This window comes from Calidris pugnax, unplaced genomic scaffold (genome assembly GCF_001431845.1).
Source record: "Calidris pugnax isolate Ruff unplaced genomic scaffold, ASM143184v1 scaffold92, whole genome shotgun sequence".
In the NCBI taxonomy this organism is placed as follows: Eukaryota; Metazoa; Chordata; class Aves; order Charadriiformes; family Scolopacidae; genus Calidris; species Calidris pugnax.
The window spans coordinates 2,274,381-2,343,547 of record NW_015090823.1 but is presented as its reverse complement, the minus strand read 5'-3'; the positions used below and the strand labels follow the sequence as shown (position 1 = coordinate 2,343,547).

At 45.3% G+C, this 69,167-nt stretch overlaps 3 protein-coding genes across 3 annotated transcripts; all 3 read left to right on the top strand.

Moving 5' to 3' along the window:
- Window positions 1–16,627: 16,627 nt before the first annotated feature.
- On the top strand, window positions 16,628–22,509 carry LOC106886749 (sushi, von Willebrand factor type A, EGF and pentraxin domain-containing protein 1-like). Its single transcript, XM_014939941.1, has 11 exons — window positions 16,628–16,634; window positions 17,471–17,620; window positions 18,449–18,664; window positions 19,009–19,113; window positions 19,202–19,346; window positions 19,458–19,672; window positions 19,753–19,852; window positions 20,646–20,903; window positions 21,010–21,217; window positions 21,636–21,733; window positions 22,382–22,509. The coding sequence occupies exons 1-8, from the start codon at window positions 16,628–16,630 to the stop codon at window positions 20,872–20,874; spliced, it is 1,167 nt and encodes a 388-aa protein (XP_014795427.1). The 3' UTR covers window positions 20,875–20,903; window positions 21,010–21,217; window positions 21,636–21,733; window positions 22,382–22,509.
- Window positions 22,510–31,938: 9,429 nt separating this feature from the next.
- Window positions 31,939–39,160, top strand: LOC106886748 (multiple epidermal growth factor-like domains protein 6). Its single transcript, XM_014939939.1, has 14 exons — window positions 31,939–32,014; window positions 32,700–32,864; window positions 33,063–33,214; window positions 33,441–33,609; window positions 33,860–33,968; window positions 34,331–34,476; window positions 34,837–34,962; window positions 35,250–35,429; window positions 35,606–35,830; window positions 36,350–36,476; window positions 36,794–36,993; window positions 37,614–37,757; window positions 38,725–38,870; window positions 39,044–39,160. The coding sequence occupies exons 4-14, from the start codon at window positions 33,474–33,476 to the stop codon at window positions 39,158–39,160; spliced, it is 1,656 nt and encodes a 551-aa protein (XP_014795425.1). The 5' UTR covers window positions 31,939–32,014; window positions 32,700–32,864; window positions 33,063–33,214; window positions 33,441–33,473.
- Window positions 39,161–40,306: 1,146 nt separating this feature from the next.
- LOC106886747 lies at window positions 40,307–56,409 on the top strand. The gene is made up of 24 exons (XM_014939938.1): window positions 40,307–40,367; window positions 40,612–40,836; window positions 41,356–41,482; window positions 41,800–41,999; window positions 42,620–42,832; window positions 43,732–43,877; window positions 44,402–44,529; window positions 45,380–45,512; window positions 45,788–45,920; window positions 46,373–46,525; window positions 46,926–47,052; window positions 47,215–47,426; window positions 48,154–48,316; window positions 48,702–48,784; window positions 49,303–49,463; window positions 49,673–49,814; window positions 50,064–50,251; window positions 50,350–50,428; window positions 50,952–51,089; window positions 51,870–54,203; window positions 54,524–54,640; window positions 54,964–55,038; window positions 55,327–55,431; window positions 55,519–56,409. Exons 1-20 carry the CDS (start codon window positions 40,307–40,309, stop codon window positions 51,911–51,913), a joined length of 2,856 nt encoding a protein of 951 aa, XP_014795424.1. The 3' UTR covers window positions 51,914–54,203; window positions 54,524–54,640; window positions 54,964–55,038; window positions 55,327–55,431; window positions 55,519–56,409.
- Window positions 56,410–69,167: the final 12,758 nt, after the last annotated feature.

Genomic DNA, 69,167 nt, shown 5'->3' with positions numbered 1-69,167 from the left:
TTCAAGCCCAAAGAGGGACTTCACACACCCAGCAGCAGCTCCTCGTGCTTACCAGGTCTGTATCAGAAAAGATCTGCATTTTCAACAGTGGGGGTAATAATTCTCACTGTAAAGCACACTGTTAAATACATCCTTATGAAGAAGGGGCTGGTGGTTACAGTACATATTTACTGTAAACAAATACAGTATTTAAATCTGAATGAAATCTGGGTGTTCCTTTCATCCAGTATTTAAATCTGGACAATCTGGAATCTCCTACGAGTCACCAGATTTGTGGCGAAGTATTCAGGAATTACAAAGGTGTTACATCCAGAAATGCTCACTTATTTCATTGGAACTGCCTTCATGAATGTGGACCCTGCTATTTAGATACCTGCCCTGTGCAGAGGTTTCGGAGAAGTTGCAATGGAAGGAAAAGGTGATTATACTTTCAGAACAATGAAGAAAATCAAGGAGCAATCTGAAATGATGTGCTAAAGTCATCCAGCAGGTCAGCTGTGAAGCCTGAGTCAGCAAGTGGCTGCTGTTAAAGCCTATTCAACTGCATCAGCTTTGCATGTGAGACTGTTTTTTGCACTATTAGTCCACTCTGAGATGTGTTATGCTGTAACACAGACTCATTTTCAAGGTCTTTTATGAGTGGAACAGAGGAGTAACATAATTAAAGTTGACCATACGCTTTCCCTTTGGGAAAGGGGTTTTTCATTTGTGTGTGTTTGAATCAATCACAGTAGTCCTCAGCCTTTGAAACGTACAGCAAGGGGAAATTAGTTTACACATTAGGCAAAACTTTTTTTATTGTAACAGTAAAAAAGCACTGGAATTTATGCCTTCAGAAGCTGTAGAATCCCTGCTCTTAAGAGCTTTTGAAGCACCAAGTAGATAAAGCAGTGTGTAGTGAAATGCATGCAAAGAGGTAGGCACAAGGCTTCCACAGATTTCCAGGTCTATTTATGTGGTGTTTCCTTCTAAATAGTTTTGGTTTAGTTTGCTTTTCTAAATCAGTAGAACTTTGTTTTGCATACAGTAGGACTAATGATTGGGAAAGCTGTTGAAAGTGACTACATTTTGCAATTTGAAAGAACAGAATAACAGAGCTTTGCTAAAGTCTTCTCTCTACTAAGTCTTTGTGCAGACATGGGAAAGGAGACTGGCTTTTTTGCTACTGCAATCACATGTTGCTGAGGTGAGCTCTGCCTGGTTTTGAACGTTTCAGAGCAGCTCAGTGTATCACACAATGGTATAAAAACTGCCTATTTCTCTATAACACTGCTGTACAAATGGGAACATAGAGTCAGAGGGACATTCAGGGAATGAGTTCAATTCACTAAAGTAACCTTGGGCCCAAGTCCAGAATGTTTTATCCGGTGTCACCAATCACCAGGTGCACTGCGAGGAGCAGAAACCGCTCTGGGTTGCTCAGTTCCTCAGTCTCCCTTTACATCTACAGGGCCCTTCCCCTCAGACAGGTACCTGCACTAAGAAACTAATCATCTCCTTCAAATCATGTCATATATTTTTCTGTTTGAGCATTTCTTTTCTAGCAAATGACTCAGCTGCTAAAGTGTCTCGACTGTTGAATGATTTTTTTACTCACCAACTAAGTCTAGGAAATTGCTGCTTTCTGCCCACTTCTGAAATTAAAACCAGAAATGCATTTCCATGGTGCAGCAAGGAACAAACCTCACATCTCGTCAAGACAGCAAAATTCAAGAGACAGGGCCAGTGGCACCTGAACAAACACTGTAGAAGCTGCAAAGTAAATTAGATTTTAAAAACTCTTTTGGTTTAATAATGTAAGCTGTTACACTGTGCCTGTACTACTTGATATAATGATGTTGTCAGCTCTCCTAAGGAACACTTGGTAAAGGTAGGACAATGCCTGCTGCAAAATAGACAGGGGATATAGGAATAAACTCTGACAAGCCATAGAATATTTTAAGTATGCTACCATGAGGTAGATGATGGCTCGTGTGATATTAAAATATGTCCACCATCGGCACTACAAGGTGTTAAGTGTGATACACTTACCCCTCAGTGATATCCAGTTTGTCTGCATCACATTTATTGCACAGCAAATCCTGCAAAATAAATAATACGCTGTAAATCCGTGTCGTGATTGATCTAATGTAAAACATTCAGGCAGCCACGCTATTAAATCTGATCTGAACTCCAAAGGGAGGCATCATCTCCAGAAAGTCCGGCAAGAAATTGAAATTTTATGTCCCTATAGCCAAGTGGCGTGGATTGAGGTTATATCAAATGGCATTCCCACTGGGTTTGCTGGGGGTATAGATACACAGCATGGAGTTTTTGGCAGCTTCAGGCAACTTTTAAAGGGTCTCACAGCACCTAAGTCTGATCTGAACTCCAAAGGGAGGCATCATCTCCAGAAAGTCCGGCAAGAAATTGAAATTTTATGTCCCTATAGCCAAGTGGCGTGGATTGAGGTTATATCAAATGGCATTCCCACTGGGTTTGCTGGGGGTATAGATACACAGCATGGAGTTTTTGGCAGCTTCAGGCAACTTTTAAAGGGTCTCACAGCACCGTGAGGTTGCAACCCTCCCTCAGGTGTGTTGATTCAGTTGCTGTGCTCAGAGCTGTGGAATTTTATAGTTTTGAGAAATTCAGATCTTGTCGTATCGAGGTTTTTGAAGCTTGTGTTCATCCGTGCCATGTGGAGTAAATGTAAGGGGGGAAACGAGTTGTTTTTATTTTCCTGAGGGGTGGGAATGAACAAGTGGGTGGAAAGCAGAGGGAGAGATGGCCCTTGAACTTGTTTTGCACCCTGCGGAGTCCTAATCTGGACCTACTCTTCAGTCTGTGGAGGGGGTGGCCTAGATTTTAATAAATCCTGGTCATTTTGGGGGTGCTTAAGGCTCTGTTCCAGCCTGCAGAGGCACCTACATACTTGTGTATGCTTGAGCCTTGCCTTGACAAGCGCTTGGAAGGCAGCAGGGTTTCGACCTGGAAGTACTCCAGGGAGCTATCAGCAGCAGCCAGTGTTTTCCTTTTCCCCCTGAATTGCTCTGTTTGCTTTGTGCTGTTGAAAGGCATGACTCAGGAGGATAGCAACTACTCCTGTGCCAAATTTGTGTTTCCTTCTCGCTAAGTTAAACATTTGTGGACATTTTGTAATGAAATGGACTTTCTGAACATGGTAGCACCAGTAAGGGATCATTGTTTTATTATGTATTGATCTTACTAGTGTTCCTTTACGGTACAATGCAAGCAGGTTTTGTTTAACACAGGGGATTTTAGAGATCATCATAGCTCAAATTCGTTGTCATTCAAGCAGGTATCCGTGTGTTTGTACTAAATATATCACTGGTCTGCGAAACTAATTTATCTCTCTCTGCTTTCAGAATGCAAACATGGAAAGCACTCAGCTTTCGTGGAAACCCTGGGCTCTCTTACAGCTGAAGCCTAAGTGTTGTGCTTATTAAAATTACCTGCATCAGAGTGTTTTAAGGCTGATGTTTTTGTTTATTTAAAATGTATCTCATTTCTCAGAACACAGTCCAGATGGTTTTGCTGCTTCCACCAGCCACTCGACCACAGTAACATTCGGCTAATCCAATACCACCACCTTTTGGCTTTGCAGTAATTTCATTGCTGTTATGAGGGAACCTCCGTCATACTTCCTTGGTGTGGCTGAAAGCAAAGGAATCGTATTTTGTAGGACCCTCTGTTTTGCCAGTGGGTCATGCTCCCTTTGGGATCTTAAATGTCTTCTCTCTCTTTAGGAATTGGATTGTGTTGGAAGTGCCCTGCTGGGTATTTTTGTCCTGCTGGAGCAAGTTACCCAGTCCCGTGCCAGCCAGGTACATACAATCCTCTCCAAGGACAGGATGAAGCCACCGATTGCCGAGCCTGCCCGGCAGGGAGAGCTTGTACTCAGACTGGTTTAGCCCAGCCTGACACCGAGTGCTTACCAGGGTAAGCCTTGGCTGGTTTCTGTGCTTCTGTTTATGTCTGTGCATATATTTCACCTCCTTTGCTTCTGTTTTGTGCATGGGGAGGTGCAGGTGGCATCCTCTGCTGTGTCGAGATTTTATTGCAGTGTAGTGTATACTGTTGTGTGGAAGGTGCTGCTGCCTGCTATTGCCGCAGAATAGGTGGTTAAAATAGACAAGAATGAAGCCAGGGCACACATCCAATGGCGGTGAACAGCGCGGCCCAGGTGAATAACCCACTTGTCTTTTGATCAGGAAAATATGACACAACCAGTCCATTCACAGAGTTTAATTTTCAGTATTTCTGTGTCATTGGTTGTCAGTTACATCACTGTCAGCCACAGCATCAAGTGCTTCAGCTTTTTCCCATTGTGGCATTCATCCTAATATTCTGGTAGGGCACAGAGTTTGTCTCCCTCTTGCCTGAGAACATTTGTCCCAGCCACCGTGCTGTGTTTTGGTAGGTACGTGTGCCCTGCAGGGTCAGCCAGCCCTCACCTTCCCACCAACGCCTGTCCTCCAGGAACGGTTGGCAATGACTACAGCCTCTTTGATAAGTCCCAGTGTGAAACGTGCCCCGCTGGATTTGTCTGTCTGAGGGGTAGGTGGCTTTATGACAATGTGGTACCCAGGGTCACAGAGCCCACCAGTAAGTACTAGAGCGGGTCAGGGAGATTTCACAATGAAGGGAAACGGGAAAAAGTTTCCCTTTAGTGTTGCTGCAGAGACAGCTGCACCCGCTGGACAAGTTGATTTTAATTTTACTCTGAAGTTTTCTCTCTGTGCCACCCATGGTTACTGTTTTAACTTCATGACCTGGAAATGGTCAGTTTTTACAGTCTTCAAAGTTTTTAGCTTACTGGTGGCTTCTTCACTTTAATGCCTGTGCCAGCTTTGGACAGGGGCACTATGCAGGGTATTCGAGTTGAAAAATAATTGCTTTAGTAACCAGTTGTGTGATACAGCCTCTCATCAACAGAGGAAGTAATTATCGTTATCCCACTTTAAATAGAGAAAAGGCTCAAAATGAGGAGAAGGCTTAACTTAGGGTCATCCAGCAGAGCTGAAAAGAGAACGAGGGAACAGGATTGTGTGAAGCCAGTGTGCTACCCATTAGGTTATTAAATTAGTCTTTGTGTTTACAGGAACAGGGGGGAAGCAGAAGCCTCCTACTCCCTGCCCAGTTGGACACTACTGCCCACCAGGCACAAAGCACCCAATGCAGCACAAGTGTCCCCCGGGCACCTGGAGTAATAAGACAAGCCTAACCTCGGAAGAAGAGTGTTTTCCATGCCCTGCAGGCTGGTTTTGTGTGGGAGGAGCCCACATCCCTACTGGGATGTGCAGCTCGGGCCACTACTGCCCTCAAGGTAGGCAGCTTTTCACAGGAACGAAGGAGATTTAGTTTATTTTGGTATTTGGAAATTTTGTGGAGTCTGATAAAGTCAGACACTGACTTTATCAGGATATTTTTTTGCACCAAAGTAATTCAGTGTGGAGCATGGACAGCAAACTGTCTGTTCTGAATAATCAATACTTTAAATGCATGCAGTTTGAACTGAGAAAATAATGCCACCAACATACTTTCCCTTAATTTCCAAAGAATTAAAATGCATAGCCAAACCAGGACACTACTACAAGCACAATTCTAAATTTGAGACTTCCCACAAAGATTCTGCAATATTTACTAAATGGTGATGTTTTTGTAGTGGTTGTTCTCAGAGCTGTGAGTGATGATTTTTTATATATAAAAACACATATTTGCATGTAACTCATGTAAATACTTAATAGCAATGAAGAACAGGGGGACTTAACTGCCTTGTTTTGTCGAGGCTGTATTAAGAATTAGGATGGTTCTCTCCTGTTTTGGGAAGGTACGTGGAGGGGCACGCAGTACCCCTGCCCTGCGGGAACTTACAGCACCAGGCTGGGGAACGGCAGAGCGGAAGATTGCTCCGTCTGCCCTGCGGGAGCTTTCTGCACCAGTGGGACCTCCAAGCCAGTTCTGTGCCCAGTGTAAGTACACTACACGTGCTGCAGTAGTTGTGTGTCTCTGACACCCACATGGGTACAAAAGAGAAATATTTCTGAATGGCATTTCAGAAAAATTCTGATTTTAAGTAATATCTTTCTGCACCGGAAGTTTTTGCAATTTTCTTTCGTGTTGCACATTACTGGGTGTTCCAAGCAAGTTTTTTTCTGAATCAGGCAATTTCTTGGCTCCAGAAGTGGTAGATTTCCTCTATATAGAAGACTAAGAATGCATTTGTCCGTTTCTTGGTCACTTCACTGCCTTTTGTGACTCTCCCTTCTGTTGTATTTCCTCCTGCAGAGGAACCTACCGCATGGAACGTGGTGCAAAGGTGGCTGCCGACTGCATCCCTTGTCCTGGAGGGTATCACTGCCCTGAGGTTGGCACTGTTACTCCTCCAACATGTGGTGCTGGCAACTTCTCAGTAAGTAGTAATAATTTTAATAGTAAGAATTTTATCCTTGAATCTGTTCAGCATAAGGGCTGAATTTTGGCAGAAGGAGCAGCTTCAAGGGGAGGTTGGGACTTTGAGTGCCTCAGAGGAGACACCAGAATGAGCCCATCTCCTTGCATGATGAGTCTGAGTATTTGGGGTGATTGTGTACAGTGCTTTAAACAAAGCTTTAAAACATCTGTCATGCGTCTGGCAGTGTGTGGTTGGGGTTGATACTTTGGGTTTTCATGATATATTTTAACCCTTTTAATTTTAATATTATGGGGGAGTGGCAGAGAGCGGACACTGGTATTTAGGTCCTGGTCAAAAGGAAGTATTTGACTGCAGTGGAGTTAAACTGTCAGTTGGCTTTGGAAGGTAAAACAGCAAGACAGAGGCAGTGATGGCACAGCTATTCTCACAGGCAGGTGCTAAGGCTTTTTTCTTACTTATCTGCCCCAAAACTGTCATGGATAATTCTAGTCATAATTGCTATATATACCAGTTGATGGGAAACAGGGCTGTCACTCCTGTCAAATGACCCCAGTATCTCCGACCAGGCCAGTTTTCTGTCACTGCCCAAATTGGATAGTTATCACTGAAACCCTTTATTAAGATTGAAGAGGAGAGAAATGATGAATGGAGATTTATGTACGGCAAATAGACCTAGATTAGTTCTCGTTTGCACTTTGGAGTTCAGTGTAACAAAGAAAGATGAGAGAACCTGTCTGTGTTTTATTCTGCTGCTGCTGGTGGAGGGTGTTGGATTGACTGTTCTGAGGATCTGAACCTTTTGCATGGATAATCCACAGGCAGCGACAGGGATTATTTCTTACTCATGAAGCACAGGCTTTCTTGCCTGCAGGGTGAACACACTGAATTGCATGCTGTTTGTTGTGTGTAGGTTAGGTTAGATGTAATTTTTAAAGGGAAGTCTTTGTGTTTCCAGTAGTATTACTGAGCATAACAGGGAATGTTTCATAAGAGCAGGGTCCTGCCATCAGCTCCCAAGGACAGTGTGGCTCAGTGCCCACAGTTTTGTGGACTGTTTTGTTTACTGCTAGGGTCTGTAGAGCTGATTGCATTAATTTCCTTTGCTTGGTGCCTGAGCACAAATGTGCAGGGGATTCTTTTGCTCTCTAGAAGTGGAACCGTGTGCCTTTCATGTTGTAGGATCAAGGTTCGGTCTCCTGCTCTCCTTGCCTTGTTGGACACTACTGTGCTAGTGAGCACACCAGCCGGGAGGTGATGCTCCTTGCTATGGTTTGCCCAGCGGGTCTCCTGTGCCCAGAAGGACAAGCAGTTGTTCCAGATGCCACTGCAAATGCCTGCCCAAGGGGATACTACTGTCCCCGGGGAGATACTGTAAGTGAGTCTGCTTTGGTCCTTGGGGTTCACTGTTCTCTCATCAAGTCAGCTGTACAGTTACAGTCTGCACCGGGATTAGTCTTGCTATGGGAGTCTTTCCTAATCCATTTTTTACTGATTTCTGTACTCCCTTGGTGCTCATAGATCCTAGAAGTATTTGCCCTACATGAAACTGTTCATAATAACTGCGATAACATTTTCTGAGATGCTTTGTACAGGACAGAGGATTGGATCCCCATTCTATTACACCATCCTTTCAGCATTCACACCAGGTTCCTAGTGTAGCTTTTGAGTGTTTGTTCCAAGTTACTGGGAAGAATTATTTTCACAGCTTCAGCTGCTCTGTTTGCCTTGTGGGATGCAGCACTCATATTAGCATGCTAAAGACCTATTTTTTCTATTTTATTTCAAGGGCTTGCATGCTACGCCTTGCCCCAATGGGACCTATGGTGAGCAGAAGGGTCTGAGCAGTGCTGATGAATGCTTGCCGTGCCCGGCAGGGAAGTACTGCTACAGAGATGGGATCGAGTCCCCAGGAATTCCCCACCCTGTAAGTTTAGCCCAGGTTCTCCAGACTTTCTTTTGCAATGGCTGGGACTTAATGGAGCAAGCTTAATGCATGTTTTCAGTCCTTACTTTGCCTTCTGCCTGTCAGTGCAGGCTCTGAAAGAGAGTTCAAAGGTCAGGAGTTGGTGCTGCTCTGTCTCTAATGAGTTGTGAGAGCTTTCATTGTGATTGTCTTGTATCTGGAAAGAGTGAACTCTTCAAATATTAATAGCTGTTAAAAAAAGAAGCCTCTATTAAGAGTAAAAAATTAAGTTGGATTCTCTTCCACGTGGATGAATCCATGTATTTAAGAGAGAGGTGATAATTCCTATCCCAGTTACAGCTCTTTTCCAAGTGCAGAAGAAGACCATCTTCCCCATAGATGTACAGGCAACACGTAGGTAGGACCTGTCTCAGTGACAAGACTTTACCTTAAAACGATCTCACCTAAAATAATTACCCTACATAGTCAGAATTTTACTGATAAGGTTGTGAATTCCTTTCCTTCTTTTCTGACCATTTTCTTACAGTAAAAGAAATGCAGGTTGTTCTAATTGTAGATGAAGCTTGGATCTTTTTTGTGCTGAATCTTAACAGATTCCACTTCCCTACTGGGAAAACGATAACAAAGCCATGCCTGATTCTGTATTTTCCTTTCCAGACAGGTGATTGTCCACCCGGCTATAACTGCCCTCCAGGGACTGGATTCCCTTTCTCCTTCCCATGTAGGCCAGGCTTCTTCTGGGATAATTCCAGCATAGAGGGTGAAGACGCTTGCAAACCATGTCTTCCTGGGTACTACTGTGACTCTCCTGCCATGTCAGAGCCCAAAACTTGCCCAGCAGTGAGTTGGTCTTTCTTGGTTATCTAATGGAAGAAGCTGGGGGGAGGGAGTCTACTGAAATATAGAAGAGCCTTAAATGCTGTATTGAGCTGGCTTTGTTTTGCAGGGCTTTTACTGTGTGGAAGGCAGCTCTAAACCTGAACCCTGCCCCGAGGGGACATACAGTAACAAGAAGGGGCTGTCCGGACCCTCGGAGTGCAGCCCCTGTGGTCGTGGTTTCTACTGTGCTGCGCCGGGGCAAACTGGGCCCGGTGGTCCCTGTAAGGCTGGATTCTACTGTCAGGGCAGGGCCCTGACTCCAGTAAGTCACTGGGGAAGCTTTTCTCCTCTTCATCTAATTTGTGCTCCACTGGGGTGGTTTTTTCCAATGCAGTACTTTTTAATAATCCAGTGACGTCAAGAGTCACAAGTTTGTACTGCTCATGTTCAAGTTCATGGTGTGAGGACCACTCATGTTGCCTTCAAGGAGAATATAACCATGTCATATTTTTGCCTCTCAACACTAACACCCCCTTAACTAAAAATGTAGCCCAGTGAAAAGGCTACAGGTGAAAAGTTCAGTGGGTGTGAGTCACAGTGGGATCGCTAGTATGAATATTTATTCTTTCTCTGCTACCCTTCAGCAGGTATTGTCTGTTCTCTGTACAACAGAATATGTGTCTGGTTTAATTTTTTTTATTGCCTCGGGCCCAAATCAGTATGATGTGTTAAATATTTTTACCCGGTTTACTCCTTTTTTTTGAATGATGTCTTTTCCAATTTCAGTTGCCCACAGATGGTGTGACAGGAGATGTGTGTCCTGCTGGGGCGTACTGTCCCCCTGGCTGTCCCTTACCTATCCCCTGTCCTCCGGGAACATACAGCAACGTGAGTGGGTTGAGAAGCCTCCAGGAGTGCTTGGAGTGCCCCCCCGGGTGAGAGTCATCTTCAAGGAGTGTGGCTCAAGTTCTGTCCCATTGCAAATTATTCAACTCTCAAATCTGTTGCCACAGCAGCCCGTCCTTACCTTCAGCCCTCTGGCAGAAGAGTTCCTCTGTTCCCAGGGCTTCCATGGCTACATCCATGTACTGGTAGATTTACAATCAGGAATATTAATTTTCTGAGTTGTCTCACAGATTTTGCTGTTCACTGGCTTCTGTCGAGACTCATTATCTCTGTAGTACAGGATGGCTTGACCTGGCAGCTCTTACTTAAACTTTCTTGTTAATACTAATTGGGTAGCCCTTTTTATATTACCAGAGAGTATAATTCACCACCCTCTTGCATTCCAAAATGACACATCTGGTTCTGAAGCAAAAGATATGGATTGTGGTGGATTTCAGCTCTCCATGAGTGTGCACTGAGTATGTGCAGCATGTAAAGCCTGGTGAGGGACAGTCTGACTTTCAGGTGGCCACAGCTTTATGCTGTCAGGACAAATGGTGTGTGTGAGATCAGCTGGGGCTTGGTGGCACAAAACTTGTAATTTTTGTGCTTTACTGTGGAGGAGACCAACTGGGGTAGAGTCATAGATCTTCATGGGGTGGAATCCAAAGCTCAGGAGAATCCAAATTCAAAAAACTCTCCCTCTATTTTTTACTTTTTCTTTACTCTCTTTTCCCAGGAGAGGTAGGCAGGAAAACAGAGGAAGAGACTGCTCTGGAATTCATATTCTGTCCAGAGGTTGGAGGGAATGCCATCAAAGTTCCTTTTTTTTGGTACATTTTTAGCCCAAAGGTGCAGAGGTTTGAAGAAAACCAACATTTAGATGCTTGTACAAACTTTATTCGGAAGTTTATGCAGATGTCACTCCCTGATTGTAGAGGGGAGAATTCTTGCCCGGATGAAGCTACTGAATCTGAGAGGGTAGGGTCTTTAAAAAGTGATCTGTATCCTCTGCAACTCCCTTTCAAGGCCTGTAAGCAAACAGGAACCAGGTCTCTCAAATTCCAGGTGGACTGCAGGAATTTTTTTGTCTTGGGACTGTGCTATCCAGTGACAAAAGGATCTTATTGCTACCCGAAGATTTTGTTTTTCCCTCCATAGCCTGTATTGTGATGGGACAAACAACCAAGCTCCCTCAGGACTGTGTGAACCTGGCTACTTCTGTACAGGAGGTGCCAAAAGTGCTCTTCAGCAAGTGGTGATGGAGGGACATTATTCCTTAACAGGAGCTTTCAAGCCAGAGCCGTGTCCTCTTGGCAGCTTCCAGCCTGTAAGTATGTTACTGTACGCTGTGTAAGATACTTGTGGGGTCATCAGGGCCTTGTAAAGTGTGGAATACTTTAGAAAATGAAAGAAAATTTCTAAATACTTTAGAAAATGAAAAAAAACTATTTAGAAATGAAAATAGAAATTCATAAGGCATTTGTAAGTGGTCAGTATGAAAAAAAGGCAACTTGAGTTTTCTCCTAAACAGGGTAATTGCCTCCTATGCTTTTACCAGATAACACAAGTCTGCATTTGGACTGCAGTTCATTTGATCAGGGTGTTAATTGTGCAGTAGGGAGTCTGGGTGTTGGTAGAATGTGCAAAGTTTATTCATTCATGTGGTAGGCAGTAATACTCCACATCTGCCATGTTCTTTCTGTGTTCCCTCTTCAGGGCCGTGGTCAGTCTCTTTGTAGGGAGTGTCCAGAGGGTACATTCTGCAATGAGACAGGCCTGGCTGCACCCCAGGATTGTCCCAAAGGGCATTTTTGCTTGGCTGGAAGTTCCTTGCCTCTCCCGTGTCCAGCGGTAAGAATGAAACATGGCCTTGTTTTTCAAGAAGTACATTTCAGCAGGTTTCCAGTCCCTCGGCAGGGGGGATTCATTGATGTTCTCTTTTTGTGCAGGGAACTTACACAGATGTGATCAGGGCAGGTTCATGCAAGCCCTGCCCAGCAGGCATGTACTGCAGCGTGGCTGGTCTGACTGAGCCAGAAGGACGTTGCCAGCCAGGGTATTACTGCATTCAAGGTTCCAGCAGCTCCTCACCTGTGAGTTCAGCGTACCTTGCATTGTTTCCAACGTTTTGGCACTACAAAAGCTTTCGTAAACCTTACTAATTTTATTTTCCCTGCTCCAGGTGGGTCTTCCCTTTGGAGATCTATGCCCCCAAGGACATTATTGCCCTGCTGGCACAACACACCCAAAAGAGATGCCATGCCCTGCTGGCACCTGGAACGGACAGAGAGGAGCCCAGGATGCCACTTGGTGTCTGCCTTGTGCCCCTGGGTTTTTCTGCAATATGTCTGGCCAGGATGCTCCTGTAGGACTTTGCGCACAAGGTGAGACAAAGCCAGAAATTTGTTAGCTACTTAGAAATTCAGTTGGTTTTGACCAGGAGACAGAACTTAAATGTTTTCTGCTTTTAAGGCTATTACTGCACAGGAAGGACGAAGACTGCAAAGCCGGAAGATGGTCTTTCTGGAGATCTATGTCCTCGAGGACATTTCTGCCCCACAGGCTCTGCAGCACCTTCTCCCTGCCCCAGTGGAGAATACAGTAATGCAACAGGTCAGGAACTAGATTTTTGCAACTTCGGTGTGACTTGGGGGAGCTAGAAACACAGATCATACTTTACATCCATATCCAAGAATGTCTTGGGAGCTGCTGGCCAATATGATCATTCAGTATTTGGAGGGGCCAGAGAAAGGGGTTTGAAGGGGCTTTGTGGTTTGGGTTTTTTTACTGGTGTCACGTGGGGAATATATTTCACCCCTGCAGCAGCTCATCTATTAGGATTGTAGCAGTGAGAGTGCACGGAAAGCTATGAGCAGTTAACCAGATAGCCTTCCTCTTCTGCCTGCCACCTAATGGGAGACGTGGAGGTTACTGGCACTCTGGGGATGGTGAAGTTGAGAAGCTTGGTGAATCGCACACTCCTGGGAGAAGGCTGATGTTTGAAGGCCAGTTATTGCAGGAGGGCTTACAGAGCAGCTTTGCTTCAATTTCTACTTCTTTAAGCGTACAACCAGGCAGGGGGAAGTTGTGCTCATGGTATTTTTCTTCCACTTTCTTACATGGTTCCATTTAATTCCTGTATTTCCTTCACAGGTCAAGATAAATGCTTTCCTTGTCCTGCTGGGTTTCACTGTTCAAAAGGACTAAGACGTCGCTGTCCTCCAGGATTCTATTGCCCTCAGAAAACTGGAATTAGTTTTTATCCTTGTCCCCCTGGGACTTACAACCCCTCCTATGGACTCAGTGGGGCTGAGAGGTGTCAGCAGTGCCCTGCAGGTGAGGAAATGAACAGGAACTCTGATTGTCCATGTAGGACAGTGTCTAAGGGGGTGATCTCTCTGCTTACCTCTTTTCCTAATCCACTGATGTGTGTTTCACCTCTAGGAAATGCAAACAGAAAAATACACAGTCAAAGAAGGTCCCTTGTCCCACTGATAGCATCCCTCAGTAAGCCGTGGGTGTTTTTTGAGGCTCTGCAGAGGGGTTTGGTTTACACTCAGGGTTCCCCAGAGGAGCATGATCTGAGTTGAGATGTGTTTTTGTCCCACTTGTGCTGACGCTGAGGGACTGGCTCTCTCAAAATCTTCCCCTTTATCTTCTAATCAGCATACGCAGCACAGCAGCTCTCCTGGTTTTTCTCCCAGATTACCAATACTCTTTTCCCTCTGTGGTCTTCCAGGAATGTTCTGTGGAGAATGGGGATTGTCCTCTCCAAGTGGTCCTTGCTGGCCAGGGTTCTTCTGCACAACAGGTATTGAATTTAGTGTTCACAGGGCAAAAAGGGAAGTGAAAAAGTAGAAAGCTGTGGCCCTTTAGGAATTGGTTTTTATACATTCTCTGTACAATCTATCCCTGGCTTTTATGGCAGGATAGTCCTGAGGAATGAAGCTGTGTGATAAGGTTACGTTCACATCAGAAGTTTCTCTAGCCAAATACCTGCTTTCTGAGGCTAGCAGAAGGACCGGCAAAACTACAAGAAATAGACTCAAACAAGTTGTTACCATAGGAATTTGACTGTTGTGAGCAAGTTTACTGGCATCTTTCAGCTGGTGTTTGTATAAAATAAAGATATCCTTCAGGATATCTTTGTCTATCTTCCTCATGTAGGAGCAAGTGTCCCAAACCCTAATGGAGTCACAAACACGAGCACCGGTGGCCCGTGCCCACCTGGACACTTCTGCCCAGCTGGCACAAGTATCCCTCAGCCGTGCCCCGTGGGCACTTACTCAGACAGGTAAGCTTCTTGCTTCTGCTGGTGCTAATTTATATTTTCCTTTTCTTTCCGGTTTTTCCCGTAGTCCTTTAAGCAACAGAGTGCAGCTCAGTAAAGCTCATTAGACACATCTTTGCGTTGATATTAAAAGCTTCATCATTGTTTTTGCTCGGCCAGAGGTGTAGGCATCGATGGTCTGTCTGCTGAACTTGCACACTTGCCAACAGAAACCCTGCTTATGTCCCTCTCCAGGCTCCACAACTGGCAGGACTCCAGCTGCACAGTGTGTCCATCTGGCCATTACTGCAGCTCTGCTGGCCTCACAGCACCCTCGGGACCCTGCTCAGCTGGGTACTACTGCCTCTCCGGAGCTTCCTCACCATCGCCTCCCGGTGAGCTGCACTGGGCAAACGTCAGTGTCTTCATCTGCCTCTGTCCAATAATTAGGGGTTTGGCCAACATGTAGCTTGAAAATTGCCACCTTTTTCCCCTGGTATTCCTACCCCTGCCTTTGCTCAGTCACCCAGGTTGCCTGTATTAATTCTGCTTGAGGTAATTTGTACCAATGCATACATGCCAGGGATGAAGCAGCAGGTGGTCCTCCAGTCTGTGTTATCAAATGAGATACTTGTATTAAGCACTGGGAAGGTGTTTAATACAGGTGCCTGCCTGTAACGGACATAGCCTGGTACCTCCTTGTCATTTTATTGTGTCTCAGAAATAGTAATTTCCAGAGAAGAGTTCCAAATGAACAATTCCACATTCTACAGAATGCCAGGTATATGTGAAGCAGAGTCTTTAGAAAGCTGATCTGTTAAATACGTTTTGCTTTGCCTGTGAAGCAAGGAGAGAAGAGCCATGGTGACACAGCATCAAGTGATTCCAAAGCTGGGATACAGTGGTCATTCTAGTTACTCTGTTGTGCATCCTCTTGATCTTCTGGGATCCCAGAGAAGACATGATCCCCATCAGTGGGGTGTTAGCTCCCTTTGTTGGCCACATCTCTTCTACTTTCTGTGTCCTAGGTCTGCAGGAGAAAGGAGGCCCTTGTCCTGTGAGCCACTTCTGCCCAGAAGGAACCAGCTTTCCCTTACCCTGCCTTGCAGGGACTTACAACAACCTCACCAGACAAGCTGCATGCTTCACTTGTGCTGCAGGCTACTACTGCCCAGAAAATACCACCAGCTACAGTATGAACCCTTGCCCAGCTGGTTTTTACTGCCCCAAAGGTGAGATGGGCGTGTGGGACAAGGCAATCTATTGGCCAGGCTGAAATATCCTTCTTAAAGGCAAAAAATTATCTCCGTGAACAAAACATTTCAGTGTCACTGATTCTTCACATAAAAAACAGCCAATCTTTTAAACCATAGATGTGGCTGTTACTTAACTCCCTCGCAGGCAAACTAAGCAGTGCCCAGAGAGTGTCTTTACTATGAGGGGCAAGCTGTGCACCGTGGAGAGCAGAAAGGAGATAAACTGACAAAAACGACATTAAGTGATAAAACAGGATTAATAGCCAAGAGCATTTATAGCGCATGAAAGATTCTTGTTCTCTTTATTCCGAAGGAACCAGGTTTGCCACTGAGTTTCCCTGTCCCCGGGGCTACTATAACCCTGATGCCATGACACAGAGCCTGGATAGCTGCTTGCCCTGTCCACCTGGGCACTTCTGTGGGAAGGAGAACTTGACAGCCGCCTCCGGCGAGTGTGATGCAGGTGAGTCTGGATCCGTTTGGCTGTTGTATTGCACAGTTCTTGAGGGCAGTGTGTTCTGTGACAATAGCTTGTTCCGTGCTCTATGTGCTTACGGTTGTGCTCTGCAGACATTACATTCCAGCTGATTTATTCATGATAATTTATGGGGCTCTGTCACTTGCTAGAACTTCTCAGAGACGTGTTCCGTTCTCAGGTTGGTTTTGCATCTCAGCTGCTTGGACCTCACGGCCTTTTGATCTGGATAACTACACCAGTGCCAACTGCCTCTGTCCAGCCACTGCCACTGGAGGGAAGTGCACGGCTGGTTTCTATTGCCCCAAAGGGAGCCCAGAGCCTCTTCCTTGCCCTCCAGGGTTCTACTGCAGTGCCTCAGGTTAGTGTCTGTTTTGAGGAGAGTTAAAATAAAGGCAGTGTGGACAAGGAAATGTTCACCGTTTAACAACTTGTTAGAGGTCCCTAAAGCTGAATTCTGCTTCTGAGTAATAAGCCTTACTTTGCCCAGAATTTGCTGTGTGACCTTGAGCCTCTGTGGCCACGTTCCCATCTTCAGAGGCCCAATGTGAACATACATCATTATAGGTTCATAGACATGGAGGGTCAGGGTCTCCTGTCAGACTGCCCTGTATTCTCTGCAGGTGCTGGGATACTCCTGCTTCGTTTTGTCCCACTCCTTTTCTGTCTTTTCAGTATTCTTTCAGTATGTTAAATTGGAGCTGGTTTTATCCTGATAATTCCATAAAGCTGTGATGGTAGAGCAAGATGCCTTTGGTATCTCCAGAGGGAGGCTGGAAGTGGTTGTTTTTCCTGCTTTTCTCCCTTTATTTTAGTATTTTGAGCACCATTGTGCTCTCTGTCTTCCAGGTCTGTCTGTCCCCAGTGGGGAATGCAGTGCTGGGTTTTACTGTAAAGGTGGAGCAGCTCTCCCTAAACCAACAGATGGTGTGACTGGGAATATCTGCCCTGTAGGGACTTACTGCAGTAAGTATCCAGCAACAGTCAGGCCTAAAAATTTGATATCACATAATATCTGAAATACTGAAAATTTCATGTCGTGTAATACCTGAAACACTGATGGGTGATTTTGAGACCGTGGTGGCCAACTTGGGGTCTGACCAGAGTGCCTGAAGTCCCAGATTCTTTCCCTGGTTCTTCCCCTGGCCTGTTCTGTGAAAGTGATAAGTGACAAACTTGTCCCAATGCCCAAACTTGTCTGCCTTTAGAATGTAATTAGCATCACCTCTGTTTCCCTGGGTAAAACGAAGTTAATAATGTCTGTCCTCTCCCATGCAGCACTGTTTGATCTATGAGTGAAAAACAAAGACTTCACTAATACTGTTCCCATGCTGCTGTGTGCTCATCCAGCCCCTGAATGCAGCCATCTCATTTGTTCTTTCATCATTCATTTCTCTCTGCCTTGCTTCTGTTCTCGCAGCTGCAGCGTCAGCGGTACCCAAACTCTGCCCAGCTGGCACCTTTTCCAGCCTCCCAGGGAGGAGCAAGCTTTCCGAGTGCCAGCCTTGCCCCTCTGGCTTCTACTGCGAAGGACCTGGCCTCAGTGCCCCAACTGGAGAGTGCTGGGAAGGTAAATCACAAATAAACTGCACTGCAGGTTGACAGAGTCTCTGGGGACATGCTCAAAGGGGAGTGTGTTTGTGTGTATCGGATGGGATCAAAACAAATGTCTTTCCGCGAGTCACTGGTTTAGAGTGGAAAAGCCAAAGGTGGGAGATGAGACAGGAGTCGGAAAGGTGCTGTAGACTGTGCTGGCATCCAGAAAACAGGAGTTACATTTTTTCACAATATCGCAGTGTTATTCTGTGCATCCTCCTACTGGGGATGGCTGCTTTTTATTCATTCCTGAGCCTTCCCATGGATGGAAGTTTAGAGACTCGCTGCCTTGGTGGTTTCCTTCTCTTGACTGCGGAAGAACAATTTCTGGCTTCTGTGAAAAGGTCATTAGATGTTAAAGTAATTCAGGTATGAAAGCAGAAATGTTAACTTCTTTTGTGTTCTGGACAATTAAAATATTGGCAAGGGCAAAGTCGGATGTTCAGAGGGAAAACTTTGAGGGGTTTCAGTAACTGAAAGGAAACAGAACAGCGCTGTGTCCCTCAGTGTTTTCCTGTGCCACCTGTAAGTTTTCTCCTGTGTTCTGGGGATCACTGGGTGGCAAGTTTCCTCCTAAAGAGTGCAGCAAGTGAAAAGCTTTGGTGTGTATTTGTCCCAGCAGGAGTGTGATTCAGATCAATGGTAATTTAAGGTCAGCAGTAGATTTATTTTTTCCGTGAGGTGCTTTGTGTGCCTGGGAGAACCTGGTAGGAATCTTCTCTTTGCTTCTAATGAGCAGCACCTCAATAGCTGGTGTCTCCCAGTGACTAATTTAGCTTTCTTTGCTGTGTCTTCCCTGCAGGCTATTACTGTGACAGCCAGCAAGGGCCAGTTATTGATGTTACCCTTTACCCGTGCCCGCAAGGTTTTTACTGCCCACCAGGGACGAACAGGAGCACTCAGTACGCCTGCCCTGCAGGAACCTTTGGACCAAGGCAAAAACTGAAAACTCAAAAGGAATGTCAGAGATGCCCACCAGGAAAATACTGTGAATTCTCTGGACTTGCTGCCCCCACAGGTATATTGCTGTTGTTCTGAGCATATTTGCTGGTTCTACAGTCATGTCTATGGCTGGTGGCTCGTGCTGGGGATTGGAGTTTGGACTCCAGGGTTCTCATCTCAGCTAAGGTGAGCTGTCCCATTTTACTCATCAAAAACTTTCCATAAAACAAAAAGATTCTTTTTTTTCTAAGAAGTGAGAGAGGGACTACAGAAATGAGAATTCTATCTATGATACCTTGTCAAAAAATCCAATGGGGCATTTTCCGTGACTGTATTTCAATCTGTATTCTGAAGCTTGCATTTATGTGCCTATTATTTTAATATATTCATGTGTTTTGTATATGTTACTTTGTTTTCTAGGAGACTGTGCTGAGGGATTCTGGTGCAAAAGTGGTGCCCGAGTAAGAAACCCCCAAGATGGAGAATCAGGACTTCCTTGTCCTCCTGGTCATTATTGTCCTGAAGGTTGGGTGCTTTGCTAAAGCTTATTTTTTTTTAATTCATAGAGAGCATGAGGTGGCATTTCCTTACTCTGGTGCAATTATTTTGCCAGGCACTCTGCTTCCGTTGCAGTGCCCTCCTGGCACGTGGTCTGGCAGTGAAGGTAGAAGGAGTGTGCAGGAATGCCAGCCATGTCCTGGGGGGTATTACTGCAACAGCTCTGGGCAGAGGGCACCCTCAGGACACTGCAGCCCAGGGTAAGTAGGAAAGCATCACATTTATATCCTCTGTGTAAGGAGAGGTGTCCTACAAGGGGTCTTCTTTACCCTCTTGGAATAAAGAGTATTTTCCTGTGTTTGTGGCTGCAGGTACTACTGTGTCACTAGAGCCCAGACCCCAGTGCCCACTGATGGCCTCTCAGGAGCTCCGTGTCCAGTCAGTCACTTTTGTCCTCTTGGATCCGGGAGTCCAACCCCGTGCCCCCCTGGCTCCCACATGCCGCACACCCACGGAGAGCAGTGCTATCCTTGCCCGGTGGGTGAATTCTGTGTCTCTGGTGAGAAGCCACGGCCATGTCCCCAGGGTGAGTTATGGTTCCCACTTAACTGTCTAGTTTGTCTTCGATTTTCTAGAAGAGATTCTGATCTTTCCTTTCTTTTCCAGGTTATTTCTGTCCCAAGGGCACAGCTTTTCCGATTGCTTGTCCGGCTGGGTCCTATAACCCTTCCCAAAGGCAACCCAGCTGCCTCCCCTGTCCTGAAGGGTAAGAGTCAGACAGTGAGCTTAGCATTGTGTGTATACTAATATTATAATGTAACTATTGGAAATATACTAATATTATAATATAACTATTGGAAATTTTTTATCCAGTCATCGTGGAACACTGTGCGGTGGGAAAATTGCTTAATTTACTACTGAAAAGCACTTTGAATAGGAAGCAGAGCAACTATTGAGCTCTGTTAAGCAACACTGTATAATTGATTATGGGACCAGGCAAGGTCCTAAACCCAGGTACAGCTACCCTGGAAGGGAACTTAGATCAGAAGGCTGTTCAGAGCAAGGAAACCATTGGCACCATAGACGTTTTTTCACATCTGAAGTAATAGATGGTTCCCTTGGCAACAGGCTGGCAGGGGCCTGTTGAAAGGGAAGAGGATCTTGTGTATCACCTGATGCCGAGTCTGGTTTTTCCTTGGGGGATACATCTCCAATTACTGACTGTTTGGATTTGACCTTGTTTTACTTGTGCAAGTTGATGAATCACAGCCTGGATGTGTTATGACTCAAGTTAAGAAAATTATGTCTCTGTGGCTTTTGCAATTATGCCATCAATTTGGCATACGAGGAAACAACTAAGAATCTAGTAATATGCATAAATAGGTGTCTTTTGTGGTCAACACAGCACAGTGCAGCAGCCACATTAAACCAGCTAGTCTCACCATTAAGTCGTTATTTAGGTACTTGTGGACAGAATATTGCTAGAAAATGTGTTTTTTTAATGTCTTTTTTTTTTCCCCATCCTTTTTTTTTTTTTTTTTAATCTCTCTTTGGACCAGCTTCTTCTGCCCCAAGAATTCGTCTTCCTTTTTGGAGAACGAATGTTCAGCCGGCCACTACTGCCCTCCCGGTACTGCTTCTGCAACTCAGTTCCCGTGTCCTCAGGGGACTTACAACCCACAGCCTGGAAGCAGCCTGATGTCTCGCTGCACCCCCTGTGACCCAGGTAACCAGCAAATAAGCATCTCTCAGGCTGAGGACAGGAGAATGTATGAAAATGTGTCTTGAACATTCCTGACCTTCAGCGGATGAACTGTGTAAGGACACAGTTTGTTCTCCGAAGTCTCTTTCTCTTTTTTTTTCTGCTGGTACTAATGGCATTGTGTTGCTTTCTCAGGGCACTACTGTGCGCTTGCAGGGCAGCCACGCGTTACAGGACCCTGTTTGGCTGGGTTCTACTGCAGCGGAGGTGTTTCTAGTCCCACACCTACAGATGGTCTTCTGGGGAATGCATGCCCCAAGGGAAATTACTGTCCTCTGGGCTCTGCCTTTCCACAGCCGTGTCCTCCTGGTTATTATAGCAACTCAACTGGGAATACTGGGATTGAGGACTGTCTCCTGTGTGATGCAGGTACAGTATGGAAGGAAGGACTAATGAGATTCTTAGCCGGTCACCAGCATTTCTAGGGCTTCTGAGAAACTTTATGGTAGGCAATCATCATCTGCTTTCTTGGAGAGAGATGTTAAGCACAGCATAAAAAGACTGAATCTGCCGCTTTTCCACATAAGAGGATACTCACAGTGATGCACAAACTTCTGTGCTATGAGCTTCCCTTTCCACTAGATGCTTTTTTACTTAGAGATGAGCCAAATAGTGCTGTCTGTTTAGTTGTGTACACTCTATACTTGCCCAGTGAAAGCAACTCCAGAAGAACAGATGTGGGTGACATCAGACATGATGCTTCAGTGATTATTTCCTTGTTATGTACTTACTATTGTCCGTCTTGTGTGACCAATATCATTATGGTCCTTTTGTTGTCCCTCTTCAGGGTACTTCTGCAATGGGACTGGACTTGTGTCTCCAACTGGATTATGTGAGGCTGGATTCTACTGTAGTGGAGGAGCCATTTCTCCTAAGCCTCCCAGGGTAAGCTGTGCTGGTGATGTAAATAGTGTAAAATGTCATATCTGTGGAACTGAAGACCATAAGGTCACCTTATTGCCTCAGATTAAACCCTTCCTTACTACATGATCTTCTTGATCAGGTCCATCTGGTTTATTGATAGTGAAAGGGGTGGAGAGAGCAAAATACACCTGGCCTTTTTTCAGCTGTTACATCTAAAAGCTGACCAAAAATAGTTTTATCTTTGCATATTGATGCCGCAGAGCAGAGTGGAATGCCTTATCAGATTAAAATTACAGCTTTTAGGGAGTGCATGGGTTTGATTAGAATACTGCATCTGCCAGCCCTCCTCCTAGGCAAAATGCAATAAGAATTTTTAAAGATGATGACTTGATAAGACACGGGGTTTATGCCACAACTCTCTGCAGGCTATGGGTGAAGAAAGGGTGGTGTTGGCTTCCAAATGGCAGGCCCAGCAAGATTTGTTATGGGCAGAATTCTGATCCCTTATTTTGGAAAAGGGATAGGTGTGCAGCCTTAAGGACTGAGGGATGAGCACAGGATCCCTCAGTCTAATGTCAGTTCTCTTCACCGCTGGAATCTGACATAGATCTTTTTGCAAGGCCACCCTCGTGAGTTTGTAGACTGTAACTGTGGTGTTCTTCTTCAAAGACAACAGTCAGTGGGGGACCATGTCCACCTGGACACTACTGTGTGGTGGGGAGCACCAGAGCCCAGCCGTGCCCTGCAGGGAGTTACAGCCCATCTTGGAGCATGGCACAGTGTCTGGAGTGCCCAGAGGGCTTTTACTGCACAGTGGCTTCCACAAACTACACGGATTGCCCTGCAGGTGGGTCTGATGGCACCTACCCACTCATTCTGGGAAATTGTGTTTAAGAGATGAGCAGATACCCTTGTGGCTTTTTGGAGTAGATTTATCATTGGACTGGGTTGCACGAGGCATGAACCTCTTCCAGCCTCTTCCAGTGGACACATCAATCACCTTGGTCAAAGCAGTTTGCGATTCAGTTCCCATCTGATTGTGGAAAATGGTAAATCGAGCAAGCAGTTTTGACAGTAGACCTTTATCACACACTTTGAGATCTTCTCATTAAAAAACTGCATGCTATTAAAGCTATTGCTAATCCTCAGCCCTGATCAGCTTTGTTTTATGCAGCCAGTGTGACGTAGCTATTAGAGAGTAGTGCTAAATTGCATCCCATCGTAGCTTGGGATCAGTCCTCCTCAGAAAAAGATGAAGAGAATGCTGTGTCTGCAGGTTGAGGATTCTTCCCACACTATTACCAGCATTTGTTAACCTTTATGAAACCTGTCTTTTCTTTCCTAGGTCACTATTGCCCCAGGAATACACAGTTTGCCACACAGTATCCTTGTCCCCCTGGAACCTATAGTGAAGCTTTAAATATCTGGGATGCTTCCAAGTGCCAGCTGTGTCCTCCTGGAAGGGTCTGTTCCAAGCCGGGTTTAGCAAGACCAGATGGACTGTGCATGCCTGGATGGTTTTGTCCGCCTGGATCCACATCAAGCAAACCAGTGTTTCCTGGAAATTACACTGGTACGAAGGGAAACAATAAAGATGTGTGATGGTGATTATTATTGAGGAGGTGGTTATTACAGAGTCGTCACCCAAAGGGACTTGGCCAGGTTCAGGGTGGCAGACTTTCCCTTTTTACTTTCCTTGATTCAGTGCTCTGGGTCTGCCCTTCCTGAACTCTTTAGGTAAGATAGAGTGCTTGCAATTTTTATGTTTCAACTCAGTCTGTGTCTTTTCCGTTAGCAGGCATGGCAGCTTCAGCTTCTGGGTCTGTTGGGTTGTGCCAAGCAGGAACCTTTTGTCCTGCTGGTTCATTTCTTCCTCTGCCCTGCACTCCAGGTAGGAGAAGGCTCTTTCCTCCTGCACAAGTTTATTGGGTTGGGCTGGGTTTTTTATACATTTGTACTCTTTTCCCTTTTGCTAAGATCAGTGGGTGGTCCCGGTCTTGTGCTGTGACTGTTTGGTGCTGGCGTCTTTTAAATGATGTCCTTGCTTCTGCCCTCTGCTTCAGGTTTGTCCTGTGCAACTGCAGAGCTCGCAGCTCTGTCAGGTCCTTGCGAGGCTGGCTTCTACTGCACAGGGAGCTCCACGCTCCCAAACCCCATGGATGGAGCAGTGGGGAACATTTGTCCTCGAGGCCACTTTTGTCCTGCAGGGAGTTCTTCTCCATCTCCATGTCCCCCAGGTAGGTTTGATGGCAGCTGCTGCATGCTATTGTTTCTATTCCCAAAACCCAGAGAGCTGCTGAGCTTCTCCACGGCTGAGTCCATGCCTTTACGTTCCCCAAGGGACAACTGCTATCGACACAACAGCTCAGCCTCTAATCCAAGGCTGTTGTGTTGGAAACATCAGTCCAAAATGTGCATTCAAACAGTAATTGCCAAACTGCCTCTGGAGACTCTCTCTGTGGCCTCCACGCTGCCGGGGTGAGGGGGGAAGCTCTTTGTGGAGCCCTCCTGAAGGAAAGGTTACAAAGCCAAGCACAGATAAGAGCCTCTGCCACCCTCCTTGCACAGTGAGAGCTGTCCTTTAACATCACCGTTAATGAGACAAAGTGTTAAGCTGAATAAGAAAGACTGTAGAATATGTGTTTCTTTCCTGGGTAAAATCTGTAGTTACATTAAGCAAGTGACTGCACCAGAAATAAATGGGAATTCACCTCAGCCAGCACTCAGGACCACTGTCCCTCAGACCTCTCCTGTAAGGAGGGCTGTCATTTACTGTCCTAAGGGAGTGCTGGGGACTTCACTCCCTTTGAATTCCTTCCTAACCAACATCCTTTTATCATCTTCTGCAAGAGGTAGCTGGGGCTAGTGTAGCTGGAAAGCTACTGTGTGACCAGCTTGTGCTTCTCTCCGTAGCCACTTCCAGCAGCGTCTAGGATGAGGGGAGAATGTGCTTTTTGGTGGCTTTATATTTTCAGGCTCCTTTTTGGCTCATCGTGGTGGCCAGTCAGCACAGGACTGCCAGGCCTGCGTCCCAGGGAGGTTCTGTTCTCAGCGAGGTCAGAGCTCCCCGGAGGGCTTGTGTAAAGAAGGATGGTTTTGCCCAGAGGGCTCTGCATCAGGCCAGCATTCAGGTAGGAATCCAGGAGTTGTTCTTTACCTATAGGAGTTGCAGTGGCAAGATGATGTTAAACTCTGCCTTTACTTACAGTTTCAAGTTATGTTCAGAAATGGCTAGCTATGTAAATTAAAAAATGTTTGCTGAAAATTATTCCAAGCAACCCAGGTTAAGTAGTGGGTAATAGTATGTAAATACAGCAGGAAAAATAGGGGATCTTACCAAGGCAAAATATCCCAAGAGGAGTTTATTCCTTGTGATATTTTCACCTTTGGTAAAGCAATGCATTTAACAAAACCAGGGATTTTTTTGGTTCTTTATCTCATTAAATCTCGCTTTTATCTCATTAAATCTTCCAGATTTGTAGTGATGCTTCCTCTAATGGCAGCTGTTCAGGACATAAACAGAGCAGTGATGTTAGAAGTGTATTTCTTTTTTTGCTCCTAGACTATTTGTGTCCTGTGGGTCACTATTGCCCCACTGGCAGCCCAGAGCCCATACCGTGTCCCTCTGGAAAATATCAGGACCAGGCTGGTAAAAGCCACTGTGAAACTTGCCCAGTGGGAATGTAAGTGAAAGGGATTTTGCTCCTTCCTCTTGATGCTTTTCTTAGGAATTACCATCTGTATTTCCCTTTGCCTTAGGCTGCTCTGTCTCTTGTATCCTTTATTATAACAGGCTGGGTTTCGTGTTTCTGTTTTTGTATCACCTTTCCCTTTATTGTGTCATTTTCTGTGCTGCAACCCCTGTATCATAGAAAGTCCATCCTGGTAGGTCTGTCTGCTGGGATGGACAAAACAACCCTGAAAGGTTGCATCTCAGCTTCTCAGCTCTCCACTTGTTTCCTTTCAAGTAATTAGCTTTCTTTTTATTGTGTAGTCTCAGGCTGTCACTGTCATGCAGAAAGTGTTTCTTAATCTCTAGCAGAAGAGAAGGAGAGCATGGGCTGAGGCAAGACTTGGGGTTGGTTTTTTTTTTGGTAGGTTCTGTGCCCCAGAAGACCACCCAGCTGATCTCCAAGAGAACTTCTCACAAGGTGTGGTCAAACCAATAGAATGTCCAGCAGGATATTACTGCCCATCGGGAACAAGAGCTGCCAATCAGTACCCGTGCCCAGAGGGCACCTACAGTAACCAAACTGGAGTGGGAAATCCCAGGGAGTGCAAGCCTTGTCCTGGAAGCACGTTTTGTGCCAGTGCAGGTAGGAATCACCTGTGGATTAAATACAAATCTAGGATGTTTTGTATCTAGGAGAACCAAAAAGTTCCATCAGCTTCTGTCTGGAGTTCATGTGACTTCTAAGAAGCATTTGAAGTGGTCTCTGGCACCCCTTGAGTAGAGATTCTTTGTGATTATTTTAAAGATTTTACAAGCTGTCTTTTGTAACGTTTTAATTAGAGGTAGATTAAGGCGTTTTTGTTCTAGCAAAGGTTATGAAACCAAAAGCCAAGCAGCGTGGATTCTAGGACTTCTCATGGTTGTCTCTTAGTGGAAAGAGGGGTGCTGATCAGCCCCGTCTGTAAAGGTGATGGAGAAAACTGTTTAGGCCTTTATCTGGTTATGAGTTGTGTAAGTAAATACGGAGACTGTAAATGGAGCTTTTAAGTAACAGAGCTAGTCACAGGCCAGTAGACTCTGAGATCATTGTGATGACAAGGTTTGTCTGGTTTGTTTAGTGCAGAAGCTGTGATTTCTGTAATGCCACCGGCTTATTTGAATTTATGTTCTTTTTCTTTAGGACTCTCGTCCCCAAGCGGTCCTTGTTTGCCTGGGTATTACTGCACTTCGAAGGCCCGTATACCCAATCCTGTCAATGATGAGACGGGCAGCCTTTGCCCAGCAGGCTGTTACTGCCCACCTGGCAGCAGCAAGCCAGAGCTATGTCCCACTGGCACGTTCTTACCTCAGTCTGGGATGGTTTACCGTAACTCCTGTCTGCCCTGCCCTGGGGGGAAGTTCTGCCAAGGAGAAGGCCTGGCCAGGGTTTCTGGTGTGTATTACATGCATTTAACATCTTTTTTGTCTCCTACTTTGAACTTTTTTATGTTTTCTGGTTGCTTAAACGTAATGCTGAAGCTTTTCTTTCTCGCAGGAACATGTTACGCCGGGTATTTCTGTGATCTTGGATCCACACAGCCGGATCATAAGCATTGCCCCCCTGGCTTCTACTGTCCCGAAGGCTCTGAATCCCCGATCCCATGCAGCCCTGGAACCTTCAACTCCAAGAGTGGAAAATGGCAGTCGACAGACTGTCAGCTCTGCCCAGCTGGATACTTCTGCACTGGTGAGTCTCTGCTGGTGTGTTTGGCAACTGGGGGTTGCACAATGCAAGTCAAGACACCCACTACAGCTTTATTTCTTACAAGCTTGTCCTTAGCAGATACAGGAAGAACAAACTCAGTAAGTGCCTCACATCACCTTTGGTCAGTGACAGTTTCTGCAGGATGTGCACTAAATATAAATGCTGCAAATCATTTGTCTTCCCCAACTCCTGTTGGGTTATCAGTAGCAGTCTCAGGTCACCCATAACAATTCTTGCTATTATACCTTCTTTCTTCCTTGACTCAGCCACCTCTTCTAGATGTCTCATATGTCTTCCACCTCTCAGGGGAACAAAATATCCTGGCAAACAAGTGCTTGGCACTGGTTAGCAGCCGGGGTCTCTGCTCTCAGACAGCTGCTCCTTCTCAGAGGTTCTCACCATCTGTCTGTACAAGATGTTTATTTGCTCCCCCCAGCACTGAAATATTTGCGGTCACGCTGACAGTAACAGAGTGACCCATCACCTTCCATGAGACAAAGAGGGTTTTTCTTTCTCAGGTGAGGAACTGAAGCAACAGGGAGGAAATGACTGAGCTAACATGAGTCTGTAGCAGAGCTGGGACCACATCTGAGAGCCTCAGAAACACAGTTGAGCATTTTATTTGGAAGATAGGGGTTTCTATTGTCTTTGATCTAGCCAAGGAACAGGAAAGGCTTTCTTTTGTTGTTGTGGGGCTGGGCAAAACCAATTCTGAAGTACCATGTTCTTCAAGCTACCACTGCCCACCTGGCCAGGCTGCCGTCTGTTCCCCATCACTGTCCACAAGGCTTTTAGTGCCCCATGGGATCTGCTTTTCCTGTGAGAATGGGACATATCAGTCACAGGAGAGGAAGGACTTCTGGGATCCCAGCCCAGCAGGACTCTTCTGGGAACAACCTGACAAAAGTTAGGAGTCTGGAGTATTGTGATAAAAAGGGTTTCCCTGTCACTAAGGGCTGAGTCTTCCTGTTAGATTTAGTGGAACAAAAAAGGGTTTTGAATGGCATCAGTTAAGGTTCTACTAAGTCAATATTACATGGATTGGACTGGACAGCGAGGTAGATCAGTTTCTGCTAAGAATGGAAGTCAAAGCAGATTTCAAAGAAAATGAGGTTGTAGGAGAAGAAATAGGCTGAAGCCAAATCTTTCCCCTCTCTGGGAAAAACTCCATTCCCAGGAAAATACAAATAACAAAGATATTTCTGTGTGGCAGCTCATGCAGGCAACAAAAACGCCCAAGAAATATGGCTGCACAGGTGGGATTGGACTCCCTAGATGGGATTACTCTAGTAGGCATCTCCTTTCTTAGACGTCTGTATCCAAGCTAGTTTTCTCTACTCCCTCTGTACTTAGTGGAGAGAAAGAGGCACTTCTGAGGTGCAATTTATCTTTTTCATTTTAGATGTCTGCTTTCGGATGAGATGAATTGCATTTGAAGTACATTTCCTCTGGAAGTGCTCTTTCTCTCCAATTACTGCAACGGGAATCTGAACAGCTAAATAAGTACGCGGGATGAATCCAGTGTCCTGCGTGTAGCTGAACGCACAGGGGAGGAGGGGTGCCTGTGTTGACAGAGAATGACATTGCCTGTCACCTCTCATAATATCTCCTACTCAATTCTTTGTATGCTAGGTTCTGGAGCACGTACTCCTGAGCTGTGTCCTGCTGGGTACTTCTGTCTGCCAGGTACCAACTTCAGTACAGAGCATCTGTGTCCCAAGGGTACCTTTGGCCCCAGGACTGGTGCCACTGGCGAGTCTGACTGTGAGCCCTGCCCAGCAGGTGAGTGAGGACTTGGCACAAGAAACCCAGGGGACGTACATGGGAAGGCTGAGGAAAATATGACTTCTTCCTTCATGTTATTGACTCCTCCGCTGATCTTCTGTGCAGGCCTTCACACTGAGATAGGTTTTCTGTTTGTTTTAGGCATGTATTGCTCAGCACCAGGTCTGTCACAGCCTTCTGGATTTTGCTATTCAGGTTATCATTGTGCCAAGGGAGCCATCAGCCCAGCGCCCTTCAGACCCAGGGTGAGTGAGTGCCAGGGGGCAGCACAGCATTCCTAGTGACTCCTAGGGACAAGGACTGGACCTTCACAACGTTTTCCAAGCATTACTGCTCTGTATGGGGTTGCTCATGCCTTTTACTGCTGCCCTAGAGAGCTCCTCAAATGCGATGACATGCTCCTCTTAATGTCTGATGGAATATGTTGCTGCCTACTAATAAATTCTGGCCAGACCTCCATTTCTGTAGATTGCACCTCCAAAAGATGGCATCAGGGATAAGGTAGTCACACCTCAGCAGCCAGTACCTTTTTTATTCCAGCCGTGGTTGGAATAAAATTAAGTTTCAGTGGCAGCAAACTTGTAGGACTCGGCTCTTATGTGTCCTTTCCAGAACCTGCCTCTGTAGTACATTGTGCTAAATCTTCTTTCAATAACACTTTTTCTCTCCTTCTCTGTATTTTTCTGATACAGGTGGAATCTTCCAGCCTTGATCTGCCTAGTAATGACATCTGTCCTGCGGGGCATTTCTGCCCCAGTGGTACTGGGTATCCTGTGCCCTGTCCTCCTGGATCCTTCTCTACGGTGGTGGGCCTGGAGGCAGAGGAGCAGTGCCAGCCCTGCCCGGCCGGACGGTATTGCAGCGGGGCAGGATTGTCTGATCTGGCCCAGACATCGCTGTGTAACGCAGGGTGCGGTGAGACAGTCACTCAGGAGTGGGAAAATAGAGCTACAGCAGGATTGCTACAGGTTATAGTAGAGGGACATCCAAACTAGAAGATACTGGGCCTGAATATTTCTTGTTGAATGCCTTGTGTGCAAAGATTAATAAAACCTTGAAGACTTTGTTCTTGGCTCTTTGGGTCAGCTATACAGCATCTACTTGGTGACCTCAGTGGGTGTTTCTGAGCTATTCCTTTTCCCTTTCTGTTTGCCTGACATTCTGTTTCAGCCTTATACATGTATTTTCACTGTTTTCACCATAGGTTTAGTGTATTATCAATCCCTTCTTTAGCCTCAACATCACACTTGCTGAAAAATTGACCTGCACGTCCTTTTTTTCCTTCTGTGTTTTATCTCTTTTCCCACGAGGTGGTGCAATAACCAGGGACAAGGTGGCAGGTCCAGCCTGCCTGATAGCGAGCAGCAGCGACACTTGTCTGCCTCATGAGAATGCCTGATAGCAAGAGGCTACAGGAGCTCGGTTTATTTCATCTGTGAAAGACAATCTTAGAAGAGATTTCGCTGTAGCGTAACGAGATTTCGTAGGGAATGATTTCTGCTACCAGATGGCTCTTGAATCTAGTGGAAAAAATCATAACGAAATTTAGCTAGAAGTAGAAGCTGAGCTCAGAATACAAGTGAGGGCTCCATTTGGAATGACTAAAAATAATTAGCCATGGAAACAGACTTCTTGGGAATAAGAGGGATTTGTCGAATTTTAAGACTTCCCAAAAATTTCTTTAGCCCTAGAGAGATGTTACAGCCTGGCTGTAAGGTTTTCTGGGCAGGGTGGTAGTGAATATTACACAATTATAAATGACCCTCGACTTCCAAAATCACTGAAGTTCTTGCCCTCCAACAGGGTACAATTTGTGCTTTGACCAGGTTGATTTTCAACACCTTTACCATGTAGCCTCCATCATTTCTCATAGCCTGCAGTTCAGTCAAAATAGATCTTGCTTCCAGGCAAAAAAACCGCAGTTTTGGTGTTCTTTTGTTCAGTGCTGCTTCTGTTGCACTTAATCATTTGCCACAAGGACTAGGAATTGTTTATTCTTCAGAAACTTCATCCTTTGAATCCTTGTCTACAGCATGTGCTCTCGTTTCCTTGTTGCTTAGCTCTTATCACCCCTAATATTTTTCATTTTTTCTCACCTTTACTTGTTTGGAGGGTGTGGGAGGGAAGAGGTAAAGGCAAGAGTTAATGATGGCATTAAAGCAAGAGGCCTACAAAAAGACTGAGGATAAAAGGAAGCAAAGCAAAGACGGCAGGAAATGAACACTTGGGCCCTGTGCTTTGAAGTGAAAAAAAAAATCTTTAACTTTGAAAGGCTTTTTATTCCAGAATTAGAACACTTTCTAGTCAGCTTAGTCCAAAATAGCCTTTTACCAGGATTTTCAGGTGGGCACTGAATTACAGATGCAAGGGGGAAGCTATCAGCACAACTGGAATAAACTGCTTTTTCAAGGGATGTTTCTTAATGTGCTGACCCTTGGTTCTTGATTAGTGTCCCCCACACACACTTTTGGCCTCTGAAAAGGGCTTATTGTTTCATGTCTGAATTCTCTCTCTACAGGTATGTTTGTCTAGAAGGAAACTCTGCTCCCTGCCCTTCTGATGGGATTCATGGATACAGATGTCCCGGTGGCTTCTACTGCCCTGCGGGCACTGTGCTGGAGCTGCCCTGCGAGCCTGGCACGTTCAGCCCTGTGCCGGGGTCAAGTGTCTGCCTGCCTTGCCCAGCTGGCATGGTCTGCAGCAACGCTGCCACTGTCGAGCCACTCAGCTGTCCCAGAGGTGAGCAGTAGGTGTGTGTGGCAAAATCCCTGGCATGGGAATGGGAAGAGGTGCCATGGATCCCTGCACAACTCTTTCTGGCTGAGCCGTAGCAGAGTGGTTCACCCTAGGGAATGGGGAACTTGCCATGAGTTAGAATTTGCAAGCTCAGCATTCCCACCTCTCTCTCCTTTCTTTTTTGTGCAGTGTCTCATTCACCTCTCTCAATGTCCAGGTTACTACTGTCCGGTTGGGACTGCTGTCCCCCTGCCGTGTCCCGAGGGGACGCTGAACGCCTTGGAGGGGGCACCGGCCCCCACCGCCTGCAGGCTGTGCCCCGCGGGGAGGTACTGCAGAGGAGATGCGAACTGGGAACCTGATGGTGAGTTTGGTTGATAACAGAGCACTCACAGCGGAGGGGTTGGAGGTGCAGGGCTGAAGGATGCAGGGAAGTGGAGAACGTACCTCAGGGAACAGATTAAAGGCTATTGGAGGGCACCCTTCTGCCCTGTGTCTGGGCCTGTCAATCATTTATTTTCTCTGTTTCATTCTTTTAACTGAGTGTTTGTCTTGGATGTTACTTTTATGTTACTGCTTTACTTTCTTTGTCTCCCTTAGTTTTTTCCACTTTCGTTTTCTTTACTTTTAACCCTTGTATTGCTCTTCTTTCTGTCCTTCTAAGTCCTCCTCCTCCCATTTAAGCAAAGAGTAATTTTCACTGGGCTAAAATGCGAAGATTGGCCACATGAAAAGAAGAAAGGCAGAACTTTTTCCACAGTAAACAACATATAGGGAACCAGTTAGAGAAGTGAGAAAGTGAGTAAATGCCAAATGAGGTCAGCGCAAGTAAAGATAGGAAGTGATAAAGGCCAAAGATTGATGGGGAGGAGGGAAGGCAAAAAGGGTGATTGGCCCAGGATTATCAGCAGTGATAAAACAGGACAAGGACGTGCTTCAGCGTCTCTTCTCTGAGTTATCTGCCTGCTTCTAAGAGGTTGAGGAGGTGCCTCTTTACTGACCATGGTGCTATGGGCTGGCAATTGCCACCCTCTGTTCTCCTGTGACAGGTCTGTGTTCAGCTGGGTACTACTGTGAAGGAGGAGCCACTGATGTCATTCCCCGAGGGACACCTGCCTTCCCACTCAATGGGCCCTGCCCACTTGGGCACTATTGTCCAGAGGGTACTCATTTCCCAATTGCCTGCCCAGCTGGGACCCTGAACAATGCCACAGGTGAGCAGGACTTTACCCGCAGGTTTCTCCTGTGGTCCACAGTGATGAGGAACTTCATTGCTGCTTGTCATGGTGAGGGGGTGGCCTGATGGTGACAATGTGTTATCAATTGAAATAAGCGCTGATGGTGCTGTGACTGTACTGGGTGTCCTTCCATCTCCCCCTGTCACTGGCCTTGACTTTTGGTTCCCTCCTCAGGTGGTACGTCCCCGGAGAGCTGTGTGCCATGCCATCCTGGGTCTTTCTGTGCTGGCACTGGTTTGAGTTCTCCAACAGGACCTTGTACTGAGGGGTTTTACTGCCCGGCAAACTTCAGCTCCATCAGCCCCACGGCTTTCCTCTGCCCTAAGGTATTGCTTAGTGACAGCGGGGCAGTGAAAGAGGTGGGTCTCAGCTCTGGGCAGGAGGTGTTGGTTTTCCACAGTGGCAAAGGATCGAACATGCCTCATTGAAATGTTGATTACATCCACACGGAGTGTTGGCCGAGGCTTTGGTAATTCTGGGATTCACTCTTTACACAGACCCTGAGTTTTTCACCATCTCCCTGCAATCCTCTTCCTTCTCTGTCATTGCCAGGGTCACTTCTGCCAGACAGGGGCAGCCCTCCCCATGCCGTGCCCTGCTGGGGAATACCAGCCGGCCAGGGGCTCTGCATCCTGTGTTCCGTGCCAGAGAGGATTCTACTGCCAGGAGCCAGTGGCAGGAGACCCCAAGCGCTGCCCACCACATTCTTACTGTCCTACAGGTACACTTCCATACCAGCTATGCCAGGGATTCAAATGTCGTGTGTTCTCACTGTGATCCCAGACTTGTACAAACCTTATGTGTGTCTTACTGTAGGCCAGGTGAGGAGGAGGTGGCAATGAGCAAATGTGGCTTAGTTGCTGCCTTGCTTTCTGGGAGTCATCTGTCATGCTCTGATACACTTCTAGAGTTTTGTCAGATCACAACAGTCCTCCTGGAGTTTTTGATTGTCTCTGCTGTCTCCCTTTCAGGCACATGGGTTCCTCTCACGTGTCCTGAAGGCACCTTCACTCCTGCAAACATGACTGGCCTCTGGAACGAGGAGGAATGCCTGCCTTGCTTACCCGGTCACTACTGCAGGTCATGATTCATTTCAATCTGCCAGTTTTTCACTTTGTCTTAAGCAGTTTGACATTCTTATTTTGTCCTGATAAGTCAATGCTAAGTTCTGCCCAGCTCCTCTACCACGTCTTTCTCATTCAAAGAAAAGAAATAGAAGCTTAGATACAGCTTTTGGGTACAAAAGGTGTTAGATCTCTAGTAATCTACATGTTTTTATAAGAGGAAAAAATGTGTCTATTATCTCCCTCATATTGGTGTAAGTTGTTCTTATTTTTTGTTGCAGACTTTGCAGAGTTCATTTCATCAATTCTTGCTCTGCTTCTGCACCAAATCGTTAGCAGCAGGTTGTATGTCAATTCTTCCTGTCCCCTCTGCTCCAGGCACGGACGGCTGGAGGGGAAGTGTGCTGCTGGATATTTCTGCTTTGCTGGGAGCTCTCAATCTGCTCCCCAGGGCCACAGCTTTTCCTGGCGCTTCCTCTCTGGGTGCCGCTGGGGTCAGGCTTGTGCAGGGCTGTGTCCTGCAGGTAAGTGGGAATCTCAATAGTTTTTCAAGTATAGAATATTGATTTGCTTCTAAGCAACTGGAGAGCATCTTTTATCTTGCATAATATATTATAATCCCTTCTTTGAAATCGTCATTGCTCGTTAGTTTCCTCTGTTTTTCCTTCTTTTGAACAAAGGGGTGCCTGACCAAAAAGGCCACCGTGAATTTATGGTGCTAGACTACTGGTCCAGAAAACTTTGAAGGCTGTTGGTTTGGCTGTTGGATCCCAACAGCTGCATAGATATTCATTCTACAACAACAGGAGGCTCCTGCTGAGTCATTTTTGCCATCAGAGGGTTTTCATATTTTACTTTCATCTCTTTCCCATCCATTTCTGTAGGTTTCTACTGCCCAGAGGGATCTGAGGTACCTATACCATGTCCTGCCAATACTATTAGAGATGTTCCAGGGGCTGTGAAGAGGGAGGACTGCCTGCCCTGTCCAGCTGGACACTGGTGCAAAGCAGGTTGGAACTTGGGGGTGAACAGCGAGGGGAGGGAACGAGAGTTGCTTTTCAGGAGGTTTCTATGTATCCCTGAGTCTGGCAAGTCCGGCTTTGACACCAGATAAGCATTGTGGAACAGTCCTTGCAGTAGAACACTCTCTCTAGGGATAAGTTCTAGTCTCTGCAGAGAAGAGAGACATTTAACACTCAGTATAATGTGTAGGAAGGACCTAGGGAGGACACAGAACGAAGGTGTTCCAATTACAATGAAAAGATGACTCTTTAAAGCCCTGCTTTCTGCTTGTTAGGGGCTTCAGAGGCCTATCCATGTCCATCCGGACATTATTGCTTTGGAGCCAATGGCAGCGACCACAGTAGTGTCCTGGCACCTCAGAAATGCCCGCCACAAACTTACCGCAAGTACCCAGGAGCTCAGAGCCTGACAGATTGCCAGCCATGTCCTCCAGGCTATCGCTGCCCATTATCAGGCAAGTGCCAGGTGAAAGCCAGCCCTTTCCCATCTCTAGAGCTCATTACAAAACTCTCCAAGATGAGGTGGGGAAAGGGAGAGGTAACTCATGTTCACAACGAGCTAAGAGCCCTTCTCTAAAGTCCCTCCTGGCCATTCAACCTTCCTTTCTTCATTCATTTCTCTTCCTAACAGGTCTGACCAGGTTTGAGGATTATCCATGCCCCCCTGGATACTGGTGCCCTGGTAAAGGGGATGCGTTCCTTTGTCCAGCTGGCACTTCCAGGATCCGGCCTGGTGCAAAATCATTGGAAGAGTGTGATCCCTGCTCACCTGGATACTATTGCCCGGATCCAGCACAGACAGGGCTGCCTAACACCCAAGGAGTGCCTTGTAAACCTGGCTACGAATGCCCAGCAGGTGACGTGACAGTGCTCCTTTGTTTTCTTTCTTTCCAGCCATTTCTGAGTGTAGATGGCTGAACAGTGTGCAGCAGGCACAGCCATGGCAATTAGCAATGACTACAATCCTATTCTTCTAGCAGCCCTCTTAGGACATGGTCACTGATGGAGTGGCTTTGGAAGTGGATTTATTCCCCTGAATCCCTTTCCTGGCTTTTGGCCTTTGAATTCCCATCTCCAGTTTTTCAGCCCTCCCTTCCTGTTCTCCTTTAGCTGAGGTTCCCAAAGGAAGTGATCTGGGCCTAGAAAAGGAGCAGATCTCTCTCATCATCCAGGGCTAGGCAGTGAGGTATTAGCATTTCGTGCTTAATAGCAAACTGGTTCCCAACAGATCTGTGCCCTTTTATGAGCAATAGGAAAAGCACAGTGTTTATGGACAGTCACACTTAATAAAGCCCTCTTGCTTACTGTTTCCTCAATGCATACCCTTCTGGCCTGGGAATGTAACGTACTCACTATTTTCCTGTTTTTCCACCAGGTTCAGTAAATCCAAAGCCTTGCAGGCCTGGCTTATACTGTGGTGCTCACACGGCCGTGCCTTCCGTGTGCCCTGCCGGGTATTACTGTCCTGAAGGATCGTCAACATACAACAGCCCTGAGCAGCTGTGAGTACCTAGAATGTTCGGTGCAGCCGGCTTTAAGTTTCTAAGAACTCTGATTATTGTGAAATGTGATAAAACCCGAGCTAAGGCTTCAGCCACAGTCTTTGTGCATTGTGCAAAAGCAAAGGTGTCTTTGTAATTACAGTTATGGGTTTGGTGACTGCTAAGACAGAAGAGGGTGATCTGTGATTTCTACTATTTAGCTTGAGCCTGGAACCCGATGAGAACCATTTTTAATTTTGCCCTCTGGTCATTGAATCCAGAAATCAAAACATTTTGAGAGACTTTCTTCCCTCTTCCTCCCTTGTTTTGCCTTCCAGGTGTGTGTTTCCCTACTACTGTCCCCCAGGCAGTGCCCATCCACTGCCTTGTGAAGGAGGGTACATGGCCCTCAACTTGCCTGGTCCAAGGGATTCATTTGAGAAATTCTGCAGAATCTGTGATGCAGGCACCTACCGTAGTGACTCCCTTATCACGGCGCCCTGTCAGCCCTGCCCAGCAGGCTTCATCTGCCCACAAGGTAAATAGAGCTGCTATGGGAGGAGTGGGGCAAGAAATAGCAGCTTAAATCATAACCAGAAAGTTTTATGTGGGAAAAGCTCCCAATCCTCTGCAGTTATAAATCCCTGGTGTGGGCTGTCACATTCGTTTCCAGACCATTTGGTGTGGGAGGTTTTGAGAGTTTAGAGAAATGGGTCAAGAGTGGTTTGGATGTTGGTGTCCTGTCTCTCAGACCCTCGCAAGTCCTGTTTTCTGTAATTCTGTGACTTAGCTGAGAGGCCCATAGTTAGTGTATCACCAGATAACACCTTAACACCTTTGTTAAGGTCACTGAGGTGTTCACTCCTGCTGTAGAGCGTGGAGGAGATCAGGTCTACCCACTATTCGCCTCTGGATTTTTCCAGTGAAACAGCTGGGATAAAGAAATCAAGATTTATATTTAAATATAAATAAATTACATTGAAAAATGCTGAACGTTGATTAACTTTATATATACATATTTGTTTGTTTATACATACACTTATATGGGTCTGTGTATATGCGTAACTGGGATAAATAAGTGGTCTCTGCCTGTCCCTTAGCACTTGCTCAGGTCCATGAGCAGTGTTTGTGTCTGAGACAGCCCATCGCTTTCTCTAGGCAGTGAGAGTTACCACAAGAAGCCTTGCCCCAGTGGCCATTACTGCCCTCCCCTGGCATCTGCCCCTCTGCCCTGTCCCCCGGGAACCCACGGGAGCAGCACCTTCGCGAAGCACTTAGAGGATTGCCAGCCCTGTCCTGCCGGTACCTTCAACCATCTTCCTGCTCAGGCTGCCTGTTTCCCCTGCGGCAGCTCTTCTTCCTCCCAGCCTGGTGAGCTGCTGTTTGTGAGTGAAACTTTCACCTCTGTTAAGAGAAAGACTAAAAAGGAAATCGCATAGAAATGTGATTTCCCCACGTGTTTTCACAATGGACCACAAGCCCTGCGTTCCTCACGATGTGTGTGCTACCAGTGCCCAGCTACTCTTCCTTTGTGCCACACAGAAGGAGGATTCCATTTTCAAAGCTGTCTTTTGTTGTCTCACACTGTTAGCCGAGGGGATTTGATCTCGGCTTCTTCAAAGGAAGGAAAAGATAAGCAGCCCTACTAATTCTTGCTCTGTCATTGTTTTGAAAGCAGTGGAGTTTCCCTGAGAGTACTTTTGCCTTGAATTAGGGATCTTGCATTAGGTGTAGGTGTGCTTTTGAGCCAAAATGTCCAGCCTGGGCCAGATAAAGTGGGAAAAGGCTAGAAAAGTGGAAGGTAGGTGGCTAAGCACAGAATGGAGTGCATATGTCTTACTCAATGTACTCTGCATTTCAAATCAAGTGGATTTGAGAGTGTTGAGGCACAAGAGAGGGGCTTGGCAGCCTTGATTGACTGGGTCCTTGCCCTGTCCGGTGGCTTAATGTTCAAATTAATGGAGTGCTTGTCAAAATGCCACTGCGGCAAACGACCAGCTGGGCCTTTCTGCATCTCTTATTAAATGGACACTTCAGGAAATGGTCTAATCATTGTGTTGGTAGAGCAGAAGGCAGGCTGGCTCCAGCTGCCTTTCATGTTGGCTCAGCGCTGCTGTGCTAGTGGGGCAGGAGGAGTGTCACTAAAACGAGCAGTGTGATTTGATTAAAGAGTATTCCACACGGGAACTGCTCCTTTGCGATGAGAGCAGCTTTTGTGAACCATATTCCCTACCCTGATTACCACTCGAAATCCATCCTCTTCTCTAAGGTGCTACCAGCTGTACCTGCCGTGGGCTGAACCGGGCTTTCCAGCAGTCAGATGCCTCCTGTATCTGCCAGGCTGGGTACGTTTACTACGATGAGAGAGGCAAGAAAGACCCTGATGGCAACAGCGATCAGGACTGCCGACCTCAGGTAAAGCCTGGCTTCAAAACAAAGTTGTGTGACCCACACAAAAGGAGGAGTAGTTGAGTGCTCCAGGCCTTGTCTCAGGATGTGTACATCTCTGAGCTCGGTTCTCTGGGCTTCTGCAGACACAAGCAAATCCTTTAATTGTTTTGTTTGAGAGGCTTTACCATTCCGTGTAGGATAATGGCATTGTCTTCCTTACCAGAGTCTTGGGAAGTGAAATTCATAAGGACTGGAGGCAAACGATGCTTCCATGTTACAGCAATGGGGAGCAGCCAAGTGCCTCAGGAATTTAAGCCTTCATATTGTTACTATGGAGTTCTTCTTTAGATTTGCTTGAGGAGTTTGGATGGAAAATGAAATTGTTGTTATCTTTCTTCAATACTTTCCAAGTTATCCTTGTTGGATTTCCTTTACATTGAATGTCAGCGGTGTGGGTGGGGGAGGAAGAGAATTTGAGGCATGCTGCATCTCTGTTAAGTGCTAGAGCTTGTCTGGTTTCACGCGTTGGATGAGTGTCATTAAGCTCTCAATCTGCTCCCCAGGGCCACAGCTTTTCCTGGCGCTTCCTCTCTGGGTGCCGCTGGGGTCAGGCTTGTGCAGGGCTGTGTCCTGCAGGTAAGTGGGAATCTCAATAGTTTTTCAAGTATAGAATATTGATTTGCTTCTAAGCAACTGGAGAGCATCTTTTATCTTGCATAATATATTATAATCCCTTCTTTGAAATCGTCATTGCTCGTTAGTTTCCTCTGTTTTTCCTTCTTTTGAACAAAGGGGTGCCTGACCAAAAAGGCCACCGTGAATTTATGGTGCTAGACTACTGGTCCAGAAAACTTTGAAGGCTGTTGGTTTGGCTGTTGGATCCCAACAGCTGCATAGATATTCATTCTACAACAACAGGAGGCTCCTGCTGAGTCATTTTTGCCATCAGAGGGTTTTCATATTTTACTTTCATCTCTTTCCCATCCATTTCTGTAGGTTTCTACTGCCCAGAGGGATCTGAGGTACCTATACCATGTCCTGCCAATACTATTAGAGATGTTCCAGGGGCTGTGAAGAGGGAGGACTGCCTGCCCTGTCCAGCTGGACACTGGTGCAAAGCAGGTTGGAACTTGGGGGTGAACAGCGAGGGGAGGGAACGAGAGTTGCTTTTCAGGAGGTTTCTATGTATCCCTGAGTCTGGCAAGTCCGGCTTTGACACCAGATAAGCATTGTGGAACAGTCCTTGCAGTAGAACACTCTCTCTAGGGATAAGTTCTAGTCTCTGCAGAGAAGAGAGACATTTAACACTCAGTATAATGTGTAGGAAGGACCTAGGGAGGACACAGAACGAAGGTGTTCCAATTACAATGAAAAGATGACTCTTTAAAGCCCTGCTTTCTGCTTGTTAGGGGCTTCAGAGGCCTATCCATGTCCATCCGGACATTATTGCTTTGGAGCCAATGGCAGCGACCACAGTAGTGTCCTGGCACCTCAGAAATGCCCGCCACAAACTTACCGCAAGTACCCAGGAGCTCAGAGCCTGACAGATTGCCAGCCATGTCCTCCAGGCTATCGCTGCCCATTATCAGGCAAGTGCCAGGTGAAAGCCAGCCCTTTCCCATCTCTAGAGCTCATTACAAAACTCTCCAAGATGAGGTGGGGAAAGGGAGAGGTAACTCATGTTCACAACGAGCTAAGAGCCCTTCTCTAAAGTCCCTCCTGGCCATTCAACCTTCCTTTCTTCATTCATTTCTCTTCCTAACAGGTCTGACCAGGTTTGAGGATTATCCATGCCCCCCTGGATACTGGTGCCCTGGTAAAGGGGATGCGTTCCTTTGTCCAGCTGGCACTTCCAGGATCCGGCCTGGTGCAAAATCATTGGAAGAGTGTGATCCCTGCTCACCTGGATACTATTGCCCGGATCCAGCACAGACAGGGCTGCCTAACACCCAAGGAGTGCCTTGTAAACCTGGCTACGAATGCCCAGCAGGTGACGTGACAGTGCTCCTTTGTTTTCTTTCTTTCCAGCCATTTCTGAGTGTAGATGGCTGAACAGTGTGCAGCAGGCACAGCCATGGCAATTAGCAATGACTACAATCCTATTCTTCTAGCAGCCCTCTTAGGACATGGTCACTGATGGAGTGGCTTTGGAAGTGGATTTATTCCCCTGAATCCCTTTCCTGGCTTTTGGCCTTTGAATTCCCATCTCCAGTTTTTCAGCCCTCCTTTCCTGTTCTCCTTTAGCCGAGGTTCCCAAAGGAAGTGATCTGGGCCTAGAAAAGGAGCAGATCTCTCTCATCATCCAGGGCTAGGCAGTGAGGTATTAGCATTTCGTGCTTAATAGCAAACTGGTTCCCAACAGATCTGTGCCCTTTTTTGAGCAATAGGAAAAGCACAGTGTTTATGGACAGTCACACTTAATAAAGCCCTCTTGCTTACTGTTTCCTCAATGCATACCCTTCTGGCCTGGGAATGTAACGTACTCACTATTTTCCTGTTTTTCCACCAGGTTCAGTAAATCCAAAGCCTTGCAGGCCTGGCTTATACTGTGGTGCTCACACGGCCGTGCCTTCCGTGTGCCCTGCCGGGTATTACTGTCCTGAAGGATCGTCAACATACAACAGCCCTGAGCAGCTGTGAGTACCTAGAATGTTCGGTGCAGCCGGCTTTAAGTTTCTAAGAACTCTGATTATTGTGAAATGTGATAAAACCCGAGCTAAGGCTTCAGCCACAGTCTTTGTGCATTGTGCAAAAGCAAAGGTGTCTTTGTAATTACAGTTATGGGTTTGGTGACTGCTAAGACAGAAGAGGGTGATCTGTGATTTCTACTATTTAGCTTGAGCCTGGAACCCGATGAGAACCATTTTTAATTTTGCCCTCTGGTCATTGAATCCAGAAATCAAAACATTTTGAGAGACTTTCTTCCCTCTTCCTCCCTTGTTTTGCCTTCCAGGTGTGTGTTTCCCTACTACTGTCCCCCAGGCAGTGCCCATCCACTGCCTTGTGAAGGAGGGTACATGGCCCTCAACTTGCCTGGTCCAAGGGATTCATTTGAGAAATTCTGCAGAATCTGTGATGCAGGCACCTACCGTAGTGACTCCCTTATCACGGCGCCCTGTCAGCCCTGCCCAGCAGGCTTCATCTGCCCACAAGGTAAATAGAGCTGCTATGGGAGGAGTGGGGCAAGAAATAGCAGCTTAAATCATAACCAGAAAGTTTTATGTGGGAAAAGCTCCCAATCCTCTGCAGTTATAAATCCCTGGTGTGGGCTGTCACATTCGTTTCCAGACCATTTGGTGTGGGAGGTTTTGAGAGTTTAGAGAAATGGGTCAAGAGTGGTTTGGATGTTGGTGTCCTGTCTCTCAGACTCTCGCAAGTCCTGTTTTCTGTAATTCTGTGACTTAGCTGAGAGGCCCATAGTTAGTGTATCACCAGATAACACCTTAACACCTTTGTTAAGGTCACTGAGGTGTTCACTCCTGCTGTAGAGCGTGGAGGAGATCAGGTCTACCCACTATTCGCCTCTGGATTTTTCCAGTGAAACAGCTGGGATAAAGAAATCAAGATTTATATTTAAATATAAATAAATTACATTGAAAAATGCTGAACGTTGATTAACTTTATATATACATATTTGTTTGTTTATACATACACTTATATGGGTCTGTGTATATGCGTAACTGGGATAAATAAGTGGTCTCTGCCTGTCCCTTAGCACTTGCTCAGGTCCCTGAGCAGTGTTTGTGTCTGAGACAGCCCATCGCTTTCTCTAGGCAGTGAGAGTTACCACAAGAAGCCTTGCCCCAGTGGCCATTACTGCCCTCCCCTGGCATCTGCCCCTCTGCCCTGTCCCCCGGGAACCCACGGGAGCAGCACCTTCGCAAAGCACTTAGAGGATTGCCAGCCCTGTCCTGCCGGTACCTTCAACCATCTTCCTGCTCAGGCTGCCTGTTTCCCCTGCGGCAGCTCTTCTTCCTCCCAGCCTGGTGAGCTGCTGTTTGTGAGTGAAACTTTCACCTCTGTTAAGAGAAAGACTAAAAAGGAAATCGCATAGAAATGTGATTTCCCCACGTGTTTTCACAATGGACCACAAGCCCTGCGTTCCTCACGATGTGTGTGCTACCAGTGCCCAGCTACTCTTCCTTTGTGCCACACAGAAGGAGGATTCCATTTTCAAAGCTGTCTTTTGTTGTCTCACACTGTTAGCCGAGGGGATTTGATCTCGGCTTCTTCAAAGGAAGGAAAAGATAAGCAGCCCTACTAATTCTTGCTCTGTCATTGTTTTGAAAGCAGTGGAGTTTCCCTGAGAGTACTTTTGCCTTGAATTAGGGATCTTGCATTAGGTGTAGGTGTGCTTTTGAGCCAAAATGTCCAGCCTGGGCCAGGATAAAGTGGGAAAAGGCTAGAAAAGTGGAAGGTAGGTGGCTAAGCACAGAATAGAGTGCATATGTCTTACTCAATGTACTCTGCATTTCAAATCAAGTGGATTTGAGAGTGTTGAGGCACAAGAGAGGGGCTTGGCAGCCTTGATTGACTGGGTCCTTGCCCTGTCCGGTGGCTTAATGTTCAAATTAATGGAGTGCTTGTCAAAATGCCACTGCGGCAAACGACCAGCTGGGCCTTTCTGCATCTCTTATTAAATGGACACTTCAGGAAATGGTCTAATCATTGTGTTGGTAGAGCAGAAGGCAGGCTGGCTCCAGCTGCCTTTCATGTTGGCTCAGCTCTGCTGTGCTAGTGGGGCAGGAGGAGTGTCACTAAAACGAGCAGTGTGATTTGATTAAAGAGTATTCCACACGGGAACTGCTCCTTTGCGATGAGAGCAGCTTTTGTGAACCATATTCCCTACCCTGATTACCACTCGAAATCCATCCTCTTCTCTAAGGTGCTACCAGCTGTACCTGCCGTGGGCTGAACCGGGCTTTCCAGCAGTCAGATGCCTCCTGTATCTGCCAGGCTGGGTACGTTTACTACGATGAGAGAGGCAAGAAAGACCCTGATGGCAACAGCGATCAGGACTGCCGACCTCAGGTAAAGCCTGGCTTCAAAACAAAGTTGTGTGACCCACACAAAAGGAGGAGTAGTTGAGTGCTCCAGGCCTTGTCTCAGGATGTGTACATCTCTGAGCTCGGTTCTCTGGGCTTCTGCAGACACAAGCAAATCCTTTAATTGTTTTGTTTGAGAGGCTTTACCATTCCGTGTAGGATAATGGCATTGTCTTCCTTACCAGAGTCTTGGGAAGTGAAATTCATAAGGACTGGAGGCAAACGATGCTTCCATGTTACAGCAATGGGGAGCAGCCAAGTGCCTCAGGAATTTAAGCCTTCATATTGTTACTATGGAGTTCTTCTTTAGATTTGCTTGAGGAGTTTGGATGGAAAATGAAATTGCCGTCATCTTTCTTCAATGCTTTCCAAGTTATCCTTGTTGGATTTCCTTTACATTGAATGTCAGCGGTGTGGGTGGGGGAGGAAGAGAATTTGAGGCATGCTGCATCTCTGTTAAGTGCTAGAGCTTGTCTGGTTTCACACGTTGGATGAGTGTCATTCTTCCAGGTGGATGAGCTGTGTGCTCCTGGAGAGGTCCGTCTAGCATCTACACGCAAGTGCATTTCTCCTGAGCGATACGACTGCTCTCCTTCTTGTGGGCCTGCAGGTGGAGGGATCAATGCAGAGCTGGGCATGTAAGTCTGAGCCCAGCCTCTCCTTAAGCTGCGCTACACAATTAGTTCTGACTGGCTGAGTTACTGATCCATGAGGTCATTCCAGGATGGAGCTGTGGGAGGTGTTTTGGAGAAACTTTCCATTGTTGGAATTCCTTTCTGTGAAGATACCAGCCTTCAGTCTTCCTTCATTGGCCTCATTCCTCTACCTGGGGACCATGCCTGTGTTTTCAACCTTACCTAGTGATATTGTATGCTCGGGGGGAGACCTAGAATGAACACTGAGTGACAAGGGGAGGGTGGACAGAGCTGACATTTTCTGAGATAGATCTTTTCCACGTACCTCAGGTGGACCTTCGTTGAAGCGGGTGGTCACGGTATTTCCTTTAGACCAGAACTGGGGGAATTGTTCCTCATTCCCCACCCACCTTTTAATGCTGACTAAAACATTGAAGACAGTTCTTGTCATATGATGTTACTTTTTTTTTCTGTATGAATGAATTTCTGTATTGCAAAATCTCCTTCCAACACAGATTGCACAGGAATCTAGTGTGTTAAAATTATGCTTTGTTGCTTTCAACCATTTTGTTAAAGCAGAACTTTAGGGAAGGATGCATAAGGCCCAGTTAGTTTATCTCCATCAGAGACTAACAGAGGCCTGTTAGAGAGTGGGGTACAGTGTTTTGGCCTTTCCCATGCATTGAAAGGCAGACACACGGACTGTGAGTTTGTTCTGTCCCATTTTCCATGGATATACAATAAGCCCACTCCTTGTGCAGATCGTAAGATACCGGGGCCAGTCTGACCATCAGCACATTGGGGCTGTATGCTCAGGATCATAAGTGATCACGACCCTTTGTCTGCTTTACAGATGTCACTGCAAGCAGTACGTCTCTGCTGAGGAGCTCTGCGACCAGCTGTGTTTGCTGAAAGCCCCACGGATCTCCTTGGGGTTCGGCATCAATAGGGAGCTGCTTCTGAGGATGAATGATGGAGAGGTGAGGGTAAGTATGGAATGGGGGAACTCTTTCTCTGCGTGCAAGTCTGGAGAGACCCCTTATGTGAGTGAAGAGAAGGAGGAGAGGCTCAGTATGTCTCGTTACCCAGAGCACTGATCAGGCAACAGGTTAGTGCATTACTGAGAAATAATCATTCCTGAATGGTGGGGGGAAAAAATCTCAATAAAGCAGTCTTGTGCAACTGAAGATTGATCACAAACCAGGATCTAAGTCCAAGGTTGATTGTATCAGTGATCAGTGTTCCCCTCTGCTTTTAATAGGAAGTGGCAAACGTTCTGGGCCCAGATGAACATGTGCAGAAAAGCCAGCGGGTGCATTTGGTTCTGTTTAGTCCTGGTGGAGTGCTGGGTTTTATTGTCTCCAGCACAGATGTTCTGGATGCATTTCTCACGGGTAAGGCTCGAGAGCCTCTCAGAGAGAATCTCAGTTCCAGTTGGACTAAGTCATTTGTTTCCTTTCCAGTTGGCACAGAGGAAATTTTATCATCAGACATTCCAAATTATTTAGGAAGTTGGGAGAGAACTCATTCTACCTGGGAGACCTGCACTGGCTGCACAGTTAGCTCCCCAGGAACAGGTCAAATAAAAATTGTAGGATGATTTTGGCCTTCCAAAGAACTAAAAGGAAAGTCCATTTGGGGGCAAATCTATTGGCAAGTGCATGCTGGCTCCTGATTCCAGTTGCTCCTCATTTGTGGTAGCATGACTGAAAGCAGAATTTGGCCTTGTAAGCTGTAATTGACTACAGATAGAAGAGAAATTATTCTTTATTGCCGAGGGTTAGGTGTTTTCACATGCTGCTCATTTTGCAGAATTAATTGTGTTTCCTTCTGTTGCCTGTGGCAGGAGATTTTTCATCCGATCCGTTGCTACACAAAAGTCGTCGCATCCCGAGGACTTCCTCCAAAGATAGCCATACCTTGCCCCTCATTCCTAACCCGGTGGTGTGTTTGGAAGCAGGAGACACGATCCTTTTCCAGCTTAGCATCAATTCCCACAGTAAGTGCTGTTGGTCTGGGTGCTCTTTGCAGATATGTGTTTCTGGACCCATTCAGGGTAATGACTCCTCATTTAGTAGTACTGCGTGTATGAGCACATTCCTTCACCTTCTTGTCTCTTTTGCCCTCAAGGGATTCCAGAACTTTAGCCTAGACTCTGCCAGTGGCTTACCTAGTGTTTTTTTTTTACTTTTTGACTAGATTTCTGTAGAATAGAGATAATTTTTTTCCTCTGTTAGAAGGGGTTCAGTCTCTGTTGGGCAGTAATGCATCTCGGTAAATGAGTTGACACTGTGTGGCCCTGTAAAAGAAATGCAGTCACATAGTTCTGGCTGTACTGGTGTCAGCTGTCCTAACTGACGTGGGTCAGAATTGCTGACACCCTGCTAAACTGTTCCCAGATCGTGCGTCCAGCCATTACCCTGTTTATCAGAAGCAGCATCTATATAACAGCAACCCAAGCTGGGATTTTGGACCCTTCCGAAGGCTAGACCACCTCATCCAGGAGACTCAACTCAACATCTCCTGGTAATATCTGGTGTGATCAATAGTGTATGTGTTCTGGGCAGTGAGCAGTAAGTGGAAACACCAAAGTTTGGGGTGGTCAAGTCCGTGTATTTAACCATCGTCATGGCTGGAGGCTAAAGGAAGCTTGGATTAACCAGTGCTTTCCTTATTTCTCCCTTTTAGGTTTGCCCATGTTTTCCTGGAGTCTGGGACATATGTTTTCAGGGACAGGACCATCCAGGAACACTTTCTGATTGTGACTGTGAATGAAGCAAATGTGGGCTGTGACCCCAGAAATGTGTCCTTCCAGCCTTCTTCTGTGTTCCAGCTGGCCAGACATGGGGTTTTGAAGCAGCAGGATCTGAACTTAGCTCCTAACTGGGCTGCTATCACAGGTACAGCCGAAAAAATTGATACCTGTCTTGAACCTTGATGCTTAGCCATGACCTTTCTCATACCTTTTTGGATGTGTTTTCTTTTTAAATACCATCAAACCACTGGCTTTGTCAGCTTTAATCCCTTTCTTCTGTGGAACTCCCCGAAGTTCATTGCTGTCTAGCAAAGAACCTGCCTGTGTAGGAGCTTGAAGCAGGGACAGAGGGAAGGAGAAGTTGTATTTCTCCCCACACCCTGCTTGAGGAACTCAAGTAGTAGAGGGCTTTGTTTTCCTTGGCTTGAAAGTAGAAAGTGCCAGTGCGTTTCCATGATAAACTGAACTGAAATTAAATGCATCATTTAAAAGTTCACTAAAGGATAAACACAAGGGCAGTTAAGGTCTTTCCTCAAAGCCATACCTGTGTGTAAGTGCTGTACATGCACCGGTTCCTTGTCCATCAGAGAGAGGACAGTTAAGGCAAGAGAAATGAAAGTGGGGCTCGAAAGTGTGATCCTCAGTTCTGTCACCTTTGGCTACTAGCACTGAAAACATTCTGCCTCCTTGGCTGCATGCACCAGATCAGCAAGGGGAGAAGCAGAAGCTCATGTAATGAATATGAAAGTTGCTAAATGCTGGGTTTGTGTGGGAGAGAGAGTGTTTAGTAAAGTGTAAAATGGAGACTGTGCTGTTGATACACACTGCTTCCTGTGTGTCTCATTTCTCACCATCTCTCTTGGCTTCCCCAGTGGTTCTCTTTGTTCTGGGCTTCCTAATTGTGATGCTGACAACCCTGGCTATAGTGCTTCAGCCTGCTGTGCCCGTCACTAGCCCCCTGAAGAGCTGGAAGCCGCGATGGAGGAGCCTGGGCGAGCCACACATCCCACCAGAGTACATCCTCCTTAAAGACAGGTAAATGCCTTTGCACGGAGCAAAGGAGCTCAAACTTTGACAGTACAAAAGCGCGTCCTGTTACAGTTATTGCCTCACTCCTTGATGCTGGGCTTCTTGCCAGCTTTACAGTACACTGGATTTCTAGCTGCACCGAGTGTTTCTTGGTATTCCCTAGGAGTTCCCCAGCAGTATTCCAGCTCTCTTCCAGTGGGATGTAAAACAGTTGTTTTGTGATCTGCACAGAGTATTATTGCCTGGATTACCTGGCCTTCCCCTGTATGTTTTGACTTCCAAAATCTAGACAGGAAACCTGTCCTGCTGGAACTAGGCTGGTGATACTAGAGTATCTGATTTTACTGAGAAGAGTAAGATGGTCTTCATTCTCTTCTGTCATTCCCTCTAGCCTTCAGTTCTATCAGACGGTTGGTCCTCATGGTTCTGGAGCAGATACTGGCTTTGGAGAGAAAGGAGCTGAGCCTAATGCAGGTGAAGTACTGTGCCAACCCCGGGTGTTCTCCCGTTGACTTCTTCCCACTTACTCCCCATTCTCTTGTCTACTCTTATATTTTTAAATAATGTTATTGAAAATTATTTCCTTGGATTCTCCTGCTGGTCGATCTGTTGTCTGAAGGCCAATGACTCATGGGCCTTCTTTGCTTTCTGTGGATGACCTCATCTTGGGAATTTCAGGATGTTCACAGGGTACAGTGAGGGCAGAGCCCAGCAGATGGCACCATCTAGTGATGATGAGAACATCTACTTACAGAGAAGTAGCACTCTGACAGTTTACTGGACAAGTTAGGAGTTGATAGTAACGCTCTGTCATTCTCCCCCTCACTACCATCCTCCCCTCTCTTACATTTCTTGCCTCATCCATTTTCCTTCTTCACAGTATATGAAATGGACACAGTACATTCCGATGGACAGGCAGTGCCCCTTCTGGGAAATAAATTAGAATAGACTTGTGGCTGGTGTTGAAAGGTGAGACTTACGTTGTGTTTCAGAAAAGCGTTTTACTCTGAGGGTTCTGGAGGATTTCAGCGTTCGCACCCTGTACGATAAGCTGGAAGATCAGAATTTGCACCTGGCATCTCAGCTGGCCAAGCACAGGATGGACGTGTTGGTGTTCTACAACGGAATCAGCCAGCAGATGCAAAGTCTCACGGTCAGTGTGAAGAAACAATTGACAGAGGGAAGTCTTGGAACTGTGAAATTTTTAAGAGAAGTGGTTGCCCTGAAGTGGCACAGGGATATGTCTTATTCGTTTTGGTACCTTATTCTGGCATAAAACAGTTATGCTAATCTCTGTTTTGAATGTGAAATGGGTGGGTTGTGAAGCTTGCAGAGTATAATGCTGCTGCTTTATATAAACAGGACATGGTGCAAGCGCTGGACCCTGAAAGCCTGAAAATCTTTGCCAGGCAAAAGATTTGTGATCATAAGCCTGCAGAGAGCAGCTGGGCAGCAGCGGGCCTTGAACAATGTGGTGAACATTGCAGCAACAACTTCCAAGCAGGTGAGAGAACCAGAGTGCAGAACAAGAGAGAAGTGTGGTGTAAAGGTAGTATCAGTGGACCAGGTGAGTGTCAGCCTAGGAACACGTAAGCACAGAGTTAGTTGGAAATCTTACCGCATGAGGCATCTTGGAGCCACCTTGTTGCATTTCCAATGAAAGGTTCCTGCTCTTGATTTTGCTCTGGAGATAATTGCAGTTCTTCGTGTACTTCTGTAGAAGTCCACTTGAATTGCTTGTCAGGTTCATTAGGTGCTCTGTGGCAAGAGGCAACAGAATTAATGAAAGCTCTGGAAATGCTGCTTGGGAACGCTCTGTACAAGAACGTAGCTGTGAAACGAGAGATGGAGCAGAAGGTCCAAGGACAGGATACGGTGGCAGTTGTACCCTCACCGGGCAGCCTGGACAGCGAAATTAAATCGGAAGTAGTGGAAGGGCAGGTGATTTGCAAACGGCTGTTGTTGGGCCATCTCTCACCTTTCTGCTAATTTTTCCACTTACCCATTTCCTTAACTCTTGGGCCTTTTTTATCCCACAGGATCATGAGCTGCCTCAGCTAAGTGAGCTCTTCAGTAGGACTGATGCTTTTTTCAGCTTCCTCAGACATGAAGAACATGGTAAGGACAGCAACACAGTGACTCAGTTGTAGGTGCCATGGGTACTTTTCAGAGGTGACAGTAGAAGGCTGGTTCAGTGAAGTCTAGGTTAAGAGTGGGTGTGTGTGTTTACTAACAGAGCAAATGTATAATTATGTTTTCCCATGTATGTTATTTCTTTCTTACGTAATTTTTTTTTGCTGAGGTGGAGAACTGAAATTTGTCCAGTTCAGAAAATCCACTTCTGCCTCCTCTATTCCTCTGTAAGAAGGAAGTCAAGAAGCTTTTGTCCCCACAGACCCTTTGCACACACATTATGCGACCAACTATAGGGAAAAGATTGGGTGTCATTATACTCATTAAATGCTAAAATAGGGAGGTCAGGAAAATTCTATACCATCAGTTCTGTGATCCTCACAGCCTCTGAGTGGGATTCTGTCTGCTCAAATCAGTATTTCCTGTGGCAACATGCATGTTGCATTCATCCAGCCACTAAGAGCCTCTTCTTCCTTTAGGCTTAAAAGTGACCCCCTGTTTTCTTCAGGTTTAGATCCGCATTTGGCTTATCTGACTGAGTTGGAGGTGGAGGGCCTGATAGCAGCTTCCCCCCTCGCCAAGACCCTGTGTGACATCAAGCAAGCTTTGGTGAATCTGCAGCAACGTTCAGACCTTCTTAATCCAGGTGACAAATCATAGTCTGTATTGCAGTTTCTGTTTCCCTATAGTGGGTGGGATATAGGATTACAAAACGGGAGGAGAGAAGTTGTCTCATCCTTGGTACCTTGGTAGAACACACACGTGAATGTCTGCTGTCGAGCTGCAGGCCATTAAAAAGAAGTCAGCAGAAGGTCAATAAGCTTGGCTAATTGACACATGTAGGCTTGTTTCTTCCTTTCACTCAGCAGGTACTTAGGCAAACAGAGGATTTTTGTTTCTTAGGAAATGGTTTGTTAGACCTTTTCTGTTCATCACAAAAGGTTTCTAGGGAAAATGTTGTAACACAGCCAAGATCTGGGATCTCAGGGAGTAATTTACCAGCAGGAGAATGATGCAGCTTCTTCTCTTCGTGTGTGCTCGTTTATAGCAGTAGATAAGCAAAGAGTTAAAATAAGCAGGCTGTCTTCTGAACTGGATGTTTTCCTCAAGCTGTTGCTGAATTTTTAGACTGTGATGCTGGGAGTTTGAAATTATTAATGCCGTGGGTTTGGTGTAATTAGGGATGGATCATTTGCATTATTTTGAAATTCAGATACAGTGAACTTTGCAAAGGCCTGGATGTGCTGTCACTGTGCACTCTGCAGCTTGCCACCTACTCCGGAGTCACTGTCACAGTGATAGTGCAGGCAGTAGATCCTGTCCTGTTTTTTTGCCCATTGGACCAGGCTGTCTCAGTGGTGACATAGCGGTCCCCTGATGCTGTCCACTGAACTTGCACTCTGCTTGTTTTGAATTTCTGTGACAGCCAGCAACCATCAAACAAGCGTGGGAAGCTCAGCCCTCTTCTGAGCTGCTGGATTCTTGAGCCACAAAGAGGGATGAAGCTCTGCTGCTGGAAAAAAAGAGGAGCTGCAACGCTGAGAGGATTGAAGAGACGCAAGCAGAAGTATTTCATCTTCTGCAAAGTAAAATAGCCACCAGCTCATTTCCTGGAGAAACCTAGCTTATCCCTGGCAGTGGCTAAAGGTGGATTATGGGAGAGAGTGCGTGTCTGTGGACAGAAATAGATGCATATTTAGTTAGAGATGTGCTTGGTCAAATATGTAATGAATAATCCATATTCTGTTTGTTTAACCTCGTTGAAATACTGTCACACTTGTCTTGGATTATCAAGAATTCGTAGGCTTGAGAATGAAGCTGAGGTTCTTGATGTTGCTTACTAATTTTATAAGTTTTCATGGTTAAGTCAGTAAAGCAGAAAACACATGAGGCCACCACACATGAGGGTTGTATATGAGCCCCTACTTATCGATGCATTCTGTATAGCCTTTATGATCTCTGATACAGAGGATATTTGTGAGGGTTTTTCAAATATAATTTAGATCCACACCTCTGTGCCGTGCCCAGCATCTCTACATTGTCTGTGACTGTTTTCATGTCCTCATGTTGATCTTGGTAAGATCTGCTGGCAGACCTTGAAGGCCTCTAGAGATGTGATTTTTCAGCAAAGAGTACAATTAAACTATTCCTTCTAGTGGTGCCTGCAGGGATCACTGTAGCTGCTGGTGTCCGGTGCTCTGGGAGTCTGGTCTTTAAACTGAAAATATATTTTTTATTATTTTGCCCTGTATGATGCCAAGAGAGCCTGGCTGTGAAGTAGGCTTTGCTTCTGGGGAACAGGAACGAAATTGGAACACTTGCTCCAACTCTTTCTCTTTGCTCACTACTCCTTAGCTCCAGGTGAAGTGCAGCAACGTAAAACATCTTGACTGGGAGCCAGCCCCGTACCTTGACAACCCCCACAGGGAGGCTTCAGCCCAACAGCAAAGCCTATTCTCTTCTCATTGCAATATTTACCGAATTGCTTATGTGTGAAGAGCCTTGTGAACCCACTCCTTCCTGGTTCCTAGACACAAATCTGTGTGTACTCCTTCTGACTCCTTCTGACTTTGCATAACCATCGTGGGCATTAAGAGGGGTGAGACGTCAGTGCCTGGGAGCCAAGACAGAAGGTCTCAGTTTTGCTTCCATTTGCTGGTGTCTCTAGTGGATTCAGAGGAACTGCAGGGTCTTTTGCCCTCATCTACTCTTTCTGGTGGTTCCAGATTTTCTGAGCTTGCTCCTCAAAACCAAAAGGTGTGTTTTGGTTCCTTTGCAACTTTACCTTGGGAGAATTTAGGTACTTACTGACAACTTTGAAGGGACTTCCATGAATGGGAGGATTTTAGGAAGCAGAACATACCTAAGGCAAACACTATAGAACACCTTTGGGTCACTCTGTGATTACCTGTTCTAGAATATGGTAGTGAAAAAACTGTCGTCATTTTCCCATTGCTTTCTTTTTTTTAGGTTATCAGCAGATATGTTTATAACAGTACTACATGGAGGTAAGCATCATCAGTCATTTCTGTCTCTGAAGGAAACAAGGTACCCAGAGAGGTGATAAAGTTATCTCTGTGACTTGTGATGCCAGGTAATACTTATAAAAGGCAGGGTGGAAGGCAATAGTAAATAAAATTTGTTAAACTTTTCATTGTAATGATTTTTCAATTAAAACAGTTTTTTGGTTTAGATCAAAACAAAGAATGGAATTTTGCTCCAAGTTTTCTTTTTTTCCCCCATTGTGGTTTTCTTGACAAGTACACTTCAGCTATAAGTAAACATTTTTGAGTTTCAAAATGTTTTGGGTATTTCCCCGCCCCCAAGAAAACCAAAGAATATCAATTAAAAGACCAGAGTTTCTCACAGCTTTTCTTTTCATGCTCTGTTAATAGTGCCTTGGAAAGAACAAATACAAAGAGGAGTGGTGCAACCATTGGTTTTGTTCTGGTTTTGAAGTATTTACTGTTGGTAGGTCTTTTCGTAGTGGTTTATGGAATCTTCTGGAAGTCCAGTGCTGTCTGGAGTAGTTGTAAAGTCCCCTCACATTCAGAAGGGTGCCATTTCCCTGAGCCTGCTGATAAGAGTGATCGAGTGCAGGGTCACTTAATTTGGAATTGGGAGAAGGTCACAGGGCTGTTGGGTTTTTTTTGGTTGCTTTAACTTGTGCCTCTCTCAACAGAAAACAAAAAGACCCTTTTCAACATTCATTGCAAAGTTCAGCTTCTCTTGGAGAGCTGCTGTGGCTGTGAGAAGGAAGGTATGGTTGAGTTCCCTGAAAAGGAGCCTCTTTGGTTGATGTCTGTGTGTGGCTCTGGGTTCTCAAATGAGCTGTGTAGTTTCTGCTGATTCTGCCTTCCAGCGTGAAACTGCTGTCAAGCCTCCCAGTGTGTCAGCAAAGATTATTATTTTGAGATGGTCCTGAGTCATAGTACTCAACTAAAGTGCCCCCAGAATTTGGGCTGGTTTTCAGATGTGGGGTTTTTTTAAACTCAAGCTTTGCAGAGCTTGAGTTTAATTGCCATAGCTCTTAATAGCTTCTTGCCCTTGAACCCTGACCTGGACTTCTCTGTGTTGCAGGTGAAATAGAACTGGCAGATGAAAATGGCCAAGTGAAGAATTTGCTCCAGAATCAGGACCAGTACGCATCACAGCTCCTGAGTGAGAGGGAGTTTTGTATTTTACTCAAAGTCACACGTACGTACATTTGCAAGTCTCTACATTGGAGATGCTTTTGTTTTCCTTTGTAGCTAAAGAAATACCCACACACAGGTGAAGGTTGAAAGTTGAAGAGGATTTTCACCCTGGATTCTCAGCTTGAGTCTCTGTGCATCTTTGTCTCCACTCAGAGACAGTGGGACCTAATGATGTGGAAATTAAGGCTGCTTTTGAAAACAGTGTAGTGGAAGTCAGGATCCCCTCCATGTGTGACAGAGATTTCCTCACAGTCCCAGTTCTACCTGCAGGAAGTGTCCTTCCAAAAGTTTCTGGGTTTAATGCTGTGCTTCTATTCCTCACAGGACATGAAGGCTCCCAAGAAGCTGTTTTTACACCACTGCTGAAAGATCACAGCATTGTCACTCCAAAGTTCCTGGGTAGGTAACCTGAAGTGGATGTTTCTATAAACTTGTTCTCAGGCATGAGAAGAGAGAAAACCATCAGTTGTACTTCTAGGGTAGGAATAAAAGCCTGAATTAAAGAAGAAGGGGGTTAATTTGTAGCCAAAATGGGAAGTCTTTCCTTCCAGAACTAAAAAAACTAAACCTAACTTCTTTCTTGTAAGAAGAAAATGCTTGTTAATATCATCCATTGTGCATACCATGGAAGTAAAAGAATTACTTGTGCTCTTCTCTTATCAGTTCCTTTTTCTTTTCTCTCTGCAGCTAAATTGGGGAAGAGGGAAGATTCAAAAGTATCACCTACCAGAGTGAAATCCAGAAAATATGGCAAACAAGCAACCTTGCCTTTGGAGGTTCCACCCACAGAAGGTGAGCCCTGACCTGAATGAAATGAATACTTAAAATTTCTTTAGGTCGCCAATTCCTATCCATGAGTGTATTGTGTTTCTGTCACAGGTAAAAGGAGTCATTCACCACAGGGCAACAAGAATAAAACCGTGGCTTCCTCTTCCAAAGAAACTGGGACATTCTAATCATGGCAAATCAAAGGAGTTGCTTGGTACTGAGTTTTGGAGGCCATCTCTAGGCATGTTAGTGTATTCCTTCATGAAACACACAATTTGTTGGCTTTTTTTCCAAAAGCGTACAGTAGTAAATGCCTTGTTTCTTTGAGAAAAGAATAGTCTCACTGAAATAGTGGATCAGTGAGTCACTTTGAAGCCGGGTACATGTTTAATAAGTATGCCAAATGAAGCCTTGGTTCTTGCAGACACTGCGCTGTTGTTGAATCACGGAAATTGGCAGAAGGACAAGCTGCAACACCGGGTTGGTTCATCTTTAACTCAGTAGTTTTACTTTTGGAATTATTGAAGTAGTCAATTAACACATCCATAGTACTTTCATCTCAACTTTTACCTGACCAACTTCTTTAAATAACTTTGTAGCTCCTCGGGTGGGTCATATCTTACATGGACTGGACCCTGGTCCATCTTTCACATACCTGTTGAATCATCAGTCCTCCTGATTTGTTGTGCTAAGTATTTGTATATATACAGCACAATGAGGAACGTGTTAAAACTGCATATAAAGTTTTAGATAATCTTGTAAAAGCTATAGATGAGTCTTTCTTCTTCAAGGTTCCTCTTAAAAAAAAAAAAAAGGGCTGTAAAATCTAATCAGTGAGAACATGACTTTTCTCTGTACAACACCCAGTGATACATTGATCTCAGACAAATGCACAAACAATTTTGAAGTTGCAGCACTTTTGTTGTTGAAAATATTTTGAATTAAACAAAGAGAACTCCAAAATGTATTTTTTAACAGTGGCCCCCAAACAAGGAGAGAGCTGTTGGGACTTTCCAGTAAGATATTCCCTACATGCTGGTGATTGTACAGTGACGTTCATCTGTGTCTGTTTATGGGAGAACTCTGTGACAATCTTGAATCTGTGACAACCTTGGCTGTATTTATCTGTTCCTGTCACAGGAAAGTAGTATCCGTATTTTCTACAAGGAACTGATGCTCAGGGGAAGATCTCAGTCATCCAGCAATTCAAATTCCTGCTGCTGTCTTGGGAATTAAAAGCAGCAACTAATTTCTGTTAAAATCAAGGAGGAAATCTGTGGTGATGGAGATGCTGTTTTTCTGCTTCAAATGTGTTCTGTATAACGCCTATTCTATGTGTGTCATTGGTTCTGATGTATTTTGATACATGCCTGGAATCCAGTTAGCATCTCTTTTCTGTGGATTTGAAGAAGTATTAAGACACATAATATTTTGATGATACAGAAACAGTCCCCATAGATGATGTCACCAACTTGCTGTGTTGCAAAAGGCATGAAGCAATGGAGCTCCAAAATGAGATCGTGCTGATACCTGGGAAGTGCAGAACTAGTGTCTGCTTTGGATATGTAGGGATCTAAAATCTGCTGGGACATGGCAATCTCCCCCTCACCCATCTGTCAGGCAGTGTAAGTTCTGACAAATCAAAGCCCAGAATAGCAGAAAACATGCACTGTTCTCTGTGAGAAATCTGCTGCAGCCCATCGCTCCTACACCTCTGAGCAATAAAGCAAACAACTCTATAGTTCCAAAACCATACAAAGTGTACACCTCTGATATTCTTACTGGGAGAAAACCCTCTAATAAGCCTACTTCTTGGAGCAGATTTGCCAAGCCAAACATAGATAAAGTGAAGAACATGGCATTAAAAAACTGGTGGTTTCCAGGTGCCCAGATCTTACTAAATTCTACTGGAGGGCCAATGTGCGTAGGTCTGCCAGGGTGGCCTTTGTAAACGGTGGCAGGGGAGGTACTGGCTGATAACTGGGTTGTGGTCAACAAGGAAGTCAACAAGCTGTATAGGTCGAAGGCCTCTTATAATGCTGGACGTGGAGGCCGGTCGCTTTTTGGCAGCCATAAGAAACAGCTTACCTGAAGCACCAAGCTCTTCAAGATCCACAGAGTGAGCAATACTGCAACGTTAGAAGGCAGGAAGGGTGAATTGCCACAGTCCTATGTGTAGATCCTGGGCTAACAGCTTGTTGGAAGAGGGCCAGATAATGAATACGCTGACAAATGATACCAGGAGGAGAGATCAGAGGAAAAAGTGAATATTTGTGGTTTGGTTTTGCATTCCAACACAGCTGCAGAAGTTAGAAATTGGAACTATAAAAAGACACAATCCTCTCTTATTACAGGTTGCCGTGAAGTTGGATTTACTTAGACAAAATTTCAATATATCTTGCTATAGCTGAGTTCATAACCTGTGGGGTTTTTTGGTCTTGTCAGAGAAGCCAGAGTTAATTTTTATTCTTCTAGCAAAAGGAGTGTTGTACACAGGGTAAATAGTCCTTGAACTCTCTGCGGGAGAAATAATTTTAAATTTTAAGATGTGAATGTTACTTCATCCATAGTAAGTCCATCAGTGAATGTTGCCCATCAATGATTTACCACCCTAAGGAGTTTTCCTGCAGTGTATTTACCTGTGCTTTTGTAGGTCAGCAGTAACTGAGAACGAGGAAGACTTCATAGTGTTATAAATCCTTTGCTTACCTTGGTTTCTCCACCCTCTCTTAGCAAACTGCAGTTCCAAAACTCATAACAAAGCTGAGAAAGGAAGTATTTGTGCAGCAGAATTACTCCCCTCAGGTTTTTGTTGGTTTTTTTTCTTCCCACCACATTCACCTTCTGGACTGGGAGGAAATTTGAGACCAGGTTGTGTAGATCCTGGACTCAAGGAGAAACTCACCTTGTGGAAGAGTTCAATCTCGGCAAGAAGCAAGCTGGATCCAGCTGCCATCTGACCAGGAGGCTGTGCAGCCAAGCGGCTACTTCCCCTTCCAGTTACTGTTCATACTGCGTTGCGTGGTGCTGGGGGGGAGCAGGGGGCAGTTCTTCTGCACCCCAGTTGACCTGCCCTGGTTTGTACCCTGTAAAGAAATCTCAGTTATAGCCGGGAACTGGGAGGAGATTTGTCTTGGGAACATTCTGTCTGTTCAGGATGTAATGAACTTTCCTCCAAAGTAGCTCCTACCTGGCTATTCTGGACAGAAATACAGAGTAATTCAAGCCTAATCTTGCAGAGCTGACTTGAACGCCCTGGGAATTTAAAGCAAAATTCATTTCAGCCACAACGAAGGGACTGGCTCTGGCCAGGGCTCTGCTGCTCCCAGACTGGCAAAGGAGTCAAGAGAGTTAAGACAGAGAAAGCCCTACTTGTTTCCCAGAATGACTGACCTGGACACCTGAAATAAAATAGCAACACAACAGCACTGTGCTTCTGACCTCACACGAGGACTTGTGATCTTTGTGGTCTGTTGCTGCCTACCTCTTGGCCTAGTTTGCCATTTCTTTAGCTCCTGCTCTTGTTCAGGTCTGCATAGTTTTGTCCTTGCATTTCTTGTCTCAATAAGGCAGTACTTATAAACTGAAATTCTCCTCTCACAACCCAGCCTTTTCATTTTTCTTTAAGAAAGGAGAGGCTACAGGGAACTGGTGCTGTAGGCATCTTTAAAATCAAAAATAGCTGTATGTGTGTTTTTCTTCTTCTTTCTGTCACGTAACTGTAATGCTTCTGCCTGGCTGCTCTCTCCTCCCAGCCCTCCCTGCAGGAGGGCAGCAGAACCAAGCACAACATCAGATGCAAAGCGTTGCTGTCAATGGTATCTGGACTTTAACTCTCCTCCTTCCCTGTCTCTCTGGCACCACTTTTGCCCCCAGGAGAGGTAAAGGTAGCTTCTTCAGGCTTATTGGGCTTTCTGCTTGGGGGAGATTCCCTACGCTTTGTCTTGTGGATCTTATCTACTCTCTTACTCAACATACTATGTTTTTTATTTGTGCAGAACTTCTGCTGAGCTGTTTCATACAGTCCATCCATTCCACACACCTTCGTGTTCCTCTCTCTGTCCATCTTTCTCCCCATCCTTATTGCTACCATGACTCTGCAGTGTGCGTTTCTACACTCTTTGATTTGCAGGGCACTCAGATTGCCATTGAGATCATAAAGATTTTGACCTAATGCCCAGAATACAGGCCTAGAGACCAAGTGAGATATGCCAGGAGTTCTACCAGAAGCAGGTTTACTCACATGATAAATGATACTGTCCGTGGGATTTTCATCAGCAGTGAGCTCTTCAGAGAAGCTACAGGATAACTCAGTTCTCTACTGACTTTCTTTCATTTTCTTCCATCTCCCCGCAGTTCATGGCACTTGCCATGTGTTTGTTTCCCTCCTTTGATCTGTATTTTCCTAATTTGCTCTGTTTTTCAGCTTCTTACTGCAGTTACCTTAGCTCCTGAGTGATGGCTCACTGGGGTTTAAAATCTGTGAATCATTAGCATTAGTTCCATGTGATAAAACTGCTCTCCCTACACCTCTGGTAGTTATATATGAGACAGAGAGTTAAGTGACACAGACTTACCTGAGCCATTTTTCTTCGTTTGCTTCCCTGCTTGGTGCACAGAGCCTTCATGTCTGCTGGCAGTGGCTGTGAAGGAATCTTCTGTGCTGCTGGAATTTCACTTCTGCTGACTCAGCCGCATGACAGGGAGGGACCGGAGAGATGTCACAGCCTGGGGCAGTGGTGGTCCACGGAGGTGAGAGGATATGCTGGTATCAGCAGAGAGGAGAGAGCACAATCTATCTGCTCATGTGGTCTCTCCTCCTTCCCTGCTGGTACCAGCACATTCTCCTCACTCAGGTTCAGGCTGGTGCCAGCATTTTTTTTCTTTTTTATTTTTTATTGGTCTTTTGCACAAAATAATTTGGTTTTCTACATAGTCAAAACAAAGGTCACACCAGCTCTTAGAGCTGAGGGACACCGGTTAGTGGGAGCCTTTTCAAAGGCATAGCTTTGAGCTGTGTCCCCATTCTGTCCCTGTCACAGAGATGCCAGAAGAGACAGTTACAGGGAATCTTTCAGTATGTTGTTGGCCAGCATGCCTCACATAATGTGGACTTAACAGAAGACTGATGTATTTAGGGAAAAGAGGAGCTAAGTAAGAGATTCTTGAGGAAGAGAGAAGTTTCTTATCTACAAAATTAATTCTGATTTGGAAATGTGTTTTCCTTTCAGCAAGGGACTATTCTAGGTGTTCAGATCTTTTCACAAAGATCGACAATGGTGTATTTTCTTCCTATTCAGTCACTTGTGTAACAGCCTGATCCTGTAAATGCTTTATTCAAGACCAACAAGTAGGTGTTGTACTCATGCAAGATTCTCGGAACTCTGCTGTGCATTTTTTCCCCCACCAAACTGCAAATCTGTGGCAGATCTGCACAGTTTTCAGGTATCTTCTTGAATTCACAAAATAGCACATAGTGATGCTTCATGCGAGGCCGAGCAGAGATTTTAGAGAGATCTGACCATGAAAGCTTTAGTGCTGCCTCTGAAAGACAATTGGAATAATTCCTGAGAATGTAAACCAAACTGATGTAGTGGTCTAGAGGCCGGTGGCAGAGATAGTTGCAGTGGTGTAGGACACAAAGTGTGAAGGTATCAGCTGCTCCGTTGGAACCTGCTCTAGGATGGTGAAGCAGCCTTCAGGGCTTCAGACCTGGCAAACTGACAGCGTAGGAATTTCTGCTTAAGAGGCTGGGCTTGAACAGAACAATGTGGTTTTTCTTGTAGTTTCCCAGTTGCATAGCCCCCAAAGTTGTCTCTTTTCCAGTTTTACGAGAGTGGTGGCTGGGGAAGTATGGAGACTATGTAGGGCTGGAACAGTGGGACACAACAGAAATGCTGAATTACTGAAGATTTCATAGGGCGGTAAAATAAATAATGCAATGCAATCATTTCCAATCTTTTTATTGTCAAGATACTTTCAGATTAGGAAGTTTCTTGCCTGCTGATAGTAGGTGATTGATTAATTAGCTTTTGCCTTTCCCATTGAGATTGCAATGAGATTGGGCCAAATGGTTCTTAATCTAACAGTGGGGTTCCACTGCAGCATACAAAAGGGCCACTTACAGACTCTCAGAGTGAAATTTGGAGGGACAGAGCCTTTCAAATAGTTGAGTTGTGTGTGAAGCTTCAAGGCCATGCTGTTTGTATCATAGTTGTTATAAAATCACTGTTTTTTTCGTGTTTAAAAAAGGACTGGTTAAGTTGAGCAGACCTGAAGTACCATGACAACACGTGGGATTTTTTCGACTTGCAGGGGAGAGATTTCTTAGTTGTCAAACCTACTTCATTCAGCAGAGAAATCTGTTACCTTTTTTACTGGGTTTTATATTTTCTGCCTGATTTACACCTAACTACATGTTTCTTGTCCTGAAGAATATTTATCACGTTCATCTCAGAAGCTCGTGAGAACAGGGAAAAGCTTGTATTTAATGGCTACAAGTCTTGCAGGTGCACATAATGTGGTTTTGTGCTTGCAGAGCCTGTAGTTTAACATATCCCCTTGCAAAATTAGGGGCTGCGTTTGTTTATTGCCCATCTCTGGAGCTTATGCACACCTTGGTGCCACCTTCTGCTAATTGGGAACAGGCTTCGGTGAACTAGGAAGAACTAGGAATTTCTTTGTTCACACTGGATATAAAAGCCTACCTTTCTTCAGTTAACCCAGACAATTTAGGAGTATATATGCTGAAATGTATCTGTTCCAAAGCATATTTATTTAGTTAATTATTTCACAGAGGCAGGGCAGCCCCCCCTCAGGAGCTTCCCTGCACCCCCTCGTTGACAGACATTGGACACAGCTGTGTGGCACTGTTGTCCAGGCCTGCCCCTGGACAGATTCCCTCGTGTAGTACCTCTGAGCAGGCAAGGAATATTTGTCCGTGCTGCTGAAATTGTGCTTTTTGGGCCCTGGTTGCGGTAAGTCCTGAGGCAGTGGTTGTGGAGGTTTGGGGGGAGGGCGGGTGGCAGAGCCCCCCCTGAGGTGAGGTGAGGCCTTGGTGAGAGACCTGGTGAGTCTGCGGTTCCTCTCAGCTTGGGGGCCGTGTTTCTCTGCCTACACGGGGGTGCAGGATAAAATGGAAGGCAAGTTGTCTTTACCCATTACTAACGCCAGCCATGGGCAGCCACCAGCCACCCGGGGCCAGGATATTTTCCTTGGGAAAGCTGTGGCTTTGCCAGGCGGCGCCATGGCTCCCTGAGGCGCAGGCCAGCCTCATGCTCAGCTCCTGGAGGTGGGGGTACCTTGTTTAGTAGTTATGCTTTTAAGCTCACTTTCACAGAGATTTTGTTGAAGAACTTGCTGCTAGTCTGTTTTCAAGGAAAAGAACAATGCTTTCTCTCATTTATTTTAGATTTTTGCTTGAAATATTTATGAAACACAGGACAGAAAGAATTGGTCTTTTAGTCTTTTCAGAAAGAGTTGTTGCCTGTTGCAATTCATTTTCTAATTAAAGTGGCATTTCTTGAAAACCAGTGGTGTTTCAGAGTGGGTTGTTAAATAAAAGACATAGTTCTAGACTATTTGGGGGTTTTGCTGCCTTACTCTATTTATCTGCTAGAAAATCCATGTTTGTCCTTAAATCCAACATACAGTGTTGCTCTGACTGGGCCACTGGGCTTTCTGCTACAAATTCCTAACAAAACACTACAAGGGTTTAGCAGTAGCAAACCAGCTAAAGTTGATTCCAATTGAGCTTTGTTTCCCAAATGGCACACTTAATAATGTGAGCATTGAAATGAGCTTTGAAGATAGCATCTTGCAGGTAACAAATGGTAACTTGTGTTGCTGCAGTGATTAGGGTTAGTCTCAGGTAGACAAGTGCTGGGGGTGAGTACCTTTCAGTTTAGCATTTCTGTGTTTGGTTTTTGTTTATGGCCTCCAATTCTGTGCCTTCAAACTAAAACTCTTCTTTCAGCTTAAAAATAAACTTCACAATATGGAGTTGAAGGAAACTCGCTTGCGGCCTGAGCAAGAAATTGCATGTCATTATGAATGCAAACTACTTTGTGCTTTCTGGTGCTATTACCTGGAATTAGATGGTTTGAGCGATTATAGGGTGTGCAATGCTGCCAGAAAATAATTGCTCCCGGGGGTTCTTTCACACTGGTGGGTCTGGACTAGTTTTTCAATCATTGCAAAATAACGTTTTGGAAAAAGTTCATTAATTAACCTGGTTAAAGCAGGTGTAATAGGCATTACTTAGGAGAAGGTGGTTTTCCTCTGTGAAAACCTCTCATATCAGAAGAAATTAATGCAGCCAACAGTGCCTCAGAGTTTTTGTCAGAGGTTGGGGCTGAAACAAATCATGGGGGTCTCTAAATCAGGATGTTCTAGGTTGTGTAATGCTAAAGAAATTGCTGAGACTATGTCACAACCAAAGAGTGACACCATAATCATATTCTGTAAGTTCAATGTCGCCTCTGTCCTTGTGGCTTACATACATGTTTATGTTAAGTTACTTTGCTGTGTCACAGATTTCAGTAAGGCCCTTAAGGGTTTGTTACCCTCGTGAGTAGCCAGCCCAGAGTTCTTTGTGTGGTGGTGCACCAGCAGTAATCTCTTGAATTACAAGAATAAATGGAGTGTGAGTTGGGTGTGTTTTTCTAGCATTGTTGGGATCATTACTGTTTTCAGTAAGTGAGAACAGCAGTTGTCTGCAAATGTTTGCAGGAGAAGATTAATTTCTGTGTTTTCCTTCCTCTTCTAGTGTAGATAAACGTGGGCCAGCAGTGTCATGGAGTCTGCTGAGGAGATTCCTTGCACTAGAGGCAGCACTGCTAGAAAGGTAATGAGAACAATTTTCACTCTATTATTTGGCTACAGTTTTTTGTTTCAAAATGTGAACCCTGCCTGTGTGTCAATGACAGTGAAGGCACTCTCCACCTCACAGGAATACAAGTCTTTACTGTACCGTTCCCGTCTTCACTGAAATCTCAATGTCCCAAGCTCTCTCAAACAATTCTTCAGCTCTTGTATCATATTATGTGGTTAAAAATGTAATACTGAGAATTCCTAGTTGTTAATCATTTTGAGAGGGGATGAGTATCCCATTTGAGGCAGGATATACTCGTATACTTGAGGTATACGAGTATCCTACTTGAGGAAAAGGACAGGCGAATATGAGCCAGCAGTGTGGCCAGGAAGGCCAACAGCATCTTGGCTTGTATCAGAAGTAGGCTGGCCAGCAGGACTGGGGCAGCCATCATCCCCCTGTACTTGGCACTGGTCAGGACCCACCTTGAATGCTGCATTCGGTTTTGGGCCCCTCCACTACAAGGACATTGAGGTGCTGGAGTGTGTCCAGAGAAGGGCAACAAAGACGCATAGATGTGGCAGTTGGAATGCTGCATTCGGTTTTGGGCCCCTCCACTACAAGGACATTGAGGTGCTGGAGTGTGTCCAGAGAAGGGCAACAAAGATGCGTAGATGTGGCACTTGGGAACATGTTTTAGTGGTGGTTTTGGCAGTGCTAGTAACAGTTGGACTCGATAATCTTTAAGGTCTTTTCCAACCTAGACAATTCTGTGGTTCTCTGAGGTTTACAAAACCGATTCACAGGGAAGGGAATGTGTTCTACCTGTAGTCGTTGCTGAAGAGTCTACACACAACAATTAGATATTACGTGACTCTTCTGCTACTGCCTAAATCAGTTTTGTATTCGAGTATAAGGGAAAATTCAGACCTGCCATACAGAACTTTAGCTCTTACTCAGTTATGGTAGAAGGTAGGTATTATTATTTGTTACCATCTTGAAGCTTGAACAACCCCAACATAAATTGCTCATAACTCTGACTTGTTCAAAAACCGTGTGTTAGGAGGCATCATATAAAATCATGCTGTCTAACTCTAGAATGAAGTCTTATTAATAAATTTTTGAGCAACGTTCTAACGGGGCCAAGGGACAGAACTCATGATGGAGAAACTTGTACAGTTTGCCTGCCTACATTGCTTTTTACTTCCTGCATTGCACAGCAGGTTTTGCCATCCTTAAATTCTCCCTTTCTCCTTTGCTGCTGAGCAGCACTTTGCCTTAAGCCAGCTCTCCCTTTTCATCTTGCTTGCCTCTTGACCAGAATGCAGGAATTTTCTAGTAACATAGCAGGTAAAAGGGGAAAGGTGTTCAGTTTTTTTGAAGGTGGGAGGGGGAGATGGTAAAAGCTAGTTTAAACTAGAGAAAACTGTGCAAAGAAGCTGTTGTTAAAAGAAGGAAAAAGAGGTAAAGGAAAGCTGTGAAGTTCAGCGTAATCGGTAGGGACATCTGACCTGTCTAGTCTGGCTGAGGCTGGAGCAAGAAGGCACAGTTTTGTGTTAAGGAAAGATTTCTCAGTTTACGAGCTAGTAAATTGGCATGCTTGCAACATAGTTGTAGGCAGAAAAGAAACAGTCTACTTGAAGGTATGTTAACTTACAGCTCAAAGTCTGCTTCTCTCCCTTGCATATCTTTGAGTTATTGCCGCTCACTTGACCGAGGGAGAGCAGTGTTTATTCCTGTTGAGGCTGTAGGACTGAGTAAAGGCATTTATAGGTAAGAACTGAGTGGAGGAATTGCATTTTCTTTTAGGAGCATTTTTCATGGTCCATGGCTATGATTCCTACATGTTTTTGAGTGGAGGAATTGCATTTTCTTTTAGGAGTATTTTTCATGGTCCATGGCTATGATTCCTCACCCCTCAAATGATTATAATAATAATGGTATGCATGTAGTAGTAAGAAACCTACACAAAGTTGAAGGCTCCTTGTGATAAAGACCATGCAGGACTAAATGAAAAAGCAGTATATAGACTTGACCAGGAAAATAAATAATGTTCTTTTCCAGCTGTAATATAAAGAAGCCTGTCAGCTCACTTTTTCAGATTCCAGATCACAATGTGTAATTCAGCTGAATGTTTGTAACGTTTTTTATTTGGGAGCCACTAGAACATGAAGCTGACGTGGTGAATAGCTTTAACCTGCTCATAGATATAGGGTACAAAACAGACTGAATGGAATAAATGATGCAGCAGTAAGAATTGATCTGGGATACTGCTACTTCAGATCCCATTATGAGATTGGAGGGAGGATGCCTCTGTGTTGATTTGAGTTGCTTCTCTTTGCAACTGGACTGCACCACCATCTTTGCCCTTTTCCATGTGAATAGCCTTGACACTAACGGGTGCAGCAATGTTATCTGAGTTTATTGGGTTAAATGAGGCCTGTGTTTGAGGGCAGTTCCACGTGCACTCGCATCAGATACCATAACCTCATGCCTTAGTTTAGATGTCAGCAGAGGATGGTTATACTGGACCGGGAGGTCATACCTGCTGTTTCCCACACGTGCTGTTACACAATGACCTGTCATGTCCTATGCAGTAATTCCCAGACTTACTAGTTCTAACAAACATTACACATGCCAGTGAGTGAGTGCAGGATTCATTCTTTCCATGCCTATGGCCTGTTTGTCTGTTTTACCTTAATGTTTTCGAGATCTTTTGTAATACCGGAAAGCCTCTTAGATTTAGAAATGGTGATTCCATCTTTAGACATTGAAGCAATGTTATTCTTCTGATTTCCTAACTTGTCTTTTCAGTTGTGTTGCAAACCTCTGATTTGGACTTTCTGCTCAGGCATCGATACAGTGAAACAGATTGCAAAGTACAGCTTGTCCTCTCAAAATGTTGGTGTGCTGGAGTCACAGGCAGCCAAATGACAGAGCCGTGAGGCTGCATACTACTCTTAGCTTCTGGAGAGGGCTTTGAACTAAAGCAACATTTAAAATGTGAAGGACCATTTGTTGGCAACTTCTGTTAAAAGCAAAAGTGACCCTGCCAGGGACTATTGCAGAATCATTTGCTGGTTTTGAGGTTTTTGCTGGAGACCATCAACCTTTACTGATCTTGAAGGTGTATTTTTTTTCCTTAAAATTATTATACATGTGGGAAATGTGATGTTGCAATTCCACCCCACTCACTTTTGCACAGAGGGAACATGGAGACATACGTTTGCTGGTTTTCCAGATATTATTATGGCTCTTCTCTCAGGAGCATATGTTGGTGCTAAAATGAATGCACCACATCCGTCTTCTAAGATTTCTTCTCAAAACTTCTTTTTTTCTTTCCTCTGCTGTTGAGTTTTTTCCAGATTGCATTACTTTGTTTCCTCCTGATTTATTTCTTTGACTCTTCTTCAAGCCAAGACACCCATGTGTCAAAGTTCTCTCTGATACTGGGGAGGATGCATTTGTCAGACAATGACTGAATGGTTTGTGATACGGGAAAGGAAGAATGTTCCTAAAAAAATAATGAAGGGGGATTAGCTTCAAGTAACACTGTCACTCGGTCTTGAAATCCTGGAAAGTTCCTCTTCTGTGGTTTTGTCAATCTCTTTTGCTTTGTTGTGAGATTCTGAGGTTCTGTGTATACAATTTCATGAGTATGTTTTTGTTTGGCATTAGGAGTTAAATGATATGTTGACTGTGAATGAAGTCAGAGGTGCTGAGGTACTGCAAGTAACAAAGGGAGGCCAGAAACAACTGCAGTGTTCAGGGAGAGTACTCTCCTTCCAGAGTGATGTGTTTATGAGCTGATAACTATGCACAGTTCAAGCACAACAAGAGAAGCTTCTTTTTGTAAGAATTTGTTGTAGATTTGGTCTTCAACCAGTGGGAGAAAACAGACTGTTTACTCTTCAGATGATTTTGCAACTACTGCACTTTTAAGTGCTTTTAAGGTCTTGTATATTCTAGGAGTGAACAACCTGTCCAGTTATCTTTCCCATAAGTTTTTTCAAGAAAATGTAAAGAAAATTTCTTTTTGAAGTAAAGCAAACGTAGCTATATTCTTTCCTGATTCTGTTCAGTAACTGCCCCCACATTGTGCAAAAACTGCTCCCCCTCTTTCTTTCCTCTTCTGTCTGTACTTGAATGTGTCATTTTGGCTAAGTACTGCACATCTATAGGTGGTGGAAAGCAGGTTGTGTTGCTGGCCCACATAGCTTCTCCTCATATTTTTCCTGTCTTTTAAGCAGGCAAAACAAATCAGTCCTGACTACTGACAAATGACAAGGGGTTGAAATGAGTCAGCTTGGCACCTCGCATACTTGTTGTTGGCATGTTATGGGGTTACGTTACCAAGTGATAAGCAGCCTGTGTATCTGGAATTTGGACTCGCCCATTGTTTACATGCTTATTTTTTGTCTCTCTTCCTTCTTCCTTTGTAATTCCTCTTCTTCATGTCTATATGTGAAAAACACTGATATGCAGTATAATTGATACTCAGTGTAATACCCGGCCAGGTATTAAGGAGAGGAGTTTTGAGGAGGGAGGCTCACAAAATGCAAAGTAGCTTGTGGCACAGAAGGGTGTGGACTTTCGGGAACAGGCCAGCTGTAGGCTGGAAAACACTTCTTTTTCCCCTCCCTCCGTTCTTCTCTTGGTTTCTCTCTCACTGGAAATCCCTCTTGCCTTTTACTGCACTAGGAGTTCTCTTCCTGCCCCTGTTTCTTCTCTAAAGCTCACCTAGACTTGTATTTAAATGTGAAATACTAATACACGTCATTTATCATTTGCAAAGCAAAGCCTTTATCTCAACAAGATGTGGTACCTACTGGTTCTTGCTGAAGTGACCATATAAAGTTGCAAATGGAACTTTAACTGTACCTATCTAATGCATACTAAGGTCTGGTTTGCCATAGAGATTGTGGCCTTTGGAAAGTGAGTATTGAAT

What these genes read in the sequence shown, in the direction of transcription:
- LOC106886749 (XM_014939941.1), top strand. An exon ending in TGGACTTGCTGCCCCCACAG is followed by an intron (nt 18,665 to 19,008) that starts GTATATTGCTGT and finishes TTTGTTTTCTAG; the next exon opens with GAGACTGTGCTGAGGGATTC. An exon ending in TCAGGACACTGCAGCCCAGG is followed by an intron (nt 19,347 to 19,457) that starts GTAAGTAGGAAA and finishes TTGTGGCTGCAG; the next exon opens with GTACTACTGTGTCACTAGAG.
- LOC106886748 (XM_014939939.1), top strand. Translation starts at nt 33,474, where the DNA reads ATGCCGTGCCCTGCTGGGGAATACCAGCCGGCCAGGGGCTCTGCATCC. An exon ending in TGCAGGGCTGTGTCCTGCAG is followed by an intron (nt 34,477 to 34,836) that starts GTAAGTGGGAAT and finishes CCATTTCTGTAG; the next exon opens with GTTTCTACTGCCCAGAGGGA. An exon ending in AGGCTTCATCTGCCCACAAG is followed by an intron (nt 36,994 to 37,613) that starts GTAAATAGAGCT and finishes CGCTTTCTCTAG; the next exon opens with GCAGTGAGAGTTACCACAAG.
- LOC106886747 (XM_014939938.1), top strand. Translation starts at nt 40,307, where the DNA reads ATGGCAGCGACCACAGTAGTGTCCTGGCACCTCAGAAATGCCCGCCAC. An exon ending in ATCAGGACTGCCGACCTCAG is followed by an intron (nt 43,878 to 44,401) that starts GTAAAGCCTGGC and finishes TCATTCTTCCAG; the next exon opens with GTGGATGAGCTGTGTGCTCC. An exon ending in GCTTAGCATCAATTCCCACA is followed by an intron (nt 46,526 to 46,925) that starts GTAAGTGCTGTT and finishes AACTGTTCCCAG; the next exon opens with ATCGTGCGTCCAGCCATTAC.